Source organism: Bufo bufo, chromosome 4, assembly GCF_905171765.1.
Source record: "Bufo bufo chromosome 4, aBufBuf1.1, whole genome shotgun sequence".
NCBI classification, from domain to species: domain Eukaryota; kingdom Metazoa; phylum Chordata; class Amphibia; order Anura; family Bufonidae; genus Bufo; species Bufo bufo.
In genome coordinates this window covers 620,131,258-620,203,346 of record NC_053392.1, presented here as the reverse complement: position 1 = coordinate 620,203,346, position 72,089 = coordinate 620,131,258, and the positions used below count along the sequence as shown (strand labels likewise).

Sequence of the window (72,089 nt, the reverse complement as noted above, 5' to 3'; positions counted from 1 at the left end):
GTTATTTACATGGGACTGAATGTTGGAGGGGGCTGAGGGAGGGAGTAATGGTATTTACATGGGACTGAATGTTAGAGGGGGCTGAGGGAGGGAGTGATGTTATTTATATGGGACTGAATGTTGCAGGGGCTGGGGCAGGGTGATGTTATTTACATGGGACTGTATGTTAAAGGCAGCTGTGGGAGGGGATGATGTTATTTACATGGGATTGTATGTTGGAGGCAGCTCTGGAAGGGAGTGATGTTATTTACATGGGACCAAATGTTGGAGGGTGCTGGATGAGGCAGTAATGATATTTACAAGGGACTGTATGTTGATGGCAGCCGTGGGAGGGAGTTATGTTATTTACATGGGACTGAATGTTGAGTGGGTGATGTTTACATGGGAATGCATGTTGGGGGCAGCTGGGGAGGGGGTGATATTATGTCCATGGGACTGTATGTTGAAGGTGGCTGGGGAGAAGGTGATGTTATTTACATGGGACTGTATTTTGGAGGGGGCTGTAGATATAGAGGGATGTTATTTACATGGGACTGTAAATTGGAGGGGGCTGGAGAGATGGTGTAATGTTATTTACATGGGACTCTCTGGCGGAGGGAGGAATATAACTACGGGTGGCACTGAAGGGGGCATTATAACTACTTGGGGCACTTCAGGGTGAGCATTATAACAGTAGGGGGCAGTATAAATACTGGGGGCACTGTAGGGGTATTATAATTCATGGGGACATTAGGCGTTCTTATTACTACTGGGGGCTCTATAGGAGGGACTTATAGATCCACCTTATTTCTACTAAGAGCGCTATGGGGGCCTTATTTCTACTGAGGGGTCTCTGTGAGAACATTATTAGTACTGGAAGGCTCTTCTACTAATGGAGGCACTCTTGGGGAGCGTTATCACAGTTGGGGGCAGTATTACTAATGGGAGCATTCTTGGGGAGCATTATCACTGTTGGGGGCACTGTAGGGTACAGTATTACTAATGAGGGCATTCTAGAAGGAAATTACTATTGGTGGGACTTGAAGAAGCACTATTACTATGGGGGGGGTGCTAATTTTTCTTCAGGAAAGTATTTGGGGGTATTGGGGAGCACAGCGAGCAGCAGGATAACACTGTGGGGACTCCAGGTCAGGGCCGGCGCCACCAGTAAGGCGACTTAGGCAGTCGCCTAGGGCGCCATTTAGCAGGGGGCGCCCTTCTGCGGTGTAAATTTTTTTTTAAAAAAGTTGGTTATATGAGTTCGGGCAGCCGGCCGGCGGCGCCCCTCATGCTGCGCCTCCTGAGCGCTTGCCGCTCTAAAGAATCTCCGGTCGCCGGCTCAGTGCTGCGCAGCCTGCTGTGTCCGCTCTGTGCTACTGCTGTTGTTAGTGTAGCGTGGCCGAGCTCTGTTCGGTCCGCGGTACAGGAGCTTTTGTTTCCTGTACCCGGCCGGACTGACAGGAAATGTGACAGGCTGCTGTATAGCAAGGACAGCAAAATGCGGTGTGTGGGGGCAGGGAGGGCGACTTAGAGAACTGGGCCATATTCATTGGGGCCTGGGCCTCAGATCTTTTGAGACCCAAGCAATGCTCCTGCTTTCTCCAGAACTGAATCCCATTGAAAACCTATGGAATGACCTGAGTCGCCATGTAGAGGCTTTGTACCCCAGAACCTGACCTCAATGACCTGAGGGCCGCCCTTCAACAAGAGCTGGGATGCCATGCCTCAGCAGACAATAAGTCGACTTGTCAACAGCTCAAGGCCACACGCCAAGTTAGGCTACTTTCACACTAACGTTCGGGGCTCCGCTTGTGAGTTCCGTTTGAAGGCTCTCACAAGCTGCCCCAAACGGATCCGTCCAGCCCTAATGCATTCTGAGTGGATGCGGATCCGCTCAGAATGCATCAGTTTGGCACCGTTTGTCCTCCGCTCCGCTCAGCAGGCGGACCCCTGAACGCTGCTTGCAGCGTTCGGGTGTCCGCCTGGCCGTGCGGAGGCAAACGGATCCGTCCAGACTTACAATGTAAGTCAATGGGGACGGATCCGTTTGAAGTTGACACAATATGGCTCAATCTTCAAACGGATCCGTCCCCCATTGACTTTCAATGTAAAGTTAAAACTGATCCGTTTGCATTATCATGGAAAAAAAAAAAAAAAAAAAGCGTTTGCATTATAGGTGCGGATCCGCACCTAACGCAGGTGTGAAAGTAGCCTTATTGAGACACTAACATTTTGTGGGGATATACCCACCACTTTTTTTGGCTTTTGTTTCAATAAATTGTTTGAGATAAGGAAATCACCATTGCTGCTTCTACTTAAATGCCCGACTTTAATGGTATAATATCACTGTAGCGTAAACCTTTTTAAGTTTTCCATAAATTTCACCCGAAAGTCAAATATCCCTAACTTTTTGTAAGTAGTGTATGTGGAAGAAATTGCTCTTGTCAGATGTGACAAAAGTTGAACTTTTTGGCTTAAATGCAAAATGCTATGTGTGGCAGAAAACTACCCCAGCGCATTACCCTGAACACACCATCGCCACCATGAAACATGGTGGTTGCAGCATCAGGCTGTAGGGAGGCTTTTCTTCAGCAGGGACAGGGAAGCTGGTCAGAGTTGATGGGAAGATGGATGAAGCTAAATACTGAGCAATCCTGGAGGAAAACCATGTAGAGGATGTAAAAGACTTGAGAATGGGGCGGAGGTTCACCTTCCAGCAGGATAATGACCCTAAACATTCAGCCAGAGCTACAATGGAAGGGTTTAGAATGGTCCAGTCAAAGTCCAAACCTAAATCCCATTGAAAATCTGTGGTAAGACTTCAAAATTGCTGTTCACAGATGCTCTCCATCCATCCTGATTGAGATTGAGCCTTTTTGCAAAGAAGAATGGGCAAAAAGTTCAACCTTTAGGCTGGGTTAACACTTGAGCGTTTTACAGCGCGTTCAAACGCGCTGTAAAACGCTCAACACATGAAAACCAATGCTTCCCTATGGCCCTGGTTCTCACTTGAGCGTTTTACAGCGCGTTTGAACGCGCTGAAAAACGCCCTACGCTCAAACAAGTTCTTGAGCTTCTTTGGGGCGTTTTGACGCGCGTTTGTGGCCATAGGACACTGCAGTCAATCACACAAACGCGCGTCAAACGCGCGTTTACTATTGCAAAAAACGTGCATAAAAACGAGCGACAAAAACGCGCGTTAAACGCGCATATCAAATACGCTCAGGTCTGAACCCAGCCTTAGATGTGCAAAGCTGGCAGAGACAAGCCCCAAAAGACTTGCAGCTGTTACAGTGAATTACAGTGAAAAGTGGTTCTACGAAGTGTTGACTCAGGGGGGCTAAATACATTTTCCAGATTTATGTTTATTAAAAATTTTGAAAACTATGTACCATTTTCTTTTCACTTCATACATACTTGCTACTTTGTGTTGGACTATCACATAAAATCCCAATAAAATGCATTTAAGTTTGAGGGTGTAAAATGAAAAATGTGGAAAAGTTCAAGTATGAATACTTTTTTAAGGCACTGTATATATTAAAAAGTTATAGCTGTAAGAATATGGAGAAGCAGAGTTTTTTTTTAAAGGTTTTTATCCAAAAAAATTAAATAGTGCTGTTACAAAATATAACTTGTCCTGCAAAAATAAGTCCTCATGTGACTGAGCAGAAATGTATGTTATGGCTCTTGGAAGGAGAAAGGGAAAAAACAAATATACAAAAATGAAAATTGATCTTATCATTAAGGCGTTAACCATAACCAAATGAACAATACCGGACATAGCTACCGCTTCGGTCATATTGGGGGACCCTGTGGGGTACAAGGTTCCTGTTCTCATGATTAGTGGGGGCCCCAGCAGTAGGACAACCACTAATCTAACAGTTACTCCCTAACCTCTGGATGTGTTCCTACTATGATGAAAACAAAATGTCTACTATTAGATGAGTGTGGCTGATCAACTGACTGAATAAAGGTTTTTTTAGAAGTGGACGTGTGACTTGTATTTTTTTTGTTATACTGCACAGTTTTTAGCATGGTGTATGAAGTTAATTTAATATAATGTTATGTATACATCTGAAGGCATTGTTAGACAGCAGGTCCTACACCTGCCACATTTCTTACAATCTGATAATTACAATGTTTTCTACTCTGTGTGAGTTTTCTGATGTCTAACAAGACTCGATTTTTTACTAAAACATTTTTCACATTCTGAGCATGAAAACGTCTCTCCTGTGTGAGTTCTCCAGTGATGAAGAAAACCTCTTTTATGGGCAAAACGGGCTCCACATTCTGAGCATGAAAACGGCTTCTCTCCTGTGTGAGTTTTCTGATGTCTATTCAGATTAGATTTTTGACTAAAACACTTTCCACATTCTGAACACAAAAATGTCTTCTCTCTTGTGTGAGTTTTCTGATGCCTATCAAGATGCGGTTTTTGACTAAAAGTTTTTAAACATTCTGAGCATGAATATGGCTTCTCTTTTTTATGAATTTTCTGATGTCTATCAAGATGCGGTTTTTGACTAAAAGTTTTTAAACATTCTGAGCATGAATATGGCTTCTCTTTTTTGTGATTTCTCTGATGAATAAGAAGAGCAGATCGATAGGTATAACATTTTCCACATTCTGAACATGAAAACGGCTTCTCCCCTGTGTGAGTTCTTATATGTTGCACAAGATATGCTTTCCGAGTAAAACATTTCCCACATTCAGGACATAAAAATGGTTTCTCTCCTGTGTGAGTTCTCTGATGTCGATTGAGATCCACTTTTTGATTAAAACATTTTCCACATTCTGAACATACAAATGGTTGCTCCCTTTTGTGAATTCTCAGATGATTAAAAAAAGCTAAGTTATGGGCAAAACATTTCCCACATTCTGTACATGAATATGGCTTCACACCTGTGTGAGTTCTTAAATGTCCCACAAGAGATGGTTTAAGAATAAAACTTTTTCCACATTCTGAGCATGAATACGGTTTCTCTCCTGTGTGAATTCTCTGATGTATAACTAGAAGGAATTTCTTCGTAAAAGATTTTCCACATTCAGTGCATGAAAATGACCCTTTATCTCTGTGATTTGTCTCCTGCAAAGAAATGTTAGATTTATTTTTAAAACGTTTCTCACGTGGAAATATTTTCCCACGTTTCTGTTTAGTTCTTGTTTTCCCAATCAATGATTGATTAGATGAGGGTTTCTTATAACCAGCCGTATCGGTGGATAGATCTCCGCTGTGAAGGACTGAGGATACGTTAGGAGTTACTGAATCATCTTGTGTGGTGTTGTTATCTTCTGCTTCATGACCGGAAGGTAAATGGAGATGTTCATGGACATCGCTTATCCCGTCTTCACCTGAAAATGAAATAACTTTTTCTCTTTTTTACCAAAGCAGAAATATTTTTTCTATTAACCAATTATGCTTTATTGAGACAATAACAAGTCAGAAAACAAAATAAATAGGATATATAAGAAAACAGGATTATGTAAGATTTCAGCAAGTAAATAACATGCACTTACAAAAAATGGGAAGACAAAAAAAACACAGTGGTAAAAAAATGTTCAAGGCCCATATTGCACATAAATATTGAAAGTTTTCACCCATTCACACCACACTTCCAACTTTTCTAAAATAACAATTTTTCAGATCTCACAGAGTGGCCGGACCAGGGTGGTGATCATACTCACCTTGTCCCCACCACTGGGTTCTGGTTCTTTCGTAACCAGTGATCCATTGTAGTTTTGCATAGGAACCACCTATTACTAAAGTGGGGTTTGTTGATTCCACCTACTTGTGTTTGTGCTCCCTGCTGCCAATTTTGATTAACCTACAATGAGGACACCTTTAGATTTTGCCTTCCCCTTTAAGGCTCTGTTCACACCAGTTGTCACCCACTGACTCTCATTGTTTAAAAAAAATTTGAAGTATACCACATGTTTATTTTCAGGAAAAAAGAAGCTTAGTCAGATTCTCACACTTTCACGGAGATTTATCAAAAAGGAAAAGGATCAGATTGCTTGCCCATGACAACTAATCAGATCCAACTATACATTTTCAAAGGCCCTTAGAAAATTAAAGCAGTGACCCTGATTGGTTCCCATGGACAACAACTCTATTTTTCTTGTTTATTAGTTTTGATACACGTCTCTTTTTGTTTCAATCACTTCTGTGCCCCATTTATACTTTACAGATTATAACCACTACCAGCTCTCCCCTACCATTACCCCGCTGTTGTTTTTCTGCTTTCCTTTTTTTGCCTCTGCATCCCTCCTTAAGGGCTCATGCAAACGAACATATTTTTGCGACCGTATGCTGAACTACGCAAAAAAAAAACCGGAAGTTACTCCATATGGCTTCTGTTTCCGTATTTCCGTTCCGTTCAAAGATAGAACATGTCCTATTATTGTCCGCATAACGGACAAGGATACTACTGTTCTATCAGGGGCCTGCTGTTTCGTTCTCCAAAAACGGAATGCACATGGACGTCATTCGTATTTTTTGCGGATCCGTTTTTTGCGGACCTCAAAATACTGAAAATGCCATACGGTCGTGTGCAAGAGGCCTAAAGGACATTCCAAGATGTTTATAGTGATGACTTATCCTCTAGATCTGATCAGTGGTGGTCCAACACCCGGGACCCCCGCCGATTAGCTGTTTGAGAAGGCGCTGATGCTCACAGGAGCGCTGCAGCCTTCTCTCCGTTTACCAGCCACAGCGCCGTACATTGTATAGCGGCTGTGCTTGGTATCGCGCATTCACTTCTATGGGGCTGAGCTGCGCCTAGGCCATGTGACCGATGAACGTGATGTTTAACCCCTTCCCAACTGCACAATGTAAATATATTGGGGCGGTCGGGCATTTAAAAATGGCGTCCTCTACCCAGGGGAGTGGGTGCCATAACCACCAGTTGCCTGCTGTTTTTAACAGCAGACACTAGGGACTAATGTATGTGTGGAAATGGCCAATTCAGCATTTTTTGGTCGCTTCACCTCCCACAAAACAAAAATCTAATAAAAAGTGATCAAAAAGTCATACACACCCCAGAATATCAATGAAAACTACAGATCATCCCACAAAAAATGAGCCCTCACACAGATCTGTATAAATAAAAAAGTTATGTATGGGGATCAGAATAAGGCAATGCAAAGAAAAAATTTGTTTTTTCCAACGTTTAAAAAAAAAAAAAGGAGTTCAGTATTGAAACGCAAGAAAAACTATACATGTGGGATATTGTTGTAGTCGTTGTGACCAGGAGAATAAAACTAACAGGTCAAATTTACCGCAAAGGAAATAGTGTATAAACCCCCCCCCCCCCCACACACACACAAAACTGTGGCGGAATGGTGTTTTTTTTATAATTCCACCCCAATTGGAATGTTTTTCCTGCTTCCCACCACAATGTACAGTACAGACCAAAAGTTTGGACACACCTTCTCATTCAAAGAGTTTCCTTTATTTTCATGACTATGAAGGCATCAAAACTATGAATTAACACATGTGGAATCATATACATAACAAACAAGTGTGAAACAACTGAAAATATGTCATATTCTAGGTTCTTCAAAGTAGCCACCTTTTGCTTTGATTACTGCTTTGCACACTCTTGGCATTCTCTTGATGAGCTTCAAGAGGTAGTTCCCTGAAATGGTTTTCACTTCACAGGTGTGCCCTGTCAGGTTTAATAAGTGGGATTTCTTGCCTTATAAATGGGGTTGGGACCATCAGTTGCGTTGAGGAGAAGTCAGGTGGATACACAACTGATAGTCCTACTGAATAGACTGTTAGAATTGGTATTATGGCAAGAAAAAAGCAGCTACGTAAAGAAAAACGAGTGGCCATCATTACTTTAAGAAATGAACGTCAGTCAGTCATCCGAAAAATTTGGAAAACGTTGAAAGTAAGGGCTATTTGACCATGAAGGAGAGTGATGGGGTGCTGCGCCAGATGACCTGGCCTCCACAGTCACCGGACCGGAACCCAATCGAGATGGTTTGGGGTGAGCTGGACCGCAGAGTGAAGGCAAAAGGGCCAACAAGTGCTAAGCATCTCTGGGAACTCCTTCAAGACTGTTGGAAGACCATTTCAGATGACTACCTCTTGAAGCTCATCAAGAGAATGCCAAGAGTGTGCAAAGAGGTAATCAAAGCAAAAGGTGGCTACTTTGAAGAACCTAGAATATGACATATTTTCAGTTGTTTCACACTTGTTTGTTATGTATATAATTCCACATGTGTTAATTCATAGTTTTGATGCCTTCATAGTCATGAAAATAAAGAAAACTCTTTGAATGAGAAGGTGTGTCCAAACTTTTGGTCTGTACTGTATGCAACTGAAATGGTGCAATTGGAAAGTATAACTTGTCCCGTAAAAAACAAGCCCTCATACGGCTATGTGAAGGAAAAAAATGGGGGAGCTGGGAGTAAAAAATTAAAACGGAAAAACTGAAAATCACCCGGTTTTGAAAGGATTAAAGGAAACCCGTCACCGTGAAAAACATTGCAATCTGCGGGCAGCATGTTACAGAGCAAAAAGAGCCGATCAGATATATAGTTGTATGCCAAGTGGGTGGTCCTTTCTGTGATTGACATATAATTATAAAAATATGATTTAAACAATTGGACAAATTCCCTTTAAATCTATGACCATTGACAGCAAACATCACATTAACTACAACTCCCCCCATCTTGTGGTTATGGATCTAATCACGTGCTCAGCATGCAGCCTGCAAAACATACATATAACACATCTCTCCGATGTCTCGATGTCTATGTAAATTCATAATGGAGATGTTCTTCCTTTTCTATTCAGGGGATTGAAAGAATGAGCTCCTCAACATGTGAGAGGGTCTACAGCCGAAAAGTACGTAATCGTTAAAGGGAGTCCGTCACCAAGTTTTCATGTTTTGGACTGTTTATATAGTGTTCTTGGACACACACGTGATTATAACAGTGCCTGTGTTGTTCTTGTCCCATCTAGTAAGGCTAAAAAAAATGAGTTTATAAAGTAATACAAATGAGGGCACGCAAGTGCCCAGGGCGATGTTCGGGCTTTAACTGCCCAGGGGCGACGTTCTGCTGCCCAGGCCCCTCGATGATCTGCACTCCTAACCCCTCCCCATAGTATCTTCTGCCCCGCCCTGTAATGATCTGGCATCATCCTCTTCAGTTCTCGCCTGCACACTTCACCGCAGGGCTCAGGCATGCGCAGTGCTCTGGCCACTTTGGGCAGAGACTTAGACATGTGCAGTGCGCATGCTCCAGTTAGAGTCGCGGCTCACCAGCAGAGAACAGAGGGGCCTGGGCACTTGCAGCCAGAACATCGCCCCTGGGCACTTGCAGCCAGAACGTCGCCCCTGGGCACTTGCAGCCAGAACGTCGCCCCTGGGCACTTGCAGCCAGAACGTCGCCCCTGGGCACTTGCAGCCAGAACATCGCCCCTGGGCACTTGCAGCAGAACGTCGCCCCTGGGCACTTGCAGCCAGAACGTCGCCCCTGGGCACTTGCAGCAGAACGTCGCCCCTGGGCACTTGCAGCAGAACGTCGCCCCTGGGCACTTGCAGCCAGAACGTCGCCCCTGGGCACTTGCAGCCAGAACGTCGCCCCTGGGCACTTGCAGCAGAACGTCGCCCCTGGGCACTTGCAGCAGAACGTCGCCCCTGGGCACTTGCGTGCCTCATTTACATAACTTTATACACTTATATTTTCACCTTACTAGATGGGACAAAAACAACAAAGGTTCTGTTATAATCATGTCTGGGTGCAGGAACGCTATATAAACAGTCCAAAACATGAAAACTTAGTAACAGACTCTCCTTAAGGCCCCATTCACACGTCCGCAATTTCGTTCCGCATTTTGCGCAACGGAATTGCGGACCCATTCACGATGTGCGGCCCGGCTCCGGAAATGCGGACCCGCACTTCCGGGTCCGCATTTCCGTTCCCGAAAAAAATAGAACATGTCCTATTGTCCGCAATTGCATACAAAATACATACAAGGCTGTCCATAACCTGTCCCCTCCCTACATCTCAGACAAGCCTACAACCAGTGACCCTGCTGCCTCTATACCGCCATGACCAGCTTCACCTGCACCTACTGTGTCCTTCTCCCATACCATGTAGATTGTAAGCCCTCACGGGCAGGGCCCTCTCTCCTTCTGTACCAGTTTGTAACTCGTCTTGTTTATGATTAGTGCAATTGCCTGTATTATGTATGTGCACCGCTCCTGATAGTACAGCGCTATGGAATGAATGGCGCTTTAATAATAAATAATAATAATAATATTCTATTAGTGCCGGCGATGTGCGGTCCGCAAAATGCGGAACGCACATTGCCAGTGTCCATGTTTTGTGGATCCGTTACGGAGATGTGAATGGGGCCTAAGAGATGCAAGCCTCTTAATAAATGCCCACATCTACTGTTGTCCATGCTCCAGAACTGAAATCTATTCTAGCCAGGAGCTGTAGTATATTTCTGGTGTAATTCGTGCCAGTTTTCTGGTGCAAATGTTGTTAAATCAGTCGGGTGGTGGAGGTCACACCCACAGTCTACTTCCTCCAGCCCATAAAAAGTGGCAAGAGCATCTGAAAAAGCTAAAAAGTAACACATTTTGTCAAAATTTGGTCTCCTCTTACCTGGTGACGTGAGGGACTGGTGATTCTCCATCATGACGTCCTTGTACAGATCCTTATGTTCTTCTAAATACTCCCACTCCTCCATGGAGAAATAGACAGCGACATCCTGACACCTTATAGGAACCTGACAACACAAGGACACAGTCATTACCAGTCCCCTCCCTTGGCGTTATTGTATAATGTCCCAGCATTCCCAGCAGCGCTCACCTCTCCGCTCAGCAGCTCGGTGATCCTGGTGGTAAGTTCTAGGATCTTCTGCTCATGTATCAGGGAATGAGGTGGAGGCTCGGAGATGGGGCTCTGGGTCCTGCTCCATCCTCCTGACACACGGGGTGTCACACACTCACCAGACGACTTCTTCACTACTGTGTAATCCTGTGTATGGGGAGACGCCGATCACTACAGAGATTCTAAGAGTCCTTCACCTTTCCAGATATTTCCCGGTTTTATTACTAGAGATAAGAGTGATGTCATGTGAAACTCTCACCTCTCCAGTTATCAAGGAGATGATCTCCAGGGTGAGGTCTAATATCCTTGCAGCCATGTGGTCTCTGTCCTTGTAGAGATCCTTGCGTCCTTCTAAATACTCCAACTCCTCTATGGAGAAATAGACAGTAACATCCTGACACCTTATAGGAACCTGACAACACAGAGGACACAGTCATTACCAGACCCCTCCCTTGGCGTTATTGTATAATGTCCCAGCATTCCCAGCAGCGCTCACCTCTCCGCTCAGCAGCTCAGTGATCCTGGTGGTAAGTTCTAGGATCTTCTGCTCATGTATCAGGGAATGAGGTGGAGGCTCGGTGATGGGGATCTGGGTCCTGCTCCGTCCTCCTGACACACGGGGTGTCACACACTCACCAGACGACTTCTTCACTACTGTGTAATCCTGTGTATGGGGAGACGCCGATCACTACAGAGATTCTAAGAATCCTTCACCTTTCCAGTAATTTCCCTGTTTTATTACTAGAGATAAGAGTGATGCCATGTGAGACTCTCACCTCTCCAGTTATCAAGTAGATGATCTCCAGGGTGAGGTCTAGTATCCTTGCAGCCATGTGGTTTCTGTCCTTCTCCATCCTTGGTGGGTCATTTATGGAAAGAACCATCAGCTTTGAAAGGATGAACCTAAGAAGCCTGAAGGAAACACAGAGGACTGAGAGAAAAATCATATTTAGAAGAAAATTCCACCCAAATAAAGTGGCAGAGGAAGCGGGAATTATAAAGGAACAGAGTACAATGGAGATGACATATCTACTGAGATGTCTTATATACCAAGCACGACCACCACTGATGGATTGCAGGTTCATCATAACAAGTGCCTTGTATTAACTTTCTCTTCATGATGAATAGGGTTGCCACCTTTTCTTAAAGCCAAACCTGAACAGAAGGGAGGGTGGGCGTGTCTGAAGTCAGCGCCGCTCTGGGCTAGCATTGCATCACTCCCGGCTGATCGCTGTGCACGGGTCTGAGAAAGGCTTGTACCCGAACACAGGATTACAAACCCGGACTGTCCTGGTCATTCCTGTACGGGTGGCAACCCTAATGATGAATGGCATTTGCTTAAGTGACACAACCCTTTTAACTCTGCAGTCTACGAGATCTCAAAACCTCGCTCCCTCCTACATACAGTCCCATGTAAAACATTTTTGTCCATCCCTGCAGCCCCTTTACTGTACAGTCCTATGTGTAAAACCTCTTCTCTCTTCATCTGAATACTCACCTATAGCACAGTCCTGTAATGGTCATGTGCGTAACGTTACTGATCACATGACTGCGACATCATCAAAGGTCTTACAGAGACTAACAGTTACATCCCTCCCATGTAACTGATTGGACCCTGGGCAAAAATTTACTTGGGCCCCCTGGATCCTGCCTTCCCACACCTTAGGCAATCACGGCCTCCACCACAACACACACACAAAAAAACCACACATCTGGTAGAGTACAGTGAATGACTGTAAATACTTCCAGTTCTGAAGACTCCAGCGGGTCAGGATCAGTGCTCTGGGCAGCTGGGCTCAGGCTGGAAGTGGGGACCGCTCTGCAGGCAGGAGACCGGGGCTCGGCTCAACCTAGTGTTACAGTGCACCCCACAGTATGCAGTATAGCACCCTATAGTATACAGCACCACACAGTATGCAGTATAGCACCCTATAGTATACAGCACCACACAGTTTGCAGTATAGCACCCCACACTATACAGTACCCCACAGTATATAGTAGAGCAGTATAGCAGCCTATAGTATACAGCACCACACAGTATGCAGTATAGCACCCTATAGTATACAGCACACCACAGTATTCAGTATAGCACCCTATAGTATACAGCACCACAGGGGCGTGGCCTGCACGCTGATGTCGCGTCTGCTCCGGACTTAACATTCAACAAGCGGCTCACAGCTACTACTCCTGACTCATACCGCAGCTAATAGAAGCCTTAACAAGTGCTCCAGCTATGGGGAAGGTCAGAAGGCGCCCTGCCCCGGCTAAACTGACCGAATTCTTCGGTAAAGCGACGTGTCGGGTGGTAATAATTCAATTAAGAATTATTAATTATGGTCATAAAAATAATTAACCATAAAAAAATAAAATTTATAAAATTTGTCATAAATTCTTAAAATCATGACCTGGTGAATTGTAGACAACCTAATTGATACAATTCACATCTAAATCCGACTATTTCCTCAGATAAATAAGCTCTTTTTGACGTGAGATGACGTTAATGATAAAATGTAGTTTGACATTATATAATCATACGCAGGTATTATAAAAATATGCAGATTTATTGGTTACAAGATTATAAACATATATAAGTAAATAAACACAAAGATACATGCAAATGAATATATATAGTGTTAATATAAAGCATTACAAGCTTAACAATACATGTGAGTGGAAATAACTTGTCACATTATAGCCAAGCTATTATTTGATTAGGATATCAAAGTATGAACATAAGTTATATACATTACTTCTGTTCAGAGAAAACCTCATGATATCAGGATGGGCATGTCTAATCCTAGACATCAATATAGAATGCTAAATACATTCTGCCCCCCTAACCAACTACACATCACATGACTTCAAGATGGGCGAATCCATCCAAGGATATAACTTTGGTAAGACTATTTAGACAAATAACAGGGATCTAGGATCTTAAATGGGAAGGACTTGACGTCTTTCCGGTGGGAATCCATCACTTAGCTTGGCGAAGAATGTTCTATCAATATATATATAAAAGCAATCATTTAATGCTTTGCTAGATTATGAGTCTAGATTCTTCTGCAGGTAGAATGAAGCCTCACAATATCCTAAGACTACATCTCAATATGGAGATGATCAATTATTTAATCATGTATTTATTCGCCAATCTAGATGGTATAATTTCACCCACACTATCAAATTAGTCTTAATAAAATGAAATATCATTTTCTGTGTCTCTTACCAAGTCCTAGCAGGAATCTCACTTCTGCTCCTAGGAAAGCTGGGTGGTCCATCATAGCGCATCTCATTATGGCTTCCATCTTGATAGACCTCAACTTCTCCTCTCCTCCCTCTCTCTTTCTCTTGATCCCTTTTTTTTTTCTCTTGCTAACCTCCTCTGCTACTCCGCACACGAGTAATTATTCCCCCCCTTATCTAAGAATCATCCCCTTTAGATTATGGATTCCCAATCAGGTAGGGTGGTTGTATTCGCATGCTAATAACATCATGACGTTATCTCAACTCCTAATATGGTATTAGAACAAATAATGAAATAATATAATGTTGCCCATCTGACTCCAGATGGCACTGCGGTACTGTAGGTGAATATAACAACGTTTAAGCATTAAAATTAAATATCTAATAATACGTTCTCAGGACCTTTTGATCTTTCCATATAAATCACTGAGGAAGGTCTTTTCCTTACACTTTTAATTACCTATATCCTGGACTTGTTGGAGTTGACTGTCTTCTCTTATCTTTTTGAAATATGGGTTGACTTGATGAAAATTTTATGTAGCGGCTTTGATGCTGGGCATCGGAACTTGTAGATTTCACTTATGTACTCCCATGAATAACTATTGTTTTGAAATCCAATTAACTTAAACTTACTTGTTTCTGTAGTTGTTTCTTCTAAATGGTAAATACATGGTATAACATATATATAAATCGATACATTGTTACACATAGATAACACATTATATGAATTATTGATTAACATATGTTGTAAACTAAATATACTAGAGGTGGGACGAATCCAAATTTTTTCGAATCCAAATCCGAATCCGAATCCGAAAAGGTTCTCGAATATATCGAATCTTTCGAATCTCGAATCCTACGAATCCTGTACATAATTGTGTGAACGTACGGTGTAAGAAACAAAGTCAGACCGCGTCAGTTTGTCTGAACCTCCACCTCCCAGTCACAGTCGCACCCTATATGACCGCGATGACCCCTGCTCCTATCACTACAAAACATACAGGGTAATACAGCCTCATACCTCTTACATCCAGTGACGTCTCTTGTAGATGTTCTCTTTCCTCATCTTCTCCTTTCAGACCTTCAGACCAGACACCAGTTTTCAGCCATTTTTCGTCTCTGCAGCTTGACAAAAAAAAAAAAATCTTAGTTTACTACTTTTCCATCATCCTCCCATCTTCTGGACAAATCATCCTAACACCCCTAATACTGTTCCGCTGTGCTCCCCAATACTATACTGCAGAAACTACCCCTGATAATACTAGTACCACACAGAGCCCCCCATATAAAATACCCCTTCTTTGTGGCCTCAGTAGATGCCCCCACAGTGCCACCCAATAATGTGCCAGTAAGTGTCCCCATAGATGCCCCCCTAATCATGTGCCAGTATCAAGTGCGGAGTGCCTCTCTCCTCCCCCCATGTGCCGGTATCATAGTGCCATCTCCCCCCCAATGTGCCCGTATCATAGTGCCACCTCCCCCCATAATGTGCCCGTATCATAGTGCCATCTCCCCCCATAATGTGCTCGTATCATAGTGCCATCTCCCCCCATAATGTGCCCGTATCATAGTGCCTCCCCCCAATGTGCCAGTAGTATCATAGTGCCTCTCACCTCTCCCCCTGGCATTCACAGACCCCCCCACCCCATAACGGTGCCATCCACAGACCCCCCCCACCCCATAACAGTGACATCCACAGACCCCCCCACCCCATAACAGTGCCATCCACAGACCCCACCCCACCCCATAACAGTGCCATCCACAAACCCCCCCACCCCATAACAGTGCCATCCACAGACCCCCCCACCCCATAAAAGTGCCGTCCACAGACCCCCCCACCCCATAACAGTGCCATCCACAGACCCCCCCACCTCATAACAGTGCCATCCACAGACCCCCCACCCCATAACAGTGCCATCCACAGACCCCCCACCCCATAACAGTGCCATCCACAGACCCCCCATCCTATAACAGTGCCATCCACACCCCATAACAGTGCCATCCACACCCCATAACAGTGCCATCCACAGACCCCCCCACCCCATAACAGTGCCATCCACAGACCCCCCCACCCCATAACAGTGCCATCCACAGACCCCCCCACCCCATAACAGTGCCATTCACAGACCCCCCCACCCCATAACAGTGCCATCCACAGACCCCCCATCCTATAACAGTGCCATCCACACCCCATAACAGTGCCATCCACACCCCATAACAGTGCCATCCACAGACCCCCCCACCCCATAACAGTGCCATCCACAGACCCCCCCACCCCATAACAGTGCCATCCACAGACCCCCCCCACCCCATAACAGTGCCATCCACAGACCCCCCCATCCTATAACAGTGCCATCCACAGACCCCCCCACCCTATAACAGTGCCATCCACAGACCCACCCACCCCTTAACAGTGTCATCCACAGACCCCCCCACCCTATAACAGTGCCATCCACAGACCCCCCCCATTGCCGCTCCAGTAGTTATATAATGTGTAATTGTGATGAATAATCATGCTGCCCCCTCTGTGTGTAGTATTACATTCAATAAATCTTACTTACAGCCGGCTACTGCTATTGTAACAGGCCGGCCGGGCAGACGAGCGGCAGCGTCACTGACTGACGTCACCTGCCTGAGCCGCCTGCTTTATGAATGAAGCGGCGCAAGCAGGTGACGTCAGTCAGTGAAGCTGCCGCTCGTCTGCCCGGCCGGCCTGTTCCGATAGCAGTAGACGGCTGTAAGTAAGATTTATTGAATGTAATACTACACACAGAGGGGGCAGCATGATTATTAATCACAATTACACATTATATAACTACTGGAGCGGAGGGGCCGGAGCACAGTGAACGCACCGGCCCCCAGCTCCGCCTCCCAGTCCCTCCCACCAGATTCGTCGGATTCGTTTCAGGCAAATTACGTCTGGATTCGAGTCCACGAATCCCACGAATCCAGCAAGATTCGAGGGATTCGTGGATTCGACGAATCCCCCGTCCCATCTCTAAAATATACCATACAGAGATATATATATAATATAATTATGTATATATAAATTGAAGCTCATACAGCAGGTGTGCGATAAAGACATGAATCCTTATCAAGTAACCTTGTTCCCTCCATGTTTTAGGGAGTTGACTTACTCCTTAACAGATGGTCTCATATCTTCAGCACTAACTTTTTAAATACAATGTCCATTTATGTTCCCAATTATTTTTTTTTTTATATAGACTGAACTTGCCATGAACTCATCTTGGCTTCCTCAGCCACATAATATAATTTTGGTTCAGGCTGGTCTTATTCTTAAAGGCAATGAGATGAGCATTCATTTTGATTATAATGTCATTAGATAATATTGTATACGTAAGAAAATGCCCAACAGACGCCAGTAGAAACTGGGCAGAGAGGGACACCACCTCCAGCTTGCACGCTGGCCTCTCCAGCGGGAACGCGATTGCCGCCTGCGTTTAACTCTGCTGACAAGCGCGGGCCTGAGCGGGAAGTCCTCGAACCTACTCAGCTAACAGCAGATATCATGCGCTCCATGCTGGAGAATTTATGTTCTTCGATGAAGGAGGACATGCTGGGGCTACTAAAAGATCTTAAAAAAGATATACAGAGCATTGGCGATCGCACGTCTCACCTGGAGGCTAAAATGGCCGAGTTCGCCACTTCCCACAATACTCTGATAGATGCCCATGAGGCTATGGAGGACGATATTGCTAAACTAACAGCTAAACTTCAGGACTTGGAGGACAGACACAGACGGAACAACGTCAGAATCCGTGGGTTCCCAGAGTCTGTAGAAGCAAATGAGCTGGAGCACCTCCTGCAACAACTTATTAAAGCAGCACTGCCTGAGACTGCAGAAAGGGACTTAATAATAGACCGCATCCACAGAGTTCCTAAGCCTAAAGGTCTCGATTCATCTCTACCACGCGATGTTATTGCCAGGATCCACTTCTATACCATCAAAGAAGCGTTCCTGAAAGCCCTAAGACAGAACCCGACCCCAACGGAGGATTTCAAAGGTATAGCGGTCTACATAGACCTTTCTGCAGCTACCCTTGCAAAAAGAAGGGAATTTGCTCCGATTACCGCTGCACTAAGGCAACATCAAATAAAGTATCGCTGGGGTTTCCCAGTAAAACTGCTGGTCACATACAATGGCGGCCTGCAGATCCTCAACTCACCACAAGGGGCGACTCGGCGCTTGATCGACTGGGGCCTCATAAGTGAAGATCCTCACAGGGCAAAGGAGCCTGCATCGCGTCCAGACAAGATTCCTCCAGATTGGGACTTTGCCCGATACGTGAGTTTTCCCTATAAGGGGGTAGTCGATTGACTGACTGCAATCATTAATGTTAGTCCGAAGTAAGGAGAAAAAGTTCTTTGCCCCGATTGGACTTGTTTTTTCTTGGTCCCTTGACCATTACTTCACTGGTCGGGCTCGTTAAGCCTTGATGACCACACTATATTTAACTTTATTTTTCCTTTTTCATGTGTTTAGTTTTGCTTTTTTGTTGGTACCGATGCATATCATGTATGTAATATGTGCTTTATTTGTACTAGCTCTTGAGGGCTTCCCTATTGAAAGGCGGAGATACGTGTTACAGGGAGCTTATTCGGATAGGAAATGGGGTTGAAAGTATTATCTCTTAATGTGCGTGGCCTGAACTCTCCATTCAGGCGTACACAACTTTGGTCAGAAGCCGCTAAAGCTAACTGTGATCTGCTCTTAATACAAGAAACACACCTGCCTAGAAAAAGACGCATTCAGATGCAAACACAAGAATTTCCCTGTGTTATTCCATTCACACACACGAGGAAAAAGAGGAAAGCAGGGGTATTAGTTGGTGTAAAGTCTACGATTACCTTTTCCCTTAAGAAATGCATAACTGATTCAGCGGGGAGATACATTATTTTATTGTGTACTCTAGATAGTAAGCCATTTACTTTGGTATCTGCGTACGCCCCCAATGTCGGGCAGGTGGCCTTCTGCAGGAGGCTGTTCAACAAGGCGGAGAAATTAGCGGTGGGCGAGGTAGTAATGGGTGGAGACTTCAACATCCCGATTAATTCAGCACTGGATTATAAGTCCGCACAAGGGTGTTGCCGCACAGAGTCCGCCTTTCATGACGTTTGGCGTTATCAGCATAGTAATGAGCGTGACTATACGTACATATCCACGGCACATTTATCACAGTCTCGTATCGATTATATCCTTGTTTCCAAAAGCCTCCTGCATAGGGTCGCAAGATCAGACATTGGGGGAGCGTCATGGTCGGATCAGGCCCCAGTGAGTATTGTTATTGATGGTGGCATTCCTAACCTGCCTCGACCGCAATGGAGAATAAACACCTACCCACTCATATGTCCAGACAGCGTTAAAGGGATCACAGACACTATGCAGGAGTTTATGAAATTTAATGATCTCCCTGACATCAGTGTAAATACTCTCTCATGAGGGGGGTTCTGCTACAGTTAGCGGCGAGAATGAATAAAAATAGAAATAAGGCTATACAAGACGCCCTAACCCGTCTGCAAACTGCAGAACTGAGCCACAAAATAAATAATAACCATACAACGTCAGCCTCCCTCCAAAAATGCAGAACTGCACTCAGAACTCTTCTCTTATATCGCCAAGAACTGGGTATGAAGCGGTTGCAGACAAACTTTTACCACGCAGGAGATAGAGCAGGTGCATTATTTGCGCGCAGACTAAAAAATAGAAAGGCCGCTGCTAGAATAACCAGCTTAACCACCTCAGCCCCCCTAGCTTAAACACCCTTAATGACCAGACCACTTTTTACACTTCTGCACTACACTACTTTCACGGTTTATTGCTCGGTCATGCAACTTAACACCCAAATGAATTTTACCTCCTTTTCTTCTCACTAATAGAGCTTTCATTTGGTGGTATTTCATTGCTGCTGACATTTTTACTTTTTTTGTTATTAATCGAAATTTAACGAAATTTTAGCAAAAAATGACATTTTTCACTTTCAGTTGTAAATTATTTTTTTTTAAAACGACATTTATATCTAAATTTTTCTCTAAATTTATTCTTCTATATGTCTTTGATAAAAAAAAAAAATGTTTGGGTAAAAAAAAAAATGGTTTAGGTAAAAGTTATAGCGTTTACAAACTATGGTACAAAAATGTGAATTTTTGCTTTTTGAAGCAGCTCTGACTTTCTGAGCACCTGTCATGTTTCCTGAGGTTCTACAATGCCCAGACAGTAAAAACACCCCACAAATGACCCTATTTCGGAAAGTAGACACTCTAAGGTATTCGATGATGGGCATAGTGATTTCATGGAAGTTTTTATTTTTTGTCACAAGTTAGTTATATATGAGACTTTGTAATAAAAAAAAAGAATCATCATTTTCCGCTAACTTGTGACAAAAAATTAAAAATTCTAGGAACTCGCCATGCCCCTCACAGAATACCTTGGGGTGTCTTCTTTCCAAAATGGGGTCACTTGTGGGGTAGTTATACTGCCCTGGCATTTTAGGGGACCTAATGCGTGAGAAGTAGTTTGAAATCAAAATGTGTAAAAAATGCCCTGTGAAATCCTAAAGGTGCTCTTTGGAATGTGGGCCCCTTTGCCCACATAGGCTGAAAAAAAGTGTCACACATGTGGTATCGCCGTACTCAAGAGAAGTTGGGCAATGTGTTTTGGGGTGTCTTTTTACATATACCCATGCTGGGTGAGAGAAATATCTCGGCAAAGGACAACTTTTCCCATTTTTTTATACAAAGTTGGCACTTGACCGAGATATTTCTCTCACCCAGCATGGGTATATGTAAAATGACACCCCAAAACACATTGCCCAACTTCTCCTGAGTATGGCGATACCACATGTGTGACACTTTTTTGCAGCCTAGATGCGCAAAGGGGCCCAAATTCCTTTTAGGAGGGCATTTTTAGACATTTGGATCCCAGGCTTCTTCTCACGCTTTAGGGCCCCTAAAATGCCAGGGCAGTATAAATACCCCACATGTGGCCCCATTTTGGAAAGAAGACACCCCAAGGTATTCAATGAGGGGCATGGCGAGTTCATAGAAGATATTTTTTTTTTGGCACAAGTTAGCGGAAATTGTTTTTTTTGTTTTTTTCTCGCAAAGTCTTCCTTTCCACTAACTTAAGACAAAAAGTTAAATCTTTCATGGACTCAATATGCGAATACCTTGGGGTGTCTTCTTTCCGAAATGGGGTCACATGAGGGGTATTTATACTGTCCTGGCATTTTAGGGGCCCTAAAGCGTGAGAAGAAGTCTGGAATATAAATATCTAAAATATTTTACGCATTTGGATTCTGTGAGGGGTATGGTGAGTGTAACGGAACGTCTAGCACCCCGACCGGGTACCTCTGTTGATAGTTGCTCCTAGTGCTTTCCGAGGACTCCAAGCACTCCACTTGATACCGTACGCACTGCAGACCCCACGAACCGCCGAAGCTTGGTTGAGGTCTCACCGTCTCCTACCCACCCTGGACCTACGACAAGGCTCCAGGCTCCAGTGGGTGAACCTCTCCTAAAACCAGAGAGCAGGAACAGCTCTTAAAAGAGCTAGTAGTTATAGCCAGGGGAGTATAGCAAATCTCCCAGCGTATAGCAATCCCCAGCGTCGATCAGTTACCCAAACATCAGCCTCAACATGATAAAGGGTAAAACAGGAACTGACTGTACTTCACGTACAGCCTCTTTTATTCACAAACCTAAAACATAGTACTGCCCACATGGTTTTGAAATACAACCAATCAATATATTACAACACAGACACAACACATCCCCACAATGCATCATGGTTTTCTCCTCTCTGCCCTGGAGACACCCGAGGAGTAATCCAATTATCTCTCAAGACAAAGGGAAATCACCAATACACATGTGGGGACAACAGAACAGAAATCACCATTTAACCCCTTAAGGACACAGCCTTTTTACACCTTAGGACCAGGCCATTTTTTGAAAATCTGACCAGAGTCCCTTTAAGTGCTGATAACTTTAAAACGCTTTGACTTATCCAGACCGTTCTGAGATTGTTTTTTCGTCACATATTGTACTTCATGACACTGGTAAAATGGAGTAAAAAAAATTATTTTTTTTGCACCTAAAAATACCTAATTTAACAAAAATTTGGAAAAATTTGCAAATTTCAAAGTTTCAGTTTCTCTACTTCTGTAATACATAGTAATACCCCCAAAAATTGTGATGACTTTACATTCCCCATATGTCTACTTCATGTTTGAATTGTTTTGGGAATGATATTTTATTTTTTGGGGATGTTATAAGGCTTAGAAGTTTAGAAGCAAATCTTGAAATTTTTCAGAAATTTACAAAAACTCAATTTTTAGGGACCAGTTCAGGTCTCAAGTCACTTTGCGAGGCTTACATTATAGAAACCACCCAAAAATGACCACATCTAAGAAACTACACCCCTCAAGGTATTCAAAACTGATTTTGCATACGTTGTTAACCCTTTAGGTGTTGCACAAGAGTTATTGGCAAATGGGGAGGAAATTTGAGAATTTAATTTTTTTGTCTAATTTTTCATTTTAACACATTTTTTCCACTAACAAACCAAGGGTTAACAGCCAAACAAGACTGTATCTTTATTGCCCTGACTCTGCAGTTTACAGAAACACCCAATATGTGGCCGTAAACTACTGTACGGCCACACAGCGGGGCGTAGAGTGAAAGGTGCGCCGTTTGGTTTTTGGAAGGCTGATTTTTATGGACTGGTTTATTTACACCATGTCCCATTTAAAGCCCCCTGATGCACCCCTAGAGGAGAAACTCCCTAAAAGTGACCCCATCTAAGAAACTACACCCCTCAAGGTATTCAAAACTGATTTTACATACGTCGTTAACCCTTTAGGTGTTGCACAAGAGTTATTGGCAAATGGCGATGAAATTTGAGAATTTCATTTTTTTGCCTAATTTTCCATTTTAACCCATTTTTTCCACTAACAAAGCAAGGGTTAACAGCCAAACAAGACTGTATCTTTATTGCCCTGACTCTGCTGTTTACAGTAACACCCCATATGTGGCCGTAAACTACTGTACGGCCACACAGTAGGGCGTAGAGTGAAAGGTGCGCCGTTTGGTTTTTGGACGGCTGATTTTGCTGGACTGTTTTTTTGGCACCATGACCCATTTGAAGCCCCCCTGATGCACCCCTAGATTATAAACTCCATAAAAGTGACTCCATCTAAGAAACTACACCCCTCAAGGTATTCAAAGCTGATTTTACAAACTTTGTTAACCCTTTAGGTGTTGCACAAGATTTAATGGAAAATAGAGATACAATTTCAAAATTTCACTTTTTTGGCAGATTTTCCATTTTAATATTTTTTTTCCAGTTACAAAGCAAGGGTTAACAGCCAAACAAAACTCATTATTTATGGCCCTAATTCTGTAGTTTACAGAAACACCCCATATGTGGTCGTAAACAGCTGTATGGGCACACGGCAGGGCGCAGAAGGAAAGGAACACCATATGGTTTTTAGAAGGCAGGTTTTGCTGGACTGTTTTTTTGTACACCATGTCCCATTTGAAGCCCCCCTGATGCACCTCTAGAGTAGAAACTCCAAAAAAGTGACCCCATTTTAGAAACTACGGGATAGGGTGGCAGTTTTGTTGGTACTAGTTTAGGGTACATATGATTTTTGGTTGCTCTATATTACACTTTTTGTGCGGCAAGGTAACAAGAAATAGCTTTTTTGGCACCGTTTTTTTTTTTGTTATTTACAACATTCATCTGACAGGTTAGATTATTTTTTTTTATTTATGTAAGTTTTACACAATGATTTAATTTTTAAAACCAAAAAAATGTTTTAGTGTCTCCATAGTCTAAGAGCCATAGTTTTTTCAGTTTTTGGGCGATTATCTTAAGTAGGGTCTCATTTTTTGCGGGATGAGATGACGGTTTGATTGGCATCTATTTTTGGGTGCATATGACTTTTTGATCACTTGCTATTACACTTTTTGTGACGTAAGATGACAAAAAATGGCTTTTTTTACACCGTTTTTATTTTTATTTTTTTACGGTGGTCATCTGAGGGGTTAGATCATGTGATATTTTTATAGAGCCGGGCGATACGGACGCGGCGATACCTAATATGTATACTTTTTTTTTATTTATGTAAGTTTTACACAATGATTTCATTTTTGAAACAAAAAAAATCATGTTTTAGTGTTTCCATAGTCTAAGAGCCATAGTTTTTTCAGTTTTTGGGCGATTATCTTGGGTAGGGTATGATTTTTGCGGGATGAGATGACGGTTTGATTGTTACAATTTTGGCGTACATGCGACTTTTTTGATAACTTTTATTACCTTTTTTGGGAAGTAAGTTGGGCAAAATTTCAATTTCATCATAGTTTTTTATTTTTTATTTTTATGGTGTTCACCGTTCGGGTAAAGTAACATGACCGTTTTATAGTTCAGGTCGTTACGGACGCGGCGATACCAAACATGTGTAGGGAATTTTATTTTTTTCATTTTTTATCAGTGATAAATGTGTTTTTTGATTTTTACTTTTTTTTCACTTTTATTCACTTTTTTTTGACCCAGACCCACTTGGTTCTTGAAGATCCAGTGGGTCTGATGTCTGTATAATACAGTACAGAACAATATATATTGTACTGCACTGTATTTTACTAACACTGAACAGATCTATGCCTTTCAGCACAGATCTGTTCAGCACCATGGACAGCAGGAGGCCTGAGAGGCGTCCTGTTGCCATGGGAACCTTCCCCGTCTGCTCAGTTCTGGTCAGAACTTCGCAGACGGGGAAGGGTAAGGAGGGGATCTCTCGGGGGGCTGTCTGGGGGCTCTCTCCCTCTCCATCGGGGGGCTGCAAAGGCACAGCAGCCCCCCGATGGGAGAGGGAGGGAGCTCCCTGCGCTGTTAACCTTTTCCATACAGCGGTCCGTACGGACCGCTGTATGGAAAGGGTTAAACGGCTGACATCGCATCGCAGATGTCAGCCGTTTATACCAGGGTGCCAGCAATGTGCTGGCACCCTGGTATACCCACTGAACACCAATGAATTTTCAAGGGGAGGCGGGCGGGGGATCGCGATCCCGCCTCCCGCACCGCCCGCAACCCTCCCCCTGCACCTCCCGCCACCATAAAAATCATTCGGGGTGCAGGGGGGGGGGGGGGGGGTGAATAAAACTTTTTTTAGGCATATAAAGTTTCTGATCCCCGCGGTCAGGGACCGCGGGGACCAGAAACTGCAGAAATCGCAGCAAACCGCAGGTCTGAATTGACCTGCGGTTTGCCGCGATCGCCGTCATGGGGGGGTCACGGGACCCCCCTGCGCATTTAGCCTAGGTGCCTGCTCAATGATTTGAGCAGGCACCGGGTTCCGATCACTGCCAGCCGCACGGCAGTGATCGAAAATACACAGGGCGTACCTGTACGCCCTATGTCCTTAAGAGGTTAAACAAACAATGTCACAACCCTTTTCAATACACAGACTTTTAACATATTCCCAGACAGCTCAAGTCTGAGTGCATATTATTAGGTGAATGGCACTCAGACAACATGAATACAATAAAATGAGCTAACTGGGTACTCTCACATAACATACAATACAATTACACAGACAGATGGTTCTGTCACACATCTCAAAACCCCACATGTCCCCATATGGCTTGAATCTGAGCGCTCAGATGCCACAAACACAGTCAAATCGCCATGGGGTTTAAGTTTTGCATGGGCTGATGAGAGGGCCCATAATCCTGGGGCAAGAGGCTGGTAGCCAGGCCCCTCCAAAACCCAGTGGCGAGGTTGGTTTTGCCACATATCTCCCCCTCCCAGGGAAGACTAACCAGATACCTGACCTCACGGTCAGTACTTGAGTTAGTCTGGCAGTCCACCCACAACCCAATACTGGACCTGTTGAATTTTGGGGCCTGGCTCTGTTCTGAATGTCCCCAGCTGTTGAGGGGGCATCTGCTACTCCTTGCTTCCTTGTTGCTCTCTAGCTTGGAGCTGTAGGTACTTGGTGGGCAGAGGCCGACTGCGCTCTGCCCCGATGCCAGCTCTTCCGTTGGGATAGCCTGTGGGGAGTCAGGCTCTGGATAAGAAGATAGAGGAGGGGAGAGGCTGACTGCGCTCTGCCCAGATGCCAGCTCTTCTGCTGGGGTAGCCTGTGGGATGTCCGGCTCTGGAGAAGAGGATAGGGGAGGGCAGAGGCTGACTGCACTCTGCCCAGATGCCAGCTCTTCTGCTGGGGTAGCCTGTGGGGAGTCAGGCTCTGGATAAGAGGATAGGGGAGGACAGAGGCCAACTGCGCTCTGCCCAGATTCCAGCTCTTCCGCTGGGGTAGCCTGTGGGGAGTCAGGCTCTGGATAAGAGGATAGGGGAGGGCAGAGGCCAACTGCGCTCTACCCAGATGCCAGCTCTTCCGCTGGGGTAGCCTGTGGGATGTCCGGCTCTGGAGAAGAGGATAGGGGAGGGCAGAGGCTGCCTGCGCTCTGCCCAGATGCCAGCTCTTCTATTCGGATGTGGTCAGGGAATCCTATCCCCAGGACCTTGTTGCAGATCGGCTGTGGAGAGGAGGAATCGCTTACCTCCTCCTCCTGGCATTCCTGCAGGGTTGGTGGGGGATCTGAACCGGCCGTCCAGCATCTCTGTAGGGCCGGTGGAGAGACCTCGGTCCCATCTCCACCTGCCATCGGGAGGTCTTCCCAGAGCCAGTCGATGAAGTTCCCTACTTTGGGAGTTGGTAGGGAAGAAGGGGGTATCGCCGGCAAGTCTTCCCAGTTGCAGGAGGGCAGATCTGGCTCTGCTTGTTGAGTAGGTTGGGGATGAATGGAGCTGAGCAGGTGTTGGTAGGTCTGCTCCAGCTCCCACTCCCTTGTTACCAGGTGGATCATGTCTTTGCTCACCTCCCTTCCGTCAGCATAAACATGCATGCCCATCCGGTAGTCGTAGATATCCCAAAACCTAGACTCCTCCGTGCTGCCAAGATCAATGTCCTCCTCCAAGGCATCCCATAGTAACCCCGGTCCATCAAACTCCTCACCCTCAGGTCTGTCGTGCTCAGCCATCCAGGGGGAATGTTGAATGACATGCCACCTTAGGGCCTGGTAAGCGTCCTCTAGCCAAAGCTCCTTACATACCAGGTTCTGGAGCTCTGTTACCCAGTCATCCAGGGGCTGCTCTCCCAAGAGACCCATCCGCATCGCCACACGCTTCTGTAGCCGCTGCTCATAACTGGGGAGACTCTCACCTCGCCGCCGCTGGGCATTTTCCAGGGCATCATACCAGACTTCCTTTCTGTCTGCATCCCTGTAGTCTGCGGCTGCCTCCTCCTCCTCGTCACAGAACGCTGTCCGAAGACTAGCCAATTCCATCCTGCTATAGCCAGGGGCGCTGTGCGGATACTAGCGTTGCCCTCAATTTAGTAAATCCACGAACGGTGTCTCCGAGCTGCTTCTCCTCACATTAGGACGCCATCCCACTGCTTGCCACCAAATGTAACGGAATGTCTAGCACCCCGACCGGGTACCTCTGTTGATAGTTGCTCCTAGTGCTTTCCGAGGACTCCAAGCACTCCACTTGACACCGTACGCACTGCAGACCCCACGAACCGCCGAAGCTTGGTTGAGGTCTCACCATCTCCTACCCACCCTGGACCTACGACAAGGCTCCAGGCTCCAGTGGGTGAACCTCTCCTAAAACCAGAGAGCAGGAACAGCTCTTAAAAGAGCTAGTAGTTATAGCCAGGGGAGTATAGAAAATCTCCCAGCGTATAGCAATCCCCAGCGTCGATCAGTTACCCAAACATCAGCCTCAACATGATAAAGGGTAAAACAGGAACTGACTGTACTTCACATACAGCCTCTTTTATTCACAAACCAAAAACATAGTACTGCCCACATGGTTTTGAAATACAACCAATCAATATATTACAACACAGACACAACACATCCCCACAATGCATCATGGTTTTCTCCTCTCTGCCCTGGAGACACCCGAGGAGTAATCCAATTATCTCTCAAGACAAAGGGAAATCACCAATACACATGTGGGGACAACAGAAAAGAAATCACCATTTAAACAAACAATGTCACAACCCTTTTCAATACACAGACTTTTAACATCAGCCTCAACATGATAAAGGGTAAAACAGGAACTGACTGTACTTCACGTACTGGGAAAGACAGCTCAAGTCTGAGTGCATATTATTAGGTGAATGGCACTCAGACAACATGAATACAATAAAATGAGCTAACTGGGTACTCTCACATAACATACAATACAATTACACAGACAGATGGTTCTGTCACACATCTCAAAACCCCACATGTCCCCATATGGCTTGGATCTGAGCGCTCAGATGCCACAAACACAGTCAAATCGCCATGGGGTTTAAGTTTTGCATGGGCTGATGAGAGGGCCCATAATCCTGGGGCAAGAGGCTGGTAGCCAGGCCCCTCCAAAACCCAGTGGCGAGGTTGGTTTCGCCACAGTGAGTTCATGCGAGATTTTATTTTTTGTCACAAGTTAGTGGAATATGAGACTTTGTAAGAAAAAACAAAAAATTAATTTAAAAAAAATATCAATTTCCACTAACTTGTGCCAAAAAAATGTCTGAATGGAGCCTTACAGGGGGGTGATCAATGACAGGGGGGTGATCAGGGAGTCTATATGGGGTGATCACCACCCTGTCATTGATCACCCCCCTATAAGGCTCCATTCAGACGTCCGTATGTGTTTTGCGGATCCGCAGTGTCCGTGGTTTGTGGATCCACGGTTCCGCGGATCCGCAAAACACATACGGACGTCTGAATGGAGCCTTACAGGGGGGTGATCAATGACAGGGGGCTGATCACCCCATATAGACTTCCTGATCACCCCCCGTCATTGATCACCCCCCTGTAAGGCTCCATTCAGAGGTCCGTATGTGTTTTGCGGATCCACGGATTCATGGATCGGATCCGCAAAACACATACGAACGTCTGAATGGAGACTTACAGGGGGGTGATCAATCACAGGGGGGTGATCAGGGAGTCTATATGGGGTGATCACCCCCCTGTCATTGATCACCCCCCTGTAAGGCTCCATTCAGACGTCCGTATGTGTTTTGCGGATCCGATCCATGGATCCATAAAACACATACGGACGTCTGAATGGAGCCTTACAGGGGGGTGATCAATGACAGGGGGTGATCAATGACAGGGAGGTGATCAGGGAGTCTATATGGGGTGATCAACCCCCTGTCATTGATCACCCCCCTGTAAGACTCCATTCAGACGTCCGTACGTGTTTTGCGGATCCGATCCATGTATCCGTGGATCCTTAAAACACATACGGACGTCTGAATGGAGCCTTACAGGGGGGTGATCAATGACAGGGGGTGATCAGGGAGTCTATATGGGGTGATCACCCCCCTGTAAGGCTCCATTCAGACGTCCGTATGTGTTTTGCGGATCCGATCCATGGATCCGTGGATCCGTAAAACACATACGGACATCTGAATGGAGCCTTACAGGGGGGTGATCAATGACAGGGGGGTGATCAGGGAGTCTATATGGGGTGATCACCCCCCTGTCATTGATCACCCCCCTGTAAGGCTCCATTCAGACGTCCGTACGTGTTTTGCGGATCCGAAAAACACATACGGACGTCTGAATGGAGCCTTACAGGGGGGTGATCAATGACAGGGGGGTGATAAATGACAGGGGGGTGATCAGGGAGTCTATATGGGGTGATCAGGGGTTAATAAGGGGTTAATAAGTGACAGGGGGGGTGTAGTGTAGTGGTGCTTGGTGCTACTTATTACAGAGCTGCCTGTGTCCTCTGGTGGTCGATCCAAGCAAAAGGGACCACCAAAGGACCAGGTAGCAGGTATATTAGATGCTGTTATCAAAATAGCGTCTAATATACCTGTTAGGGGTTAAAAAAATCGCATCTACAGCCTGCCAGCGAACGATCGCCGCTGGCAGGCTGTAGATCCACTCGCTTACCTGCAGTTCCTGTGAATGCGCGCGCCTGTGTGCGCGCGTTCACAGGAAATCTCGCGTCTCGCAAGATTTCGCGCATATGCGTCTACGAGGAATGAATCGACCGCCGTCAGGACGCATCCCTGCGTTAGGCGGTCGGTAAGCAGTTAAAGCACAATGACAAAGTGTTTACTCATCCTCAGGAAATAACTGATGCCTTCGCATCATATTATTCCTCCCTATACAACCTACGGTTAGATAATAATACCACCCAGCCATCCGTGGAGGCAATTTCGGCGTATCTAGACTCCCTTAAACTTCCTAAAGTTTCTTCAGATGACTTAAGCGCTCTAAATAGGTCAATCACCTCCGAAGAAATTTTAAAAACCATTAAAGCTACTCCGTCCAACAAGGCCCCTGGACCTGACGGATTCCCAGTGGAATATTATAAAACATTTCACTCAACGCTACTCCCTTATTTAACCAAGCTGTATAACGGGTTCTTGACCTCAGGAGGTATTCCCCCAGAAATGCTTAAAGCCACTGTAATTACCCTGCCTAAACCAGGGAAATCTCCGAATGCCCCTGAGAACTTCAGGCCAATTTCCCTGCTAAATGCAGATCTCAAGCTGTTTGCTAAGATACTAGCCTCTCGCCTTAACACGGTACTGCCGGCCCTAATAAACCCTGACCAAGTTGGCTTCATGCCAGGAAGACAGTGTAGAGATGGTACTAGAAAAATGATAAACTTAATCCAAATGGCAGGTTGGTCCAGGACCCCCACGATCTTTGTCTCTTTAGACGCTGAAAAAGCGTTCGATAGAGTGCACTGGGGGTTCCTGGACCAGACTCTCAGGAAATTTGGGTTTGATGGACATTTCTTGCAAGCTATCCTAGGGTTGTACACGACACCAAGTGCGAACGTTCTAGCATCAGGATTCTTTTCTGCCCCTTTCTCGATTACTAATGGGACTAGGCAGGGGTGCCCACTGTCACCACACAGTATGCAGCATAGCACCCTATAGTATACAGCACCACACAGTATGCAGTATCGCACCCTATAGTATACAGCACACCACAGTATGCAGTATAGCACCCTATAGTATACAGCACACCACAGTATGCAGTATCGCACCCTATAGTATACAGCACCACACAGTATGCAGTATCGCACCCTATATTATACAGCACCACACAGTATGCAGTATAGCACCCCATAGTATACAGCACCACACAGTATGCAGTATAGCACCCCATAGTATACAGCACCACACAGTATGCAGTATAGCACCCCATAGTATACAGCACCACACAGTATGCAGTATAGCACCCTATAGTATACAGCACCACAAAGTATGCAGTATAGCACCCTATAGTATACAGCACCACAACAGTATGCAGTATAGCACCCCATAGTATACAGCACCACACAGTATGCAGTATAGCACCCTATAGTATACAGCACCACACAGTATGCAGTATAGCACCCCATAGTATACAGCACCACACAGTATGCAGTATAGCACCCCATAGTATACAGCACCACACAGTATGCAGTATAGCACCCTATAGTATACAGCATCCCACAGTATGCAGTATAGCACTCCATAGTATACAGCACCACACAGTATGCAGTATAGCACCCTATAGTATACAGCACCACACAGTATGCAGTATAGCACCCTATAGTATACAGCACCACACAGTATGCAGTATAGCACCCCATAGTATACAGCACCACACAGTATACAGCCCCCCACAGTATACAGCACCCCACTATACAGTAGTTTACAGTATATTAGCATAACAGCCCCTGTCACCTTTTTCTGATGTAATCTTCACAAAAAAAAGCTCCACAGTTAAGGCAAACTTCTGTCACAACACTCCTGGTAGGACCTGTGATGACCTCATAGCCATGTGACCAGTAATATTGCTAGGTTACTGGTCACATGGTGATGATGTCATCTAAGGTCCTAGAGAATCACAGCTCTCACAGACAGTACGCTGGCTGGACTCAGTGCCGGCAGGCATGGCATGGCAGCACCCTTTTGTAGCTGACAGCCTGACACCCGGGGGAGTGGCTAGCAAGGCTCAAGAGGCAGCTGCCCCTTTTGCCTCTTGTTAAAGACGGCCCTGCTGTGACATCATCAAAGTTCTTACAGTCACTAACATTTACATCCCTCCGATGTAAAGATCACATGACTGTGACAACATCCAAGGTCCTACAGCCACTAGGAGTTATAGTCAGGTAGGTGTGACTTGTGGTGAGGGTCTTATTTTCATAAACAAAACAAGAGCTAAGTAGAGCTCTTTTATCTGCGCTGAGTTGAAGACAAAAGGAAACATGTATACAGTATATATATATTTATTAATAATAATTAATTGCAAATAGAATAATCAGTGACCATAAAATGGTAATAAACAATGATATGCAATTAAGAAAAACCCAATAGCCTAGAGAATATAAAGATAATAAATACATGAATCGGATATCGGAATAAAAACTGGAATCAGCCTTATCAGCCAATAGAAGCTCGCAGGCACTTAGGCCTCTTTCATACGGGCGTGTCCGTGCGAGTAGGTACACAAATTGCAGTCAGTTTGACTGCGATTGCGTTCCGATGTTCAGTTTTTATCGCGCGGGTGCAATGCGTTTTGCACGCGTGTGATAAAAAACCGACTGTGGTACCCAGACCCGAACTTCTTTACAGAAGTTCAGGTTTGGGTTAGGTGTTGTGTAGATTGTATTATTTCCCCTTATAACATGGTTATAAGGGAAAATAATAGCATTCTGAATACAGAATACATAGTACAATAGCGCTGGAGGGGTTAAAAAAAATAAAAAAATAATTTAACTCACCTTAATCCACTTGTTCGCGCAGCCCGGCTTCTCTTCTGTCTTCATCTGTGAGCAATAGGACCTTTGATGACGTCACTGCGCTCATCACATGATCCATCACCATGGTAAAAGATCATGTGATGGACCATGTGATGAGCGCAGTGACGTCATCAAAGGTCCTATTGCTCAAAGAAGAAGACAGAAGGAGATGCCGGGCTGCGCGAACAAGTGGATTAAGGGGAGTTAAATTATTTTTTATTTAACCCCTCCAGCGCTATTGTACTATGTATTCTGTATTCAGAATGCTATTATTTTCCCTTATAACCATGTTATAAGGGGAAATAATAATGATCGGGTCCACATCCCGATCGTCTCCTAGCAACCGTGCGTGAAAATCGCACCGCATCCGCACTTGCTTGCGATTTTCACGCAACCCCATTCACTTCTATGGGGCCTGCGTTACGTGAAAAACGCACAAATAGGAGCATGCTGCGATTTTCACGCAACGCACAAGTGATGCGTGAAAATTACCGCTCGTGTGCACAGCCCCATAGAAATGAATGGGTCCGGATTCAGTGCGGGTGCAATGCGTTCACCTCACGCATCGCATCCGCGCGGAATACTCGCCCATGTGAAAGGTGCCTTAATCTCCACATACACACAGTTTTACTCCAGGTTTCCATAACAACCCAGTCATTTTTCTTCACTCCTGTAGGTCAGCTTTAGGCTAGGGCTACACGACGACATGTGACATGCTGCGACTGCGACGCAACAGTCGCAGAAAAATCCATCTTGGATGGATTTTTTGTGACTGTCGTGTTGCAGTTGCAACATGTCACATGTCGCAGTGCGACACTATAGCCTATCATTATATTGTTCAGACAAAATGTCGCACAACACATGACGTCGTGTGGCCCTAGCATTAAAGGGGCAGGGCACTGTGGAGGTCACTGTTAAAGGGGCGGGCACTGTGGATGTTACTGTTAAGGGGGCAGGCCGCTGTGGAGGTCACTGTTAAAGGGGCGGACACTGTGGAGGTCACTATTAAAGGGGCAACTGCTGTGGAGGTCACTGTTAAGGCATCAGGGTACTGTGAGGTCACTGTTAAGGGAGAGGGGTACTGTGAAACTCACTGTTAAAGGGGCGGGCTGCTGTAATGGTCAAAGTTAAGGGGATGGGCTGCTGTGGAGGTCCCATTTTAAAGTGGCGGGGCACTGTGGGGGGGGGGGGGGGTCAGTGTTAAGTGGTGGGGGACTGTGGAGTTCACCGTTAAAGGGGCGGGGTGCTATAGAGGTCACTGTTATGGGGGATACTGTCAAACATTAAATGAAATAGATGAAATATACCCGTGCGAAGCCGGGTCCTTCTGCTAGTTATTAAAAATAAAAACTGCAATGAAGGACAAAAAAACACATATGTATAGAAAAAACGCCTAGAAAACGCAAGGTTTTAAAATTATGCAAATCGCGAAGAAGGATAAAAATTCTGGATGAGTATTAATTGCCTACAAGTAATGGATTATGATGAAATCATGGTCAGTAGTGGTGCTATATAACTGCAAATCCAGGAAGGCTATTGTATTTCACCTTAATACGGGTACAGACAAATCCAGTCCATATTTTGGGCTAATAATATTAAATAAAAAGAAGGAGACTTGGAAAAAACGATATGGTCACGGAGTACGTTACTCCGAAACGCATCTGACAGATTCTTTTGCATGCAGATATCACCCCAATGTGGAGATGACATCGGAATAACAACAACCATTGCGATCCGAAAGCTGAGCGCTAACCGGCTGCCGACTACTACGTCCTACAAGTACAGCCCAACACTAATCAGCTGATATTGTATCTTACAACCCGATACCAACTATTAGCCGGTGAGTGATATACCTAATGGAGGAACACCGCCAGAGATTGAGTCAGTGCATAGTGGACATAATGGGGGACATTTATCAATAATGGCGGCGTAAATTGTGCCAAATAAATATTAACAGTATAAATAAAAAATGGTGATTTGTTTTGCCTCATATATCAAAAGGGTGCACAACCACTTCTAAAATGTGACTTTTTAAAATATAAACCTGATTATCCGCCTATTTCTCTCTATTTAACACCAATGGCACTAAAATGCAACTTTTTTAAACTAAAGTGCGCCTTTTGTCTCAGACTCGGGACATTTTTGTTATTGTTTTGTTTTTGTTGGATGTCAATTTACAGACAAAACCCTGCAGTTTAGCTCATTTCTTTTAGAAAAAAAAAATCTGTTCTGTTTTAATACTTACCTATCACTTGTTCCCATGAGTTGGTTTTATTTTTATAAATGTGACTTTTTGACAAAAAAATAAAAATCGCAACTTTCTGCCATAAGTGCGACTTTTTACACGAAGCACCACCACAGAGCCGGCTTAATTGTCGAACAATTTGAGCCATTTCTGCAGATAAGAGGATGATACATGAGGCGTAATATGCACCAGTTTAATGCCCCCGCCCACTGTGACTTTTTAAACAAATTTCTGGCATGATGCAATTTTTATAGTGAAAATTCGGGAGAAAAATTTTGATATATTTAGTGCAAATCAAAACGCCATTTTTTTGGTCGCATTTTACACCATAATTCTGGCGCAACATGTTTAGTAAATGTCCAGGAATTAAGAAAATGAAAATATGCGTAAATATGACTATTATAAATATATTCCCATTAGATTTAAAGGGTTTCTACCACTTCGTTTTTACATATTTAGCTGTCAGACACTTATTGTCCTGCCATTTCACTAAAAAACGAACTTATATTGATATGCTAATGAGCCTCTAGGTGCTATGGGGGCGTCATTAGCACCTAGAGGCTCGGTCTACCTTCACAAACTGCCGCCGCCCAGCGCGTCCCTCCAGCCCGCCCATCTCCTCCGGAATGCGATCCTCCCTGTGAGCCAGCGGCCGAATTTCGTGCATGCGCCGTGCGCGTATGTATTCGCCGCATGCGCAGTGAATGTCTGACCGCTTTCTGCACAGACATCTCCACTGCGCCTGTTCCTCGGAGCACTATGACGTCATCGGCGCAGGCGCAGTGGAGATGTCTGAGCAGGGAAGCGGTCAGACATTCACTGCGCATGCGCCGAATACAGACGCGCACGGGGAGGATCGCATTCTGGAGGAGATGGGCGGGCTGGAGGGACGCGCTGGGCGGCGGCAGTTTGTGAAGGTAGACCGAGCCTCTAGGTGCTAATGACGCCCCCATAGCACCTAGAGGCTCATTAGCATATCTATATAAGTTCGTTTTTTAGCGAAACGGCAGGACAATAAGCTGTTATATTAGGATGGTTTGGTAGAGCAGACACTAGCGGATCGCTAGTGTCTGAAAGCTAATTAGGTGAAAACGAAGTGGTAGAAACCCTTTAATGGCTCGTTTTCTCTGGGGAGCAATCATCAGGGGAAATAAAATGGCCGCCGTCCTTTTAGTGCACACAGAACCTGGCCTAATCACACAGGAGGACAAGTTACTTCACAGCACTGAGCTAAAGAGCTGCCTCATCCCCCTCTCTGCTCTGCTTGTAAGGGGTTATGTGTCATGGCGCGGTGTGGGAAGGTAACTCCACACCGACCACAAGAGGGAAGGGAAAAGGTACTAGGCCTGGAAACTAAGGAAACTAAGGTGGGTCCCCACCTAGTGAATCACTAAACCAAGCCCTGACTACTAACAGTATGAACAGACCTTGATGGTAGGAATGTTCATACGCTGGAACCTAGGGCCCTATCTGACCCTAAAGGGCCCTGAAAATAGGGTTAGGACAAGAGATGACCTGTTCCTTCCCAGCTGAAGGAATAGGAGACAACCTCAGGCGTAATACCAAAAGGTAGGGGAAAACGACAAACAAGAAATAAAGGAAAGACATTTAACTATGAAGTATGCGGACGAGCAGGAACTCAGAGGAGAACCAACACCAGCACGTCCAACATCCAAAAGGAGCTATCAACCGCATAGCATGATGCGTGAGGCCAGACTAAATAGAGGAGTAGGAATTTCAACTTAAGCTACACCTGAGACCAGAGGTGTGGTCATACCCAGCAACAACACAGAAGAGTGAAACCAGAGAGGCTGTCAGCTCACATAACGTGCAGCAAGTCTCCTAGATCCTCTGACCCCTGTCACAGGAGAGACCGTGACATTATGATCCTGAATACAGATTATAAGATCTTCAGCTCAATCTCTGTGGTATTGGAGTTCATGAGGAGACATAAAGTACAGAAAGGAGGTGGGGATGTGGCTAATGAGCAGCAGCTCTTGTATGCAGTCTCCATTAACACAGCTTGTCCTGTCCGTCCTCTCTGTTTTTCATGTCTCCTCATGAACTCCATTCCTACAGAGATTCAGCTGAGGATCTTATCTGTATTGAGGATCATAAACCCTGGCAAGCAGAGCAGAGAGGAGAATGAGGCAGCTCTTTAGCTCAGTGTTGTGAAGAAACTTGTCCTACTGTGTCATTAGTAGAGATGGCCTTGCGGTTCGCCCGGCGGTCGTTTTGCGATTCGCCGAACATGCGAACATATGGCGATATTCGCGCCCGCCATATTCTTTTACATTGTGAAGAACTTTGACCCATGACACATCCATCAGGTGGTACAGGACAGCCAATTTAGACTTTTTAGCACATGGACACACCCCCACCCTCTAAAAAAAAAACTGAGCTAGCAGACATTTTACATTCAGTCTTTTGCCAGTGAAGGGAGAGGTTTCTGTGTGGAGCAGGGACAGGCTTTTAGGGACACCAAACGCTAGCTAATAGGGCCACAAAAGTTCTTTTAAGGACTGGTATAGGTGTGCTATCGATAGGTGTGATATACTGAGGGGTGTAATATACTTATAATATACTTTCTAACATAGAAAGTATATTATAGTGCAATTGTATTGTGCAGCAGTTGTGTGCGGTTCTGCTGCGATACCGCAGCTATATAGAGGGACAAACGCTATTGGAACAACTAATTTCTACTGGTGTGATTTACCAGTTGCCCCCCCCCAAAAAAACAGAATGAAGCAGGGGTGTGATATACCAATAATATACTTTCTATATAGTGCATTTAGGTAGTGCAGCATTGGTTTGTGGTTTTGCTGCGTTACCGCAGCTACACAGAGTGACAAACGCAATTGGAACCAATAATTTCTACTGGTGTGATTTACCAGTTGCCCCCCCAAAAAAATTACTGTGATATCACAAGTTCTCACAACAATACTTGGTGCACCAATCCCTAATATCTCATGAGACCTTATAAAATGTGTACCGCAAAAAAAAAATCGCATCATTAAGGATTTTTGCAACATGCATGTGAAATGTAATCAAATACACTGCTTTAATGTCAAATTACTTACAGTGATCAGAAGTTCATCCTAAACGTTGCAAAAATTGTTGCCAACCAAATTTTCTGATCGCATCCAACTTCGGTCTGGTGGAAACCAGTTGCTGTAGTAGGCCGCGCCTATTTTGCGCATGCGCGAAAATTACATTGCCGATATTTCGCATTGAAAAAAATTATGAATGGAGATCTCAAATTCGAATAATACATCTGGTATATACACTGTCCATGTTGTGGGACTATTTGTGCACTTCCAGTAATTATTTCTTGGCTGCAAATATGAGCTGAAGCTTTTTCAGGTTCGCCTGCCATTCAAGTCTATGGGGCCCGCTGCGAACAAACGGTTTGCGAACATTTGAGCGCGAACGCGCAATCGCGAACCGTCCCGGCCAATGTTCGTCCATCACTGGTGATTAGGACAGGTTCTGTGTGCACTAATAGGACGGCGGCAATTTTACTTCTCCTAATGATTGCTCCCAGACAAAACGAGCCATTATAACTAATAAAAGATATTTGGGAATATATTTATAATGAAGTCATATTTAGGTATTTTCATTTTCTGAATTCCCGGAGAAATCCTTTAAGTGCACAGCACGGGAGAAGCTAGACGCAAAAACACGTGTCTGCTAAAACCCTTAGGCCTCTTTCACACGAGCGTTGCGGGAAAAGGTGCGGGTGCGTTGCGGGAACATGCGCGATTTTTCCGCGCAAGTGCAAAACATTGTAATGCGTTTTGCACTCGCGTGAGAAAAATCGGCATGTTTGGTACCCAAACCCGAACTTCTTCACAGAAGTTCGGGCTTGGGATCAGTGTTCTGTAGATTGTATTATTTTCCCTTATAACATAGTTATAAGGGAAAATAATAGCATTCTGAATACAGAATGCATAGTACAACAGCGCTGGAGGGGTTAAAAAAAAAAATAAAAAATTTAACTCACCTTAATCCACTTGATCGCGCAGCCGGCTTCTCTTCTGTCTTCATCTTAGCTGTGTGCAGGAACAGGACCTGTGGTGACGTCACTTCGGTCATCACATGATCCATCACATGATCTTTTACCATGGTGATGGATCATGTGATGGACCATGGGTGAGGTGAACGCATTGCACCCGCACTGAATCCAGACCCATTCATTTCTATGGGGCTGTGCACATGAGCGGTGATTTTCACGCATCACTTGTGCGTTTCGTGAAAATCGCAGCATGCTCTATATTCTGCATTTTCCACGCAACGCAGGCCCCATAGGAGTGAATGGGGCTGCGTGAAAATCGCAAGCAAGTGCGGATGCGGTGCGATTTTCACGCACGGTTGCTAGGAGACGATCGGGATGGAGAACCGATCATTATTATTTTCCCTTATAACATGGTTATAAGGGAAAATAATAGCATTCTGAATACAGAACGCATAGTACAGTAGCGCTGGAGGGGTTAAAAAAATAATAATAATAATTTAACTCCCCTTAATCCACTTGTTCGCGCAGCCGGCATCTCCTTCGGTCTTCATCTTTGTTGTGCACAGGAAAAGGACCTGTGGTGATGTCACTACGCTCATCACATGGTCCGTCACATGATCCATCACCATGGTAAAGGATCATGTGATGGACTATGTGATGAGCGCAGTGACGTCTTTAAAGGTCCTATTCCTCAAAGAAGACAGAAGAGAAGCCGGGCTGCGCGAACAAGTGGATTAAGGTTTTTTTAACCCCTCCAGCCCTATTGTACTTTGCATTCTGTATTATGAATGCTATTATTTTCCCGTATAAACATGTTATAAGGGGAAATAATACAATCTACACAACACCTAAACCAAACCCGAAATTCTGTGAAGAAGTTCGGGTTTGGGTACCAAACATGCCGATTTTTCTCACGCGCGTGCAAAACGCATTACAATGTTTTGCACTCGCTCGGAAAAATCGCTCATTTTCCCGTGACGCACCCGCATCTTATCCGGGCCAAAAACATGACGCCCGTGTGAAAGAGGCCTAAGAGGGTCATTTACTTTTCTGAAATACACCTACATTTCACGATTAGTTGCGCTGCTATCTGAGACTTCGCCCCACTCACGCCAGGTCTATAATTGTGAGCGTGGCATGGGCAGGGAAGGGGACGGGTCGGCACGCCGATCTTGTTCATCATTTTCTACGTCTGGTTTAGGCGTAGAAAAAGGTCTAAATGTAAGATCTCGGAATCTGTGTTACATTTCGATCTGGCGGAGGATCAGCTGAAGTTATGAAGAGGCCGGAGCCTCTACATAACTTTGGCGGCTCCACCACCAGTTTAGGCCTTTATTAAGACCAGCATCTAAAACGGCGGTCTTAATAAAAGTGACAATCTCTCTCAGTTAGATTTGGGCGATTGACGTAGTCTATATGTATGTAGCAGTTCAGACTGAGCAGGTAGTATCTACTTCACACTCGCCTTGGCTACATTTGTTTCCCAGCGTGGCTAAGGCTACTTTCACACTAGTGTTTTCAATTCCGCTATTGAGATCCGTCATAGGATCTCAATAGCGGAACAAAACGTTTCCATTTTGTCCCCATTCATTGTCAATGGGGACAGAACTGAATTGAATGAAATGGAGTCACCAGAATGCATTCCGTTCCGTTTGGTTGCGTCCCCATCGCGGACAGAATAACACTGCAAGCAGCGCTTTTCTGTCCGCGATGTGGTGCGGAGCTATACGGATCCATCATGACACACAATGTAAGTCAATGATGGCGGATCTGTTTCCTGTGACACAATAGAAAACGGATCCGTCCCCCATTGACTTTCAATGGTGTTCCATCTGGTCTCTTGGGATTTAAATCTGTACATCCTACAGGCAATTAGATATACACTGATAGAAAAAATTACTTACCTAGCAGGGTACAGCTCTCCATAGATGACCGTACATGCTAGAGGAACGCTACAGCTGAGAATCTAAGGCTGGGTTCACATCACATTTTTTTACATCCATTTAACTGCTTAGTGACACCAATACGCCTTTTTTCGGGGGTCCCTAAGGGGCCTCAGGCTCTCACAGGCCGGACCAGCAGGAGTGTAAGCGGTGACAGAGGGAGCGGACTTCCTCTGTCTCCCACTGGCACCCTGCAAATGCGATTGCGGGATCCCAATGTGTGTAAAGGCTGGCTGGGGCCTGGTATAGGCCCCAAGCCTGCCTTGAGTGCTTTCCAGCAGGCTGTGCCTCTCTGGACATTAAAATGCAATGCACTATAGGGACAGTGTTTTGTACTTTTAAAGCAATTAAAATATTGCCTGTTATAGTCCCCTTGCGGGACTAATAAGTGGCAAAAAAAAAAAAGTTAAAAAACAAACAGTAATTTTATGAAAAGATTCCCATACATTTTTTTTCCCATTGAAAATACTCTTTTCAATAAAAGAAATTGCAAAAATAAATTCTCCCCCACTTTGGTATCTCCGCATTCGTAACGACCGGCACTACACAAATATCATGTAAATAATCCCCTACAGTGAATGTTGTTTAAAAAAAAAAAACGCAAAATTGCAAATTTATTCTTAGTCACCACCGAAAAAATTTAATAACAGGCGATCAAAAAGCGTAATTCATCCCAAAATGATACCAAAGAAAACTGCAAGTCATCCTGCAAAAATGAAGCCCTGACACAACTCCATAGGAGGAATAATAAAAAAAGTTATGGGTCTTGGGAAGCGCCACCTGAGGGGTTAATAGCTGCGGATCGCAGCGTGCAGTCATAGAGGCTGGGTGCCGGGTATGGGATATGGCCGGCACCCACAGCGCAGCCTGCCTTTGTATTAAGCATAAACTATATTCATTGGTGGCGCAGTGGCCACAGCCCCTCCCCTCCTCCTCCCTGCTATAAGCCCATTGGTGGCGCAGTGGCCACAGCCCCTCCCCTCCTCCTCCCTGCTATCAGCCTATTGGTGGCGCAGTGGCCACAGCCCCTCCCCTCCTCCTCCCTGCTATAAGCCCATTGGTGGCAGCGGCACAGGGGGGAGGGACTGCCTCCTTCTCCCCTGTGTTGTTGAGAAGAACATGGCGCGCGCTGACAGCAGCGCGTCCCATGTCAGTTCCTCGTGTGTGAGAGGCAGAGCAGCGGAGGGTCTAGGCGCAAATGGCGACAAGACTACAAAGTCTTGTCGCCATTTAGCAATTCTAAGTCTCATTGGCGACCATTTTGATCGCCATCTGGAGCCCTGTTATTTCTACCGAAGAATCAACGGCGTAAAATTTAATAATGTAAAAACTCAGTGACTGTATTGCTGTTTTTCCCCATCTCCCTCACAGAAAGAGTTAATAAAAGTTAATCAGAAAGTTATGTGTACGCCAAAATGACACCATTAAAAACTCCAACTTGTCTCGTAAAAAACAAGCCCTCCTACAGCTACATAGACGGAAAAATAAAAAAGTTATAGTTCTTGGAAGGCGACAATGAAATAAGGAAGAAAAATGCTTGATGAGTAAGGCCCAAAACACGCTGGTCACTAAGGGGTTAATGTATATGTTGGGGAGGGGGAGAAAAAGAAAAAAGATACAAAAGCACAGTACGCCACTTATTTCCATCCTGTGGAGTTTGGTAAAAAAAATATGTACAGTACAGACCAAAAGTTTGGACACACCTTCTCATTCAAAGAGTTTTCTTTATTTTCATGACTATGAAGGCATCAAAACTATGAATTAACACATGTGGAATTATATACATAACAAACAAGTGTGAAACAACTGAAAATATGTCATATTCTAGGTTCTTCAAAGTAGCCACCTTTTGCTTTGATTACTGCTTTGCACACTCTTGGCATTCTCTTGATGAGCTTCAAGAGGTAGTCCCCTGAAATGGTCTTCCAACAGTCTTGAAGGAGTTCCCAGAGATGCTTAGCACTTGTTGGCCCTTTTGCCTTCACTCTGCGGTCCAGCTCACCCCAAACCATCTCGATTGGGTTCAGGTCCGGTGACTGTGGAGGCCAGGTCATCTGGCGCAGCACCCCATCACTCTCCTTCATGGTCAAATAGCCCTTACTTTCAAAGTCTTCCCAATTTTCCGGCTGACTGACTGACCTTCATTTCTTAAAGTAATGATGGCCACTAGTTTTTCTTCACTTAGCTGCTTTTTTCTTGCCATAATACAAATTCTAACAGTCTATTCAGTAGGACTATCAGCTGTGTATCCACCTGACTTCTCCTCAACGCAACTGATGGTCCCAACCCCATTTATAAGGCAAGAAATCCCACTTATTAAACCTGACAGGGCACACCTGTGAAGTGAAACCATTTCAGGGGACTACATCTTGAAGCTCATCAAGAGAATGCCAAGAGTGTGCAAAGCAGTAATCAAAGCAAAAGGTGGCTACTTTGAAGAACCTAGAATATGACATATTTTCAGTTGTTTCACACATGTGTTAATTCATAGTTTTGATGCCTTCAGTGTGAATCTACAATTTTCATAGTCATGAAAATAAAGAAAACTCTTTGAATGAGAAGGTGTGTCCAAACTTTTGGTTTGTACTGTATATATATATATTCATTAACTTGTTTTTTAACAATGGAACTCTATGGTGACAGACGCCACAGCATGGCGTCTGTCTGAGGCGTCCGTTAATATATACTTACTGTGTATACTAGGGATCGACCGATTATTGGAGTTACCGATATTCACGAGTTTCAAAGTTATCGGTATCGGCATCTAACCTTGCCGACATGCCGCGTCCAGCGCGCTATCACCATGTTCCCTCAGCAGCACTGGAGAGAAGGAGTCACTCTCTCCCTTCCACCTGTGCCACGCTACCAATGAGGAGAGACGGGAGGAGGAGGGGCTGGCGCACTGCGCCACCAATGAGAGGACCTTTCATGGGTCCAAACATAATAAACTAAGTAGCACAACATGTAGGGGTTAATGCAGGGATGTCCCTGCACTTACTATTATTTCTGTCCGCTGCTCCGTTGCGCCGCTGTGGCCCCCGTTACCTTCTCCCGTGCAGTATGCTAATCACTAGCATTGGAACACCAGGGAGGAAACATCAGCTTTTCTCCCTGGGCGTTCCTTCTTCCTGGCTGTGACGTTCTGCGCTGCGATTGGACAGCGCTACAGCCAGGGAGAAGGAACGCCCAGGGAGAGAAGCTGATGTTTCCTCCCTGGTGTTCCAATGCTAGTGATTAGCATACTGCGCGGGAGAAGGTAACAGGGGCCACAGCGGCGCAACGGACAGAAATAATAGTAAGTGCAGGGACATCCCTGCATTAACCCCTACATGTTCTGCTACTTAGTTTATTATATTTGGACCCATGAAAAGGTCCTATTTAACATTTAATACAAATACAGGAGGCTGGGTGCAGAATCACATAGCCGTCGCCCAGCCTCTATGAAAGGAAGCTGCGATCAGTGGCAGTTAACCCCTCAGGTGCGGCACCCTAGGGGTTAACTGCTGCCGCTGATCGCAGCTCCCTGTCAGAGGCAGGGTGCCGGCTGTGCGATTCTGCCGCCGACACACCCGCCTCCTGTATTAAACATTAATTATCATTGGTGGCGCAGTGCGCCCTTCCCCCCACCCCCCAGTATTAAAATAATTGGTGGCAGTGGCAGCTTCTGATCGGAGCCCCAGCTGTGTAATCCCGGGGCCCCGATCGATTACCATGGCAGCCAGGACGCTACTCAAGCCCCGACTGCCATGGTAAGCTCCCTGCTGCTGTGTGCACTATGCACAGGGCAGAAGGGGGAGTGTGAAGTCCTAGTCACCCTGATAGAGCTCCATCAGGGTGAATAGGACAAGGGATGAAGAGATCCCAGGTTCTAGCCCCTAACGGGGGAAATAGTTATTAAATAAAAAGTAAAAAGAAAATAAAAGTAAAAAAAATATATATTGAGTATAAATCACCCCCTTTCCCAATTTTACATATAAAATATATAAAACAATAAATAAATATATCACATATTGCCACGTCCAAACTATTAAAATAAAAAAAATTCTATGTGGTGAACGCCGTAACAGAAAATAATATATATTTTTTTTTCAAAAATGAAAATGCACAGAATATCGGTATAAGTTATCAGCTATAGGCCTGAAAGTTCACAGGTTATCGGTATCGGTTCTAAAAAAATCTGTGTATACATTAAAAGTATGACCAAAAACATGATGTGGACCAGGCCTTACTTTTAGGGCTCATTCACACAACGGTATGGACAATGTTCCCCTGTTGCAGACTGCAAATAGCGGTCCGCAATGCACGGGCACTGGCTGCATGAATTCCGTATTGCGGTGTGGACCCATTGATTTGAATGGGTCCCTGATCCGCAAGATACGGCAAAAAGTAAGACATGTGTTCTCTTTTGCGGTGCGGAGGCACGGACCTGAATGCCCATGGAAGCGCTCAGCTGGTTGAGAAGGCACCGGCGCTGGCAGTAGCCAGTCGCTGTTTACCCCAGTCCTAGTGATGTCACGACTAGTATAACTGGCCTGGGCGCGGCTAAGCGCCGTTCGTTTCAATGGGGCTTAGCCGCGCCCATGCCAGTCATACTAGTCGTGACGTCACCGGACCTGAGGTGAACAGTGAGAAGGCCGCCGTGCTACTGCCAGCGCCGGTGCCTTCTCAACTAGCTGAGCGCTTCCATGGGCATTCAGGTCCGTGCCTCCGCACCGCAAAAGAGAAGACATGTCTTACCTTTTGCCGTATCTTGCGGATCACGAATCTATTCAAATCAATGGATCCACACTGCAATACGGAATTCACGCAGCCGGTGCCTGTGCATTGCGGACCGCTATTTGCGGTCTGCAACAGGGGAACAGCGTCCATACCATCGTGTGAATGAGCCCCAAACAGCTGATCGGTGGGGTTTCTGGGTGTTGGACCCTCACCTATCAGGTACCGATGACCTATTCAGAGGATAGATCCTCAGAAAAAATAAAAATAAAAAAGTTGCAGAACCCCTTTGTTTTAATATACCAGGCCACATAACACTTAACATATTTTTATTATTTTTACATATAGTACAAAGTAAATTACCACACAAACCACATCAGCGATAATGAAAACTCTCGTGACCCCCCCACCACCATCCCAAACCCCAACCGTGCTCTCTCTCTCTGAAGATAGACCGCACATTTTTTCAGTAGTAGCATTATAACCTGCCTAAGATTTTAGATAGCGTTTAGCTATTTAGTCTTTATGTTGTACAAAACAAGCAGCGCTTGTCGCCTTCTAGGTCACCCGTCTCCTCATAGATTGTAAGTTCTTATGAGCAGAGCCTTTATTTCTCGTGTTTGTTACTATGTTAGGTCCGGCGGGTGAACAGCCTGTCGGATCTAGTCCTGCCACTAGTTCACATGTGCCCCCGGACTGCCGCTCCGTCCCTACTGACTATAATGGGGGCGGGGGCGGAGTTCCGGCGGCAACGCGCGTTGAGAGGCAGCCGGACTAAAAGTACTGCGTGTCGTAGTTTTAGTCTGGCTGCCTCTCGCCGTGCGCTGCCGCCGGAACTCCGCCCCCATTATAGTCAGTAGGGACGGAGCGGCAGTCCGGGGGCACACGTGAACTAGTGGCAGGACTAGATCCGACAGGCTGTTCACCCGCCGGACTCCCCTGCCACTAGTGTGAAACTAGCCTTATTTTACGAGTCTATACATGAACCCCCCTGATTGTAAAGTGCTGCTGAATATCCTGGCGCTATATGAATACGCTGTGTATGGCTGTTTCACACTATTCCGTCCTGCCAGTCCACCCAGCCGGCTTTAGAAATAAAATATTCTGCAAAGTTGTGCCTCATGGAGTTACCAGCAATGGTCGACCTTGGATCCCAATTTTGGGAACTCTGCAAACCACAATCATCAGACTGTAGGTCATCCTGTAGAGGTTTTTTCATGATCAGAAAATTGTGTAACACCACACAGGCCTGCACAATATCGTCGACTGTGTCTCGCTTTAGCTGCCTAGGTGTACTCAAAATTCCCCATTTTCTAAACAGTATTTCGAAAGTAGACTCTGCAATTCTCCGTGCCCTTGTCAATCTGTGGTTGAAGATTCTTTTACTGAAGTTAAGTCCTCGATTAGAGTAGGGTTTTATCATGTTAGGACACATCTGGAAGTCCTTGTCTCCAACAACAACGAAGGGCATTGGCGGTCCTTCGGTACCTGGGAGCGGTCTTGGTGCTGGCAAGCCAAAGCTATCGTTTAAAAGATCCTCTAACAACCACGAGTCATTGGTTCTCCCACATGCACCAACGTCCACTGCAAGGAAACGATATTGGGCATCTACAACGGCCATGACAACAACCGAAAAATACTCTTTATAAGAAACACACTCAGATTCAGAGCCCGACCGTTTTAGAATCCGAATGCGTTTGCCGTTCAAAGCACCCGCACAATTGGGAAACTGGCAGACATCCCAAAATTTTTCTGCGATCTGCAGCCACTGCTGTGTTGTGGGAAGTGGGATGAAGTCTTCACATAAGGAATCCCACAAGGCCTGGCAAGTTTCTGTGATTATGGAGGATACAATAGGTATTCCCATCCCAAATTGAGAATGAAGGGATGAAAAACTTTCTCCAGTCACCAGAAATCTGAATAAAAAAAATATTAAAAAAAATTATTATAATAGTCCAATAAACACAAATCACTATATTTTTGTTTTCAATGTTGTTCATACCTTAGAGTCACCATGAGACCCTCAGGGGGAGGAATGAATCTTCTGTAATAAGAATCTTGTCTCTGTATTGTCGCTTCGATACGTTGTACTAGGTAATCAAAACTTTCTAGAGACATACGCAGGTAGTCGAGGAACTTGTTGGGATGTGATCGGAGCTTATGGTATAGCTCTGAAGGTCCTCCACTGCGCATTCGCGTTAAACTCATTTGGTGAACCCGAAATTGACGCCTGCGTCTTTCCCTGGCACGTCTTCGGGCTCGAAGTAACAAAATTTCAAAACCTAAGATTATGTGAGCAGGTAGCATTCTCAGACAGAGGAATAATCAGACTAGATTATGGACTCCAGAAGGAGGACCTCTTTCTGACAACCTTACTCTAAGCTCAGCTGTAGGACCTTAAAGGATGTCACAGTCATGTGATCAGTTACATGGGAGGGATGTAAATGTTAGTGGCTGTAGGACCTTTGATGATGTCACAGTCATGTGATCAGTTACATGGAGGGATGTAAATGTTAGTGGCTGTAGGACCTTTGATGATGTCACAGTCATGTGATCAGTTACATGGGAGGAATGTAAATGTTAGTGGCTGTAGGACCTTTGATGATGTCACAGTCATGTGATCAGTTACATGGGAGAGATATAAATGTTGGTGGCTGTAGGACCTTTGATGATGTCACAGTCATGTGATCAGTTACATGGGAGAGATATAAATGTTGGTGGCTGTAGGACCTTTGATGATGTCACAGTCATGTGATCAGTTACATGGGGAGATATAAATGTTAGTGGCTGTAGGATCTTTGATCATGTCACAGTCATGGGATAAGTTACATGGGAGGGCTGTAAATGTTATTGGCTACAGGACTTTTGATGATGTCACAGTCATGTGATCAGTTACATGGGAGGGCTGTAAATGTTTTTGGCTACAGGACCTTTGATGATGTCACAGTCATGTGATCAGTTACATGGGAGGGATGTAAATGTTAGTGGCTGTAGGACCTTTGATTATGTCACAGTCATGTGATCAGTTACATGGAAGATCGCTGCCCAATAAATCTCTACCTGTCACCAACTGAGAGGAAGATGAGACACCATGGACTATTACTGCCCCTTTAACCCAACATCCACCCCCTTTAATTCCCACAGCAAACCCCCCATCCACAATACCTATTATTTATTTTGCTTTGGCAATGCTAAATGTTTTACTTAGACGTGCCAATAAAGCTTTATTAAATTGCATTTTAGTGGCTGTAGGACCTTTGATGATGTCACAGTCATGTGATCAGTTGAATGTGATTGCTGTAAATAATAGTGGCTGTAGGACCTTTGATGATGTCACAGTCATGTGATCAGTTGAATGTGATTGCTGTAAATGTTAGTGGCTGTAGGACCTTTGATGATGTAACAGTCATGTGATCAATGACATATGCAGGACCATTACAGGACTGTGCTTTTTCTTTGTATTCAGGTGAAGACAAGAGACTGAAGGTTTGCACATGGGACTATATGACGGAGGGGGTGGCAGGGATGTTTTTACATAGGACTGTATGTTGGAGGGGGCTGCAGAGATGTTTTTACATGGGACTGTACGTCGGAGAGGGCTGCAGGGATGTTTTTATATGACACTGTATGTTCGAGGGGGGGCTGCATGGATGTTTTTTGTACATGGGACTGTATGTCGGAGAGGGCTGCAGGGATGTTTTTATATGACACTGTATGTTGTGGAGGGGCAGCAAGTATGTTTTTTTTTTTTGCATGGGATTGTTGTTGAAGGGTGTTGAACATATGTTTTTACATGGGACTGTATGTTGGAGGGGGTGAGGCTTTGAGATCTCCTAGTCTGCAGAGTCAGTGATGGGAATTCCAGCTGTAGTTAGTGAGTCGGATCATTAGATTCATCTCAGCAACAAGATCCGACTCTTCCCGTCCCAAACATCTATTTATTTAATACTAGATAGTCATTCCCCCCCTCCTCGGTGCTGACTGTCTACATGTAAAAGAGTCATAGTCTATCTTCCTGGACCAGATGGGTCAGGTCTGGGTTATTTTGGGCTTTAACCCCTTAAGGACCGGGCTCATTTTCACCTTAAGGACCAGGCCATTTTTTGCAAATCTGACCAGTGTCACTTTAAGTGCTCATAACTTTAAAACGCTTTGACTTATCCAGGCCATTCTGAGATTGTTTTTTCGTCACATATTGTACTTCATGACACTGGTAAAATGAAGTCAAAAAAATTATTTTTTTTGCACAAAAAAATACCTAATTTACCAAGAATTTGAAAAAAATTAGCAAATTTCAAAGTTTCAGTTTCTCTACTTCTGTAATACATAGTAATACCCCAAAAAATTGTGATGACTTTACATTCCCCATATGTCTACTTCATGTTTGAATTGTTTTGGGAATGATATTTTATTTTTTGGGGATGTTATAAGGCTTAGAAGTTTAGAAGCAAATCTTGAAATTTTTCAGAAATTTACAAAAACTCAATTTTTAGCGACCAGTTCAGGTCTGAAGTCACTTTGCGAGGCTTACATAATAGAAACCACCCAAAAATGACCCCATCTAAGAAACTACACCCCTCAAGGTATTCAAAACTGATTTTGCATACATTGTTAACCCTTTAGGTGTTGCACAAGAGTTATTGGCAAATGGGGAGGAAATTTGAGAATTTCATATTTTTGTCAAATTTTTCATTTTAACCCATTTTTTCCACTAACAAACCAAGGGTTAACAGCCAAACAAGACTGTATCTTTATTGCCCTGACTCTGCCGTTTACAGAAACACCCAATATGTGGCCGTAAACTACTGTACGGCCACACAGCGGGGCGTAGAGTGAAAGGTGCACCATATGGTTTTTGGAAGGCTGATTTTTATGGACTGGTTTTTTGACACCATGTCCCATTTGAAGCCCCCTGATGCACCCCAAGAGGAGAAACTCCCTAAAAGTGACCCCATCTAAGAAACTACACCCCTCAAGGTATTCAAAACTGATTTTACATACGTCGTTAACCCTTTAGGTGTTGCACAAGAGTTATTGGCAAATGGGGATGAAATTTGAGAATTTCATTTTTTTGCCTAATTTTCAATTTTAACCCATTTTTTCCACTAACAAAGCAAGGGTTAACAGCCAAACAAGATTGTATCTTTATTGCCCTGACTCTGCCGTTTACAGAAACACCCCATATGTGGCCGTAAACTACTGTACGGGCACACAGTAGGGCGTAGAGTGAAAGGTGCGCGGTTTGGTTTTTGGAAGCCAGATTTTGCTGGACTGGTTTTTTGACACCATGTCCCATTTGAAGCCCCCCTGATGCACCCCTAGATTAGAAATTCCATAAAAGTGACCCCATCTAAGAAACTACACCCCTCAAGGTATTCAAAACTGATTTTACAAACTTTGTTAACCCTTTAGGTGTTGCACAAGATTTAATGGAAAATAGAGACACAATTTCAAAATTTCACATTTTTGGCAGATTTTCCATTTTAATATTTTTTTTCCAGTTACAAAGCAAGGGTTAACAGCCAAACAAAACTCAATATTTATGGCCCTAATTCTGTAGTTTACAGAAACACCCCATATGTGGTCGTAAACCGCTGTACGGGCACACGGCAGGGCGCAGAAGGAAAGGAATTCCATACGGTTTTTGGAAGGCAGGTTTTGCTGGACTGTTTTTTTTGACACCATGTCCCATTTGAAGCCCCCTGATGCACCCCTAGAGTAAAAACTCCAAAAAAGTGACTCCATTTTAGAAACTACGGGATAGGGTGGCAGTTTTGTTGGTACTAGTTTAGGGTACATATGATTTTTGGTTGCTCTATATTACACTTTTTGTGCAGCAAGGTAACAAGAAATAGCTTTTTTGGCACGTTTTTTTGTTTTGTTATTTACAACATTCATCTGACAGGTTAGATCATGTGGTATTTTTATAGAGCAGGTTGCCGCGGACGCGGCGATACCTAATATGTATACATTTTTTTTTATTTATGTAAGTTTTATACAATAACTTCATTTTTAAAACCAAAAAAATGTTTTAGTGTCTCCATATTCTAAGAGCCATAGTTTTTTCAGTTTTTGGGCGATTATCTTGAGTAGGGTCTCATTTTTTGCGGGATGAGATGACGGTTTGATTGGCACTATTTTGGGGTGCATATGATTTTTTGATCGCTTGCTATTACACTTTTTGTGACGTAAGATGGCAAAAAATGGCTTTTTTTACACTGTTTTTATTTTTATTTTTTTACGGTGGTCATCTGAGGGGTTAGGTCATGTGATATTTTTATAGAGCCGGTCGATACGGACGCGGCGATACCTAATATGTATACTTTTTTTTATTTATGTAAGTTTTACAGAATGAGTTCATTTTTGAAAAAAGAAAAATCATGTTTTAGTGTCTCCATAGTCTAAGAGCCATAGTTTTTTCAGCTTTTGGGTGATTATCTTGAGTAGGGTCTCATTTTTTGCGGGATGAGATGACGGTTTGATTGGTACTATTTTGGCGTACATGCGACTTTTTTGATCACTTTTATTACCTTTTTTGGGAAGTAAGGTGGGCAAAATTTCAATTTTCTCATAGTTTTTATTTTTTTATTTTTATGGCGTTCACCGTGCGGGGAAAGTAACATGACCATTTTATAGATCAGGTCGTTACGGACGCGGCGATACCTAATATGTGTAGTTTATTTTATTTTTTTAATTTTTATTCAGTGATAAATGTTTTTTTTTTTATCTTAACTTTTTTCACTTTTTTTTTACATTTTTGTGACCCAGACCCACTTGGTTCTTGAAGATCCAGTGGGTCTGGTGTCTGTATAATACAGTACAGAACAATATATATTGTTCTGTACTGTATTTTACTTACACTGAACAGATCTATGCTTTTAGCACAGATCTGTTCAGCACCATGGACAGCAGGACGCCTGAGCAGGCGTCCTGTTGCCATGGGAACCCTCCCCGTCTGCTCAGAACTTCGCAGACGGGGAAGGGTAAGCACGGGGCTGAGGGGGGCTCTCTGGGGGCTCTCTCCCTCTCCATAGGGGGGCTGCAAAGCCACAGCAGCCCCCCGATGGAGAGGGAGGGAGCTCCCTGACCGATGACAGTTAACTTTTTCCATACAGCGGTCCGTACGGACTGCGGTATGGAAAGGGTTAAACGGCTGACATCTGCACAGATGTCAGCCGTTTATACCAGGGTGCCAGCAATGTGCTGGCACCCTGGTATACCCACTAGAAGCCAACGATCGTTCATGGGGAGGCGGGCGGGGGATCGCGATCCCGCCTGCCGCACCGCCCGCCTCCCGCAACGCCCCCACCGCATGCGACACCCCCCCCGCACCACCCGCCGGCATCAAATCGTGCAGGGGTGCAGGGGGGGGTGAAAAATAATGATTTTAGCCACTCTAAAGTTTCTGATCCCCGCGGTCAGGGACCGCGGCGATCAGAAACTGCAAAAAGCGCAGCAAACCGCAGGTCTGAATTGACCTGCGGTTTGCTGCGATCGCCGATACGGGGGGGTCAAATGACCCCCCCCTGCATTGTTACGGGATGCCGGCTGAATGATTTCAGCCGAAATCCCGTTCCAATTAACCCCTGGGGCGCCGGAATACAGATTTTAAGTCAGGACGTACCGGTACGTCCTGGGTCCTTAAGGACTCGGGAAATAGGGCGTACCGGTACGTCCTAGGTCCTTAAGGGTTTAAGGACCAGATACAGTTCAGCCACTTATAGTGCACATTAGTTTAACAGATACGTATAATATTAGTATTTGGTAATACGCCGGTTTAAAGGAATAAGACCCTTTACTTCATGTAAGATGTTCTTCTTCCAGATGTGATTTTGCTCTCAGTCCTCCTTGTTTCCCTCAGGTTCCTTAGGTGCAGGACTCTACTTTTTAAAGACAATGGTCCTTTCCATCAATGACCCACCAAGGATGGAGAAGAACAGAAACCACATGGCTGCAAGGATACTAGACCTCACCCTGGAGATCATCTCCTTGATAACTGGAGAGGTGAGAGTCTCACATGACATCACTTTTATCTCTAGTAATAAACCAGGGAAATGTCTGGAAAGGTGAAGGATTCTTAGAATCTCTGTAGTGATCGGCGTCTCCCCATACACAGGATTACACAGTAGTGAAGAAGTCGTCTGGTGAGTGTGTGACACCCCGTGTGTCAGGAGGATGGAGCAGGAGCCAGAGCCCCATCACCGAGCCTCCACCTCATTCCCTGATACATGAGCAGAAGATCCTAGAACTTACCACCAGGATCACTGAGCTGCTGAGCGGAGAGGTGAGCGCTGCTGGGAATGCTGGGACATTATACAGTAACGCCAAGGGAGGGGTCTGGTAATGACTGTGTCCTTGTGTTGTCAGGTTCCTATAAGGTGTCAGGATGTCGCTGTCTATTTCTCCATGGAGGAGTGGGAGTATTTAGAAGAACACCGGGATCTGTACAAGGACGTCATGATGGAGAATCACCAGTCCCTCACATCACCGGGTAAGAGGAGACCTTCCATGACTGTAGAGGAGAGAACAGTTCTGAGAGTCAGATTCCCCCATCATCTGATCATCACATATAGACAATGGCCCAGATTCAGGTAGATTTGCCCATTACTTACACCTGAGCCGCTCAGCTGAATTTCTCTGCGCTGGAGCAATTTTGCCAAATTGCCACCTGATTCAGGAATCGTTTGTTCATTTAATTTGCTCCTGTTTAAGGCAAAGCTGAGGGCGCAAGGCCGTGCAAGTCAAAGTGGGTGTGCCCCTATGTAAATGAGGAATTTTCGGCTCAGCAGAGGTTTGCTAGCATAATTTCAGGGCAAATCCTGCTCAGCAGCTTGCACTGAGCAAATAAATAGGAGCAGACTTGCGCAGGTTCTTTGCTGAATTTCATCCTGCTTTTTCCTCCCCCCCCCCTCCTCCCCCCACCCCTCCATCCCCACCCCATGCCTCCTCCGCACCACGGAGATTGAGGAGCCAGAGCCGGGGCACCCTTGGCCCAAAGAAAAAAACTAAAAAATAATTTTATGTCAACATTTTTTTGCTCAACACAATATGATTTTTTTATTATTTTTCTATATGCTCAGGATTTGGGATTTGGATTTGGGTCGGGCTGCTGATGTCATCCTGCAGGATTGTTACCAACTCAAGGATGACTTCAGGGCTAAAGCGAAACATGCGATACACCTCAGTATCAGGCCTCATGCACACGACCGTTTTTTTTTGCGGTCCGCAAAACGGATTTCCGTTGTTCCGTGATCCGTGACCGTTTTTTCTTCCGTGGGTCTTCCTTGATTTTTGGAGGATCCACGGACATGAAAAGTGAAAAAAAAAACTAAGTCAAGTTTCCATTGAAAATGATAGGAAAAACGGACACGGATCACGGACACGGATCACGGACTCGGATGACTATCTTGTGTGCATCCGTGATTTTTCACGGACCCATTGACTTGAATGGGTCCGTGAACCGTTGTCCGTGAAAAAAATAGGACAGGTCATATTTTTTTCACGGACTGGAAAAACGGATCACGGACGCGGAAGCCAAACGGTGCATTTTCCGATTTTTCCACGGACCCATTGAAAGTCAATGGGTCCGCGAAAAAAAACAGAAAACGGAACAACGGCCGCGGATGTACACAACGGTCGTGTGCATGAGGCCTCAGTCATCTGAAAAAGGTTGTAGCGCCCTCTGTAAATCCTCTCCCGTGCCCTCCTACGAGTCGGCTCAGTCAATAGAATATCAAAAACCATAGCTGCCCCTGGCATGTTGGTGCACAGATGTGAGGTCCCGAAAATGTGGGTGCTCTGCTTGTTCAGATCGTCTGTCTAGGTGCTGCTGAAGTTGCGCGCTCCTTCAGATGACATTTGGCCATCTTTTGCTAACTTGCCCCTGCTTTTAACAGGAGCAAGTTTGCCCAGGGAAAAAAGCTTGCACGCTTCCAGCGCAAGATGCGCATCACACGCGCATGTTTCTGAATCATCGGCAGTACCTAATTTGCATATTCGCTGAGGGAATTCCATGAAGGCGCAACTTACACCCCGCGCAAAATTGCGCAGGAACAGCTAGGCTACGTGCGCGGGAAAATGGCCGCATTTCAGGCTTAACTGGTTTACAGAATCAGCCGCAAATTTGCATAGGAGCAAATCAGTACTTGCGCGGCGCAAATCACACTTGTTCCCGCGCAAGTGCTTCTTGAATCTGGGCCAATGTATTCAATCACAATGTGTATGTTTTCTATAGATTAGTGAAGTAGGCCCAGCATTCAAAGATCTTAAAGCTTTGGACTTCTAGGATATATCAAAATAAGATCCAACAGAACCACTGTTAATTAGCAAACCTCTTGAAGTTCGTTTAGGGGCTAATTTGAACTAATTTGTCACAGATTTGATTTAGTTTATTTTGATGAATTCGACCTGAATCGAAAGTGCACAGTTTGCGCTGAAAAGTTGTGTATGACACGCTGAGGTCTCCTGGGACTATATCCAGTCCAGGTTCTCTTCAGTGTCTCCCATAGAATGTCAGGTTTTGTTGCCACTAAAAAGGGGCAGTGAAGATAGAGATGATGCAACTAAAAGGCGTTTTTTAGGGGCTGCTAGAAAGAGGAGAAAATTGAATGATGTGACCCCTGGCTCCAAGGCATTGTGTCAGACTCAGAGGTGACCTCAACATAATCCTGCAGTGGAGTCCACCAGAGGTCGCAATAATGGCTGTTCAGACAATTTTACTCCTTAAAAAAAAGTCTAAGGCGTCTAATAAACGCTTGGCTGAGCGTTTCAGACTCCTCGTTATAGAGTTCAGCAGGGGTATAAAAAAAAAATAAAAAAAAAAATATATATATATATATATATCACAGAAAACAGATAATGCACAGTGATATATAGATATATAATGCTTGCATCTATTGTGTTAGTATATATGTATCACTCTGATATGATAATAAAAAAAAGTCTCGGATTTTATCTTCTCTGTGACTATGTGCAGAGTCCGCTCTCCTGAAGGTAGATGCCCAACGGCATAGGTAGATGTAGCGTAGGACCTGCCTGACTGAGACCACCTTGGCGCGGGTAGATGGGCACAGATGTGTTTTAAACACAATATATTGGCTGAGAGTCTCAGATTTTATCATATCAGTATGTGGGGGCTTAGTCCATATATAATGTTTGCATCTATTGTGTTAGTGCATTATTATCTGTTTTCTGTGATTTTTTATTTTTTTTCATAAAAGTAGCCATGGACATCAGCATATTTATTTATCACATCGTGCAGGATCTTTTTATCTTTGTTTTTTATTTCTTCTCTGGGATTTTTACTTTTTTATGTTAGACAGGGGGCCTGCCTGGAGTTTCTCTGCCACTCGGGAATGCTATGGATTTTTTCTGTCTAAATTGTACAGTATCTAAAAAAAGAAATCGCTGCACATGCACAGACAAGAGAGTGCCCCAAAAAATATTTATTTATATATAGGTGGCTTATTACAGCTCCATGCAACCCCCGAGTTATTACAGAGTGGCATTAGACTTCTTATAAGTTGACCGGCCAGGAGTGAATGCACAGCAGGCTGTTATAGCCAAGTGAAAAAGTCCAGTCCAATATAGTGGATCTTCCCTGTACTTTATCACTTGGCTATGATAACCTGCTGTGCATTCACTCCAGACCCCTATCTTGGAAGGAGGGGAGCAATGTTACTTAGATAGGAATGTATGCTGGAGAAGCTGACGGGAGGGGGTGGTTATTTACATGGGACTGTATGACGGGAGGACACTTTAATACCACCGCTATTTATTTATGTTGTTCTACTCTGTTAGATGAACAGAACACCGAAAATAATGGAAGTGCTGGATCGGGCACATAACTGACAGGAACAGAGCTGAACAGACTCCACTGACTATAATGGAGTGCATTCAGTTTCTGTCCGGGATGCTGTCTTTTTATCAAAGTCCTATATGCAAGGCTTTTTGTCTGGTCTTTTTGACAGAATCTGCGACAGAGGCCATGAACACAGCCTCCAACGCAAATGTGAACAGGTGTAGGCGTACGTATTATGTACAGTACAGACCAAAAGCTTGGACACACCTTCTCATTCAAAGAGTTTTCTTTATTTTCATGACTATGAAAATTGTAGATTCACACGGAAGGCATCAAAACTATGGCATCCACACATGTGGAATTATATACATAACAAACAAGTGTGAAACAGCTGAAAATATGTCATATTCTAGGTTCTTCAAAGTAGCCACCTTTTGCTTTGATTACTGCTTTGCACACTCTTGGCATTCTCTTGATGAGCTTCAAGAGGTAGTCCCCTGAAATGGTTTTCACTTCACAGGTGTGCCCTGTCAGGTTTAATAAGTGGGATTTCTTGCCTTATAAATGGGGTTGGGACCATCAGTTGCGTTGAGGAGAAGTCAGGTGGATACACAGCTGATAGTGTTACTGAATAGACTGTTAGAATTTGTATTATGGCAAGAAAAAAGCAGCTGAGTAAAGAAAAACGAGTGGCCATCATTACTTTAAGAAATGAAGGTCAGTCAGCCGAAAAATTGGGAAAACTTTGAAAGTAAGGGCTATTTGACCATGAAGGAGAGAGATGGGGTGCTGCGCCAGATTACCTGGCCTCCACAGTCACCGGACCTGAACCCAATCGAGATGGTTTGGGGTGAGCTGGACCGCAGAGTGAAGGCAAAAGGGCCAACAAATGCTAAGCATCTCTGGGAACTCCTTCAAGACTGTTGGAAGACCATTTCAGGGGACTACCTCTTGAAGCTCATCAAGAGAATGCCAAGAGTGTGCAAAGCAGTAATCAAAGCAAAAGGTGGCTACTTTGAAGAACCTAGAATATGACATATTTTCAGTTGTTTCACACTTGTTTGTTATGTATATAATTCCACATGTGTTAATTCATAGTTTTGATGCCTTCATAGTCATGAAAATAAAGAAAACTCTTTGAATGAGAAGGTGTGTCCAAACTTTTGGTCTGTACTGTATTTGAATTACTGCAAATTACGTACTCCTCCTCGGCTAAAAATACTCCTCAAAAATGGTAAGAGGAGTATTTTTACTCTTCCTTAAAAAATGTAGTGTGGTCTCTGGAGTCCACAATCTCATCCTATTTGTCGTTATTATTATTATTATTAATAATAATAATAATGTGCCTATTGGAAGTGAGGGAGAACTGTGGCCTGCTACAACTACTGATACTCCTGTTTGCACTACTACCCACATTCTGACTGTCAGATGACGAGGCATAGGTCTTTCACTTTCCACTTTTCTGTTTACCAGACATTTTATTATGAGGACTATAAAAATGTAAAATGTAAAGTCACAGGTTTGATACACAGATTATTATTATTATATGGTAAGAAAATTGTATTTTTTCTGTAATTTAGTCCCTACACTTCTACAAAACACACTACACACTGGTATTGAAAATAAATGTAAAATAGTAATAATGCAGTTATTGCAGTAAAATGGACAGTATTTTGAAGTAATGCAACACGTTCACTAACACAGGACTACTAATGCAGTTATTGCATCAAAATGTGAATACTAATGCAGTTTTTACAGTAAGATGCATTCATTAACACGGGTATGCTAACTGCATGGTATCTAGAGGTAATACAATGTTTTCACTAACTACACTAATGTAGTTATTACAGTAAAATGCAAGCACTAACAGGTATATTAATGCAGTTATTGCAGTAAAATGCATTTTCTGTAACTGCATGCTATCTTGACGTAATACAACATGTGAAAGGGGTTGTCTGGGTTCAGAGCTGAACCCGGACATATCCCCATTTTTACCCAGGCAGCCTCCCTGACTTGAGCATCGGAGCAGTTCATGCTCCAATGCTCTCCTTTGCCCTGCGCTAATTTGCGCAGGGTGAAGGCATTTTCTGGAGATCCGGTGACAAACCGGGTTTTCCATAGGGCTGCCAGGCGGTGGCTTCTGCCCAGCAGTGAGCTTGGTGACGTCAACCGGCACTGATGGGCGGGCTTTAGCGCTGCCCTAGCCTGTAAAACGGATAGGGCAGCGCTAAAGCCCGCCCATCAGAGCCGGTGATGTCACCGAATACACTGCTGGGTGGAAGCCTCCGCACGGCAGTTTGTTATTGTAAATAAAAGAGCCCTTGTCCTGGGCAAAGGAGCGCATCGGAGCATGACATGCTCTGATGCTAACATCAGGGGTGAAATTATGGGTATGACCGGGTTCAGCTCTGAACCCAGACAACCCCTTTAAGTAGAATGCGTCTACTAATGCAGTATAACACATTTGCTTCAAATGAAAAGTATGTTAAAGTAATACTACGCGTTACTGAAATGCGATGATATGACCAATTACAAATGATAGATTCATTGTTTGCAGCAGTATGTATGCTATTGATGATGGAGGTGCTAGCAGTAAGCCTGTGAACTGTAGAAACTTCAGGTTTTTACAAAAAAGGCTAGCTGGCTCTCTATTCTATTACAGCATGATCCAGGATTTTGTAATGCAGAACTTGCCAGAAGCTCTATGAAATACACAACTCTAAGTGATCAGTCCCTCACTCTCTGTTTTCCTTGATAAAAACCCCAAATCTACCTAATTGTATCTCTATAATCTCCTCAACGCACCTAGATTGCCAGCTTGTGTCTGCAATTTTTCTTTGGCAGACACAGCCAAAACAGATGCTTTCTGATCGAAAGCTGCGCACAGATTGGCGTTTTGCATGTTCAGAGCAAAACGACCTGCCAGAATCCTATCCCCAGATTGGCTGATTAGGCTGTCAGCCTCTGAGCCAATCAGGGCAAGCCCCCCTCCAGTGTCATGTGATCCTTCATCCTTATGCTCCCTCCCATTTTCCCTGTAAATTTCCACAGTAAAATGGCTATGGCGATGTTTTTGCGCTATTTATCTGAAATGAACCGCCAAAGCTTTGGATTCAATTGGCAGATTAATTTTTGTAAAATTTGGATTAAATCTGATATGTTTAGAATCGATTCACAGTATTCGATATCTACTGTATATACCTTTTTGTGGGATTTGTTGAATTTTTTATACTTTTTGTATGGATAGAATCACTGTCTTTTCAAGGGATTATATTCTGGGACCTCTGCAGAGAAAAATCTCATGAACACTATAGGGGGAAATTATTAAGACTAGTGCTTTATATGCTGATCTTAGGAAAGTCCACTGCTAAAAAATACAATGAAATTCCTAAAGAGTAATATTTTTGACACATCTCAGGATGTTAATGCTCCAGAAACTGAAATCTAGATTTGAAGTGGAATTTACACAAATTTTCTGGGATAACTTTTTGGCCATAGACCCTGTCAACTTTTTGAGTGGTGAGCATGGTGTAAATGAGGAAAAAGCCATAATTTTTCATGTAAACAGTGGCTTGTGCAAACAGTTGTTTGTTTTTTTTACTTTTCTGTGCAAGAATACTGGTGTAGAACCACTGACAAATTCTCCTTATGATTTTTTTTTTATATATAGTTTTTCTTTCTTTTTGTGATTTAGCTACTGGAATTGTACATTATCCTGTTTTCCTACATTCCCCATGTACTTTGTTTCCTTGTTTGCTATGGTATAAAAATAATTTTAAAAAAGTAATAAAAAGATTAATTCCCTTTTTTAAAATAACTACATTTTGGTTTTGTTTTCCAGGTAAAGATGGGATGAATGACTCCAATGAACATCTCCATTTATCTAATGAAGCAGAAGATAACAATACCACACAAGATAATTCAATAACTCCTAATGTACCTTCAGTCCTTCACAGTGAAGATCTATCCACCGATACTGCTGGGCACAAGATGTTTTCAGCTAATCAATCACTCATTGTCGAAACAAGAACTGGACATAGATGGGAGGAAATATTTTCACATGGGAAAGATTTTAAAAAGAAATGTGATCTTTATTTATATGAGAAAAATCACAAAGATAAAAAGCCATATTCATGCTCAGAATGTGGAAAATGTTTTAGTCAAATATCAGATCTTGATATACATCAGAGAACTCACACAGAGGAGAAGCCATTTCCGTGTTCAAAATCTGGGGAATATTTTAGTTGGAAATCATCTCTTGTCGAACATCTAAGAATTGATACAGAAGAGAAGCCATTTTCGTGTTCAGAATGTGGAATATATTTTACCCAGGAATCAGCTCTTCTTTATCATTATCAGAGAACTCACCAACAAGAGAAGCCATTTTCATGTTCAGATTGTGGGAAATGTTTTAGCCAAAAAGCATATCTTGAGAGACATCATAGAACTCACACTGGAGAGAAGCCATTTCCATGTCCTGAATGTGGGAAGTGTTTTAGTCAGAAGACATCTATTGTGGAACATCTAAGAATTCACACAGGAGAGAAGCCATTTTCATGCCCAGAATGTGGAGCCTGTTTTGCCCATAAATCAACTCTTATTCGCCATCAGATAACTCACAACATAGAAAAGCCATTTTCATGTTTAGAATGTGGGAAATGTTTTACCCAAAAGTCAGATCTTGATAGACATCAGAGAACTCACACAGGAGAGAAGCCATATTCATGTTCAGAATGTGGGAAACATTTTAGTCGGAAATCATATCTTGTGCAACATCTAAGAATTCACACAGGAGAGAAGCCGTTTTCATGCTCAGATTGTGGAATATGTTTTGCCCATCATTCAACTCTTCTTCATCATCAGAGAACTCACAAAAAAGAGAAGCCATTTTCATGTTCAGAATGTGGAAAATGTTTTAGCCAGAAATCTGATCTTGATAGACATCAGAAAACTCACACAGGAGAAAAACCATTTCCATGTTCCGAATGTGGGAAATGTTTAAGTCGGAAATCATTTCTAGTGGAACATCTAAGAATTCACACAGAGGAGAAGCCATTTTCATGTTCAGAATGTGGAGCTTGTTTTACCCATAAAACATCTCTTCTTAATCATCAGAGAACTCACACAGGGGAGAAGCCATTTTCATGCTCAGAATATGGGAAATCTTTTAGCCAGAAATGAGAACTTGTTACACATCAGAGGGCTCACACAGGGGAGAAACCATTGTGATGTTCAGATTATAGGTACTGTGGCAGGTGTGGAGCTTCATTGTAGGACCTGCTGCCTAACAATGCATTCTGATGTCTGCATGACATCATACTACATGAACCTTATAACAAAGAATACAAGTCATACGTCCCCAACCATTAACGTATCTGTACCCGCCACATCTTACTTCTAAAGGACCATTGATGATGTCACAGTCAGTTGATTAGTCACAAATATGTATCAATAGTAGATATTTTGTTTTGATCATAGTAGGTATAGTATCTTTGATGAAGTCATTAGCATGTAATCAGTCACATACATGGGTTATTGGTAGATGTTCTTAATAGCAGTGGATATAGAACCTTTAACCTCTTTATATTGCACGTATATTAAATCTTAACCCATTAAGAAGTAGGCCTCTTTGTCATTTAAAGGATTATGCCACTCCATTCATCTGTTTGGCCCCTGCCACAAATATCTGAGGTCTGGTGTCGGCAATCTCCATATTTCAATGTATAGTTAATATTTCGGTGTTCTACTAGACTGAAGAGTAAAAGGCTAACAATGTTTTCAACTTTTGATTTTCAGGCTCCATATCTCACCATTTACTACAGCTTCGAACGTGAGACTACCATGATTTTATAGACAATCATCTCAGCTATCTCATAAATAAATTGGACTTGCAACTATTTAGCATATGATTAGTTATGCAGATTCTTGTCATGTAACTGCATTGTTACTGTTTTGCTCCTAAAAATTCTAAATGTTATTGTTTTGGAAATCCTCCTTTGGCTTTCAAGACTGCCTGAATCCTTCTGGGCATGCTCTCCATCAGATTCAAGCATGTCTCGACAGAAATCTATTCCCAGATCTCTTCTACAATTTCCCAATGTTGGTGCATACTGGTCGACTCACTGGGGTATGAATACAGCTTTTTCTTCAACTCTATCCACAAGTGTTCAATTGGGTTGAGGTCTGGTGACTGGGAGCCCACCCAGCACCTCTACTTCATTGTCCCATTTCTTCACCAATCTTGGCATATGCTTCGGGTCATTGTCCTGCTGGAACACTATGTCGTCCTTTTCATACACATAGTACTCGAGTGTAGGAAGTAACTCGTCTTGTAGGATACTCACGTATATCTCGGCATTGAGACCACCATCGATCCTGGTCAAGTATCCAACGGCTTTGGCTGTAAAACACCCCATGTCATCAGGCTTCCTCCATCAAACTTGACAGTTCCTTCAATGTCTCGATCCGTTAGGCCTCTTTTCCCTTGTTTCTTCCAGATTCATTTGCACCCATCAGAGCCCAGTCTATTGACTTTCGTCTCATCGCTCTAAATCACCCATTTCCAATCTTCTACTGTCCATTGTTCGTACTTTTTTGCCAACTGAAACCAACGGTTCTTATGACGATATTGAAGTCGAGGCTTCTTCAACTTTTTTCAGGCCACCATTTCGGGTGTCGCACAGTGCTTACATGGACGTCTGTGATCTCACTATTACGAAGCATACGAGCCGCCTCCACTGCCGTTTTTGTTGCGCTAGAACTGATAGACCTTGTGATGAGCCGACTTGTTGACTTTGAAATGGATGGACGGACTTTATTTCGTATTCTTCCAACTGTCATGGCGATCACATGATGCAGTTTTCTTGGCCGAGATACCGCTATTAATGATCTGGATGATGACTTTTCTTGGGAAATCTTCTTCATGTCTGCTCCTGGATTCAAACCAGTGACCTTTCGCTTGGGAATCAACCTAATAACACACTGATCTATTAGGAAATGTGAGAACAGGTCGTAATTTGTAGTATACAAGAAGAAAAAGATTGTTCCACCACCAGGAGCAAACCAGTAACAATGCAGTTACATGAGAAGAATCTGCTAATCATATGCTAAATAGCTGCAAGTCCAATGTATGTATGAGATAGCCAAGATGATTGTCTATGAAATGATGGAAGTCACACGTTTGAAGCTATAGTGGGTGGTGAGATATGGAGCCAGAAAGTCAAAAGTTTAAAACATTGTTACCCTTTAGCTTGTTAGTGTACATCTTGCTAAAGGTGGAGTGTAATAGGATTCCTAACACAGTTGGCCTGGGGACCTTAACAAGCCCCCAAATGACAAAATAACCACTCAGAACAATGCAAGGGGCCATCAGATGACATAGGGAGCCCCCTCTAATCGCTCCCAGTCACTTAACCACGGCATCTGTGGGGTTAACACCCAGGAACAGAGTTATCTCTTATCTCAGCCACAACAGGCAGGTATTAGCTGTACATATAACATAGCCACCACTAGAGGTTGAAGTAATGTCTATATAAGCATCATAGATGCCTCTGCAGGTACTTTTACGGTTTACAAAAAGTATTTCAACACACAGGACTTTCTTTGGTCCTGCGCGATGTTTCAGCACAACTGTGCAGAGTATGTTTTGTCTGTGCTGCCCTCACCATTAATCCTGGTGCAGGCAACAGAGTCTGAACAGACCTTACATAGGCTGCATTGATACAATGCTCTGGATCACCTTGGGAGCCCAGCACTGACAGAAGTGGGGCTCCTGCTGTAACAGTCAGGATTGAAGAGAACTCCAATCCTGGCTGCTCAACTCCTTGGATGCCATGGTCCATAGAGACTGCAGCATCTAGGTAGGTAAATGGATAGGCTCCCTCTGCCGCCATTGGCCCCCTGCAAACTTAATTGTGGGGTCCTGATGCATTGCCATTGCTGTCAAGGCCTAAGATAAGCCACCAGCCCTGCCATGACCGTATGTCTATTACATTGTGCAGCAGAGAATGACCAGGTATACCAGTGCATTATAAAAGTGGGACAAAAAACTAATAGACAATAGAGTTAATAAAGCTAATAAAAATAAAGAGCGTAGACACACACAATATTGCTGTATTTGCAGCAACCTGTATAATAAAGATAACGCTTTATTTAAGCTGCCTCATTAATAACTTAAAAGATGCAAAAATAGGGAATTGTTTTTTTTTCCTATTCTCCTTCCACTTAAAAATTATTATTATTAACCAATAAGTCCCATGTACCCCAAAAATGGTAACAATGAAAAATACATCTCAGCCCTCAAAAAACAAGCCTTCATATGGCTACAACAGCGCAAACATGATTGCGTTCTGGCTCTCGACATAACAAATTATTGTGAAAAAGTAGTAAAAAGCAAATAAAAATCTGCATGTTTGGTATCACCATAATCGTACTAAGAGATCATATGTGAAGAAGTAAAGCGAGGGAGGACTTCTATAGATTGGCGCGACCACAGAAGCAGGAAACCATCAGGATCTTTTATTAATATATACATAGAATTTCGGAGGCCCCTTGCAAGTGTTGCCGTACTCTCGGATGTCGCGTCCGATTGGTTTGTACAGAAACAGCGCATTCCAAAAGATAAAGCAGGAAGAGAAGGATGACTATGAGCTGTGGGCATGATGCATGCGCACTAGACACAATAATTTGGCGGAAAAATCTGAATATATGCCACCTGAAGACTTCCTCCACGTTATCCTACGAGGTTTAATCCTTGCCCTGTGTTTCACAGCAGAAATAACATTGTGTTGTGGCTTTTCAGATGCAAAATGTCTCAATTCATATCGATGGGGGATGTAATTCACATAGAAATGTGCATCAAAATTCAAAAGAAAACGGAATTCTGATCCGCACGAGTAAAAATCCACATCACTGTAAAAGTCCACCCACACACAAAGTCACACAAAGTCCGTATTGCAGTTTTTCTAAAGCAGAAAGTCTTAAATTTATTTCAGTAGGGGATGTAATCCACACAGAAATCAATGAGTAAAAATCAGCTACAAAATACACACCTTTGTACTGTAAAAATCTGCCCTCGTGTATATTCTGGTTTATACACGAGGGCATCTGCCAGCAGTTTTGCCACATGTTAAAGGGCATCTGTCAGCAGTTTTGTACCTATGACATTGGCTGCACTTGGCAGCTGAAGGCATCCGTGTTGGTCCCATGTTCATATATGCCCGCATTGCTAAGAAAAATGATGTATTAATATATGCAAATGGTCCTCTAGGAGCAACGGGGGCGTTACCATTACACCTCGAGGCTCTGCTCTCTCTGCAACTGCATCACTTTAATTGACAGGGCCGTGCAGTGTAAACGTGATCACACCTGCCTGGATCTGTCAATCAAAGTGCAGAGGACGGAAAGCTGAGCCTCTAAGTGTAATGGCAACGCCTCCGTTGCTCCTAGAGGCTCCTTTGCATATATTAAAACTTCACTTTTGTCAGCAATGCGGGCACATATGAACATGGGACCAATACAGATACCCTCAGCCGCCAAGTGCACATGTAACAGGTCAGCCATTGTCATAGGGACAAAACTGCTGACAGATGCCCTTTAAGGCATCCGCAGGTACCGTATTTTCCGGCGTATAAGACGACTGGGCGTATAAGACGACCCCCAACTTTTCCATTTAAAATATAGGGTTTGTGCTATACTCGCTGTATAAGACTACCCCTGAATGCCCAGCCCTCCCTGTCTTCAAGACGATCTTCTCCAGTCTGTGGATGGCACTGTTATGGGGAGGGGGATCTGTGGATTGCATTGTTATGGGAGGGGGATCTGTGGATGACACTGTTATGGGGGATCTATGGATGACACTATATAGCATCTTATGCTATATGTGTCATCCACAGATCCACCCCATGACAGTGTCATCCACAGATCCCCCTCCCTATAACAGTGTCATCCACAGATCCCCCTCCCATAACAATGCCATCCACAGATCCCCACCATTACAGTGCCATCCACAGATCCCCCCATGACAGTGCTATCCACAGATCCCCCTAAACAGTACCATCCACAGATCCCCCCCCTAAACAGTGCCATCCACAGATCCCCCTCCCCGACGCTCACAGGAGTACATTTATAAACTGTAATCCGTAACTTTAACTTTAATCAGGCTAGAGTAAGATACCCTAGTAAACAGATGAGCGCTGATTAAAATTAAAGTTACGGATTACAGTTTATAAATGTACTCCTGTGAGCAGCATGGCCCTGTATATTCTAACCCCCAGGCAAGCGTCCCCGTCACCATAGGAACGCATGGAGGTTAGAATATACCATCGGATCTGAGTATACCCGGCATATTGTATTTAAACAAAAAAATCATTGCAGAGTTTTAACAACTAGTCAGTATGGGGAGGAGCGTTGGCATTGGCGATCACTGCTCCCTATATTGTGGAGGAGATTGCTGCATATAATAGCAGCGGTATCCTCCACCAGTGAGCAGCATTCCTTCCCGACAATCATCTCCTATATCGTTTTATGTAATAAAGCCCCAAGGAGATTTGCCATCGTAGTATGTAACACCCCTTTGGTCAGACCTCGGTAGGCGGGGTGGATGGTGGGGTTCTCACCTCACTATTGCTCAGAGCTCTATAGGATAACAGGAAGGTCATCCTCTTCTGCCAGGGGATGACTTGGGAAAACCCTGCCCAGTTCAGTACACACTAACCCCAGGAAAGGGTTAACTGATCAACAGATTTATTTGGGAGTGGATGAACAATGGTGAAGAACATAAAGATAATACAATACAGCTGTCTAACATTTAACCCATTCTGAATGTCAAGGCCCGGCTGCAAAAATGTTGGCGTGCTAACACTGGTGCACTCAGTGCCGGAACAAGGGGTAGGTGAGGGTAGGCGACATCAGTGCAACACAAGAGGCTGCGATGACGTCACTGAAACCTCCAGCCTCGGGGATGTCATGTGGAGCGCCTGCACCAGGACGAGGCAACACAGGCCACAGGTCAGAAGAGGTCTGTGGCCTGCAGCGGAGGGGGAATAGGAGTGAGGTGTTTTTTTTTTTTTACCTTAAGTAATAGCACTACTAGTACTGGGTGCACCAAGGAAGGCACTAGAGTGGGGGAGAGCATCATATATACTGGCAATGGGGTGGGGGGCATCATATATACTTGCACTGGGGTGGGGGGCATCATATATACTGGCACTGGGGTGGAAGGAGCACCATATATACTTGCACTGGGGTGGGGGGCATCATATATACTGGCACTGGGGTGGAAGGAGCACCATATATACTTGCACTGGGGTGGGGGGCATCATATATACTGGCAGTGGGGTGAGAGGAGCACCATATATCCTGGTTCTGGGGTAGGAGGAGCACCATATATACTGGTTCTGGGGTGGAGGGAGCATCATATATACTGGGACTAAGGTGGGGGGGAAGCATTATATACTGGCACTGGGGAGCGCATTATATACTGGCTGTACAGAGGGGACATTATATACTGGTACTAGGGTGGGGGGAACATTATATACTGGCTGTACAGGGGGGGAAGCATTATATACTGGCACTAGGGTGGGGGGAGCATCATATACTGGCACTGAGGTAAGGGGGAGAATTGTTTACTGGCACTAGAGTGGGGGAGGGGTCATACACTGGCACTAGGGTGGGGGGATCATCATATATACTGGCACTAGGATGGTGGAGAATCATATACAGTCATGTGAAAAAATTAGGACACCCTTTGAAAGCATGTGGTTTTTTGTAACATTTTTAATAAATGGTTATTTCATCTCCGTTTCAACAATACAGAGAGATTAAAGTAATCCAACTAAACAAAGAAAACTGAAGAAAAGTCTTTTCAAGATCTTCTGTAAATGTCATTCTACAAAAATGCCTATTCTAACTGAGGAAAAAGATAGGACACCCTCACATGTATTCCCTCTTAAATTGGCTCAGATCTCACACAGGTATATCACACCAGGTGCACATAATTAGTAGATCGTTACTCTGCATGTTGAATGAGGCTTGCCCTATTTAAACCTCAGACATTTAGTTTGGTGTGCTCCTGACTGTTGAAGTGAGAGTGATCACCATGGTGAGAGCAAAAGAGCTGTCAGAGGACTTCAGAAAAAAAGATTGTAGCAGCCTATGAGTCTGGGAAGGGATTTAAAAAGATCTCAAAAGATTTTGAAATCAGCCATTCCACTGTCCGGAAGATAGTCTACAAGTGGAGGGCTTTCAAAACAACTGCCAACATGCCCAGGACTGGTCGCCCCAGCAAGTTCACCCCAAGAGCAGACCGCAAGATGCTAAAAGAGGTATCCAAAAACCCTAAAGTGTCATCTCGAGAACTACAGCAGGCTCTGGCTACTGTTGATGTAGAAGTACATGCCTCTACAATCAGAAAGAGACTGTACAAGTTTAACTTGCATGGGAGGTGTGCAAGGAGGAAACCTTTGCTTTCCAAGAGAAACATCGAGGCCAGACTGACATTTGCCAGCGATAAAGTTGACAAAGACCAGGACTTCTGGAATAATGTTCTTTGGACAGATGAGTCCAAAATTGAATTATTTGGACACAACAGCAGAGGACATGTTTGGCGTAACCCAAACACAGCATTCCAAGAAAAGAACCTCATACCAACTGTGAAGCATGGAGGTGGAAGTGTCATGGTTTGGGGCTGCTTTGCTGCAGCAGGACCTGGTCAGCTCACCATCATAGAATCCACGATGAATTCTACTGTGTATCAGAAGGTGCTTGAAGAACATGTGAGACCATCAGTTAGAAAATTAAAGCTGAAGCGGAACTGGACCATGCAACATGACAATGACCCAAAACATACTAGTAAATCAACCAAAGATTGGCTGAAAAAGAAGAAATGGAGAGTCCTGGAATGGCCAAGTCAAAGTCCAGATTTGAATTCCATTGAGATGCTGTGGGGTGACTTGAAAAGGGCTGTACGTGCAAGAAACCCCTCAAACATCTCACAGCTGAAAAAATTCTGCATTGAGGAGTGGGGTAAAATTTCCTCAGACCGATGTCGAAGACTGGTAGATGGCTACAAGAACCGTCTCACTGCAGTTATTTCAGCCAAAGGAGGTAACACTCGCTATTAGGGGCAAGGGTGTCCTATCTTTTTCCTCAGTTAGAATAGGCATTTTTGTAGAATGACATTTACAGAAGATCTTGAAAAGACTTTTCTTCAGTTTTCTTTGTTTAGTCGGATTACTTTAATCTCTCTGTATTGTTGAAACGGAGATGAAATAACCATTTATTAAAAATGTTACAAAAAACCACATGCTTTCAAAGGGTGTCCTAATTTTTTCACAAGACTGTATACTGGCACTAGGGTGGGGGGAGCATCATATATACTGGCACTAGGGTGGGGGGAGCATCATATATACTGGCACTAGGTGAGGGGGAGCTTTATATACTAGCACGAGGGTGGAGGGAGCATTATATACTGGCACTGTGGAATGCATTATATACTAGCTATACAGGGGGGACATTATATACTGCCACTAGGATGGGGGAAGCATTACATAATGGCACTAGGGTGGGGGTGAGCATTATATACTGGCACTGGGGGGTCATTATATACTCGCACTAGGATGACGGGAGCATTATATATTGGCACTAGTGTGGGAGAAGAAATATACTGGCACTGGGGGAAGTATTCTATACTGGCTGTACAGGGGGACATTACTGGCTGTAAAATGGGTATTATATACAGGAACAACAGAGGGATGGAGGAGCATTATATACTGGTACTATGGGGAGACATTATATATATATACTGGCACCATAGGGGACGGAGGAGCATTATATACTAGCACTACGGGGGGGGGGGGCATATCTATACTGGCACTAAAGTGAGGCAAAAAAGTATTATATACTGGAACTATGGGGGAGCTACAGGAGGGGCATTATAAATATTGGGGACACTCGTGTCATTATTACTACCAGGGATACTGTGGGGGCATTATTATTACTGGCACAATATAGAGGGCACTGCTACAAATGTATGTATTATCACTATTGGGGGCACTATTACTAATAAGGGCAGTCTGGGAGCTCTATTACTATGGGGGGGGGGTTCTATCTGTATAGCACTATTATTTCTGACAGTATAGTGTTTGTTGGCATGGGAAGCACAGTGGGCACAGTATTGGGGATAGCAGCAGGGTGGTTCTGTAATAAATCCGGGGGCTGATAGTAATACTGGTGTCTTCTTATGAGGCAGAGAGGGCTGCACAATCCTGACCAAAGACGTTGACGTGTGATGCTCTGAACCAAATGGAGACGAAAAGTAAAGTGAAGAAGTGAAATCTGTGGAGATGTCAACTGTAAGTCACTGACTACTTCTTTTAATCCCCTTAAGGACCAGGCTATTTGTCTGACATGTGTCACTTTATGTGGTGATAACTTTAAAACGCTTTTACTTATCCAGG

General features: G+C 44.2%; 3 protein-coding genes and 1 long non-coding RNA gene across 4 annotated transcripts in view; 1 reads left to right on the top strand and 3 right to left on the bottom strand.

Annotated features, from left to right (window-relative positions):
- The window catches only part of LOC120999386 (gastrula zinc finger protein XlCGF17.1-like), a 19,518-nt gene extending 8,699 nt beyond the window's left edge, over positions 1–10,819 (bottom strand). Inside the window, exons 1-3 of the mRNA XM_040430256.1 lie at positions 10,816–10,819; positions 10,609–10,732; positions 4,351–5,331 (exon numbers count right to left, since the gene is read on the bottom strand). Of these exons, the coding sequence (XP_040286190.1) occupies positions 4,351–5,331; positions 10,609–10,693 (1,066 nt within the window). The 5' untranslated portion in view covers positions 10,694–10,732; positions 10,816–10,819. The remainder of the gene's footprint in view (positions 1–4,350; positions 5,332–10,608; positions 10,733–10,815) is intronic.
- Positions 10,820–11,454: 635 nt separating this feature from the next.
- On the bottom strand, positions 11,455–12,350 carry LOC120999768. Its single transcript, XR_005778631.1, has 3 exons — positions 12,335–12,350; positions 11,613–11,748; positions 11,455–11,500 (listed from the first exon to the last, which is right to left on the bottom strand). It is a non-coding gene; the product is annotated as an uncharacterized LOC120999768 (long non-coding RNA).
- A 34,356-nt stretch (positions 12,351–46,706) lies between these two features.
- Positions 46,707–47,921, bottom strand: LOC120999720. Its single transcript, XM_040430742.1, has 2 exons — positions 47,836–47,921; positions 46,707–47,749 (listed from the first exon to the last, which is right to left on the bottom strand). Exons 1-2 carry the CDS (start codon positions 47,847–47,849, stop codon positions 46,885–46,887), a joined length of 879 nt encoding a protein of 292 aa, XP_040286676.1. The 5' UTR covers positions 47,850–47,921; the 3' UTR covers positions 46,707–46,884.
- Positions 47,922–54,268: 6,347 nt separating this feature from the next.
- LOC120999703 (zinc finger protein OZF-like) lies at positions 54,269–63,115 on the top strand. The gene is made up of 2 exons (XM_040430724.1): positions 54,269–54,324; positions 61,475–63,115. Exons 1-2 carry the CDS (start codon positions 54,291–54,293, stop codon positions 62,812–62,814), a joined length of 1,374 nt encoding a protein of 457 aa, XP_040286658.1. The 5' UTR covers positions 54,269–54,290; the 3' UTR covers positions 62,815–63,115.
- Positions 63,116–72,089: the final 8,974 nt, after the last annotated feature.

What these genes read in the sequence shown, in the direction of transcription:
- LOC120999703 (XM_040430724.1), top strand. Translation starts at nt 54,291, where the DNA reads ATGATGGAGAATCACCAGTCCCTCACATCACCGG. An exon ending in CCAGTCCCTCACATCACCGG is followed by an intron (nt 54,325 to 61,474) that starts GTAAGAGGAGAC and finishes TTTGTTTTCCAG; the next exon opens with GTAAAGATGGGATGAATGAC.